Source organism: Hyla sarda, chromosome 1 (assembly GCF_029499605.1).
Source record: "Hyla sarda isolate aHylSar1 chromosome 1, aHylSar1.hap1, whole genome shotgun sequence".
In the NCBI taxonomy this organism is placed as follows: Eukaryota; Metazoa; Chordata; class Amphibia; order Anura; family Hylidae; genus Hyla; species Hyla sarda.
The window spans coordinates 23,731,334-23,803,422 of NC_079189.1; the positions used below are offsets into that span (position 1 = coordinate 23,731,334).

The window sequence follows — 72,089 nt, forward strand, 5'->3', positions numbered from 1 at the left end:
CCCCTATGGTGCCAGAACAGCAAAAGAAAACCACATGGCATACTATTTTGGAAACTACACTCCTCAAGCAACTTAACAAGGGGTACAGTCAGCCTTAACACCCCACAGGTGTTTTATGACTTTTAGTTAAAGTTGGATGTGTAAATTAATTTTTTTTTCACTAAAATGCTGATTTTCCCCCAAATTTTACATTTCTACAAGGGGTAATAGGACAAAATGCCCCCCAAAATTTGTAACCCTATTTCTTCTGAGTATGGAAATACCCCATGTGTGGATATCAAGTGCTTTGCTGGTGCACTACAATGCTCAGAAGAGAAGGAGCGACATTGAGATTATAGAGAGCGAATAGAAGTCGGGGGCCTTCTGCATTTACAAAGCCCTCCGTGGTGCCAGAACAGTGGACCCCCCCCCCACATGTGATGCCAGTGAGGTGTAAATACTCAGTGCACCCCTTATTAAATTCTGTGGGGGGTGTAGTTTCCAAAATGGGGCTTTGTAAACACACGTGGCCTTCAATTCCGGACAAATTTTCTCTTCAAAATCCCAAAGGCGCTCCTTTTCTTCTGAGCATTGTAGTTCGCCCGCAGAGCACTTTACAGCAACATATGGGGTATGTTCTTACTCAGAAGAAATGGGGTTGCACATTTTGGGGGTCTTTTTTCCTATTTTCCCTTGTAAATAATGAAACATTTGAGGTTACACCAGCATTTTAGTAAAACATTTTTTTTGTTTTTCATTTTCCCATCCAACTTTAACGAAAATTTGTCAAACACCTGTGGGGTGAACTTTAACGAAAATTTGTCAAACACCTGTGGGGTGTTTAGGCGCACTATAGCCCTTATATTCCGTGAGGGGTGTAGTTTCCAAAATGGGGTCACATGTGGGTATTTATTTTTTTGTGTTTATGTCAGAACAACTGTAAAATCAGCCACCCCTGTGCAAATCACCAATTTAGGCCTCAAATGTACATAGTGCGCTCTCATTCCTGAGCCTTGTTGTGCGCCCGCAGAGCATTTTACGTGCACATATGGGGTATTTCCGTACTCAGGAGAAATTGCGTTACGAATTTTGGGGGTCTTTTTTTCCTTTTACCTCTTGTGAAAATAAAAAGACGTGGGCAACACCAGCATGTAAGTGTAAAAATTTTTCTTTCCTTTTCATAAGGGGTAAAAGGAGAAAAAGCCCCCCAAAATTTGTAACTCAATTTCTCCTGAGTACAGAAATACCCCATGTGTGGCCCTAAACTATTTCCTTGAAATACGACAGGGCTCCGAAGAGAGAGAGCACCATGCGCATTTGAGGACTAAATTAGGGATTGCATAGGGGTGGACATATGGGTATTCTACGCCAGTGATTTCCAAACAGGGTGCCTCCAGCTGTTGCTAAACTGCCAGCATGCCTGGACAGTCAGTGGCTTTCAAGAAATGCTGGAAGTTGTTGTTTTGCAACAGCTGGAGGCTCCGTTTTGGAAACACTGCCGTACGATATGTTTTTTTATTTTTACTGGGGGGGGGGACAGTGTAAGGGGCTGTATATGTAGTGTTTTACCCTTTATTATGTGTTAGTGTGGTGTAGTGTGGTGTTTTTAGGGTACATTCTCACTGACGGGTTTACAGTGAGTTTCCCGCTAGGAGTTTGCGCTGCGGCAGAAAATTTGCCGCAGCTCAAACTTGAAGCTGGAAACTTACTATAAACCTGCCCGTGTGAGTGTACCCTGTACATTCACATGGGGGGGGGGGAAACCTCCAGCTGTTGCAAAATTACTTTAGCAACAGCTGGAGGCAAACTGGTTGGAAAACCTTCAGTTAGGTTCTGTTACCTAACTCAATATTTTCCAACCAGGGTGCCTCCAGCTGTTGCAAAACTACAACTCCCAGCATGTACTGATCGCCGAAGGGCATGCTGGGAGATGTAGTTTTGCAAGAGCTGGAGGTATGCAACTACAACTCCCAGCATGACGAGACAGCTGTTTGCTGTTTGGGCATTCAGGGATTTGCAGTTCTGCAACATCTGAAGGGCTACAGTTTAAAGACCACTGCACAGTGATCTCCAAACTTTAGCCCGCCCCAGATGTTGCTAGGCAACTACTCACCGACTTCCGTAGTCTTCACCAGGGTCGGGTAAGGGACCTCCACCGCCGGTCACGCTACAGTGCTCTCATTCTGCCCGGATTACCGTCGGTGGGCAGAATGGGGGGGAACCGAACTTTAACCCCCCTTCCCCCGACCAATAGCAGGGATAGGACGGGTGACACCCCTGCCACCTAACTCCTATCCCTTCAGGGGGACCAGGGGTGTCTTGGACACCCCCGATCCCAGTGATTTTCCAGGTAACTGGGTCACTGGACACTGGTATGACCTGGATCCATCGAAAATCGCCGGTCTGAATTGACCTATGATTTCCAGGGATTGCCGCCATGGTGGGGTCTCAGTACCCCTCTAGGCATATGCACGGGATGCCTGCTGATAGATATCAGCAGTCATCCTGGTCCGGTCCCCGACCAGCTAGCGGCGGAGACCGGAATTCCCACGGGCATACCCATGTGCCCTACGTGCTTAAGGACATAGGACGCCCTGCGTCCTGAAGAGGTTAAGGACTGGAGATGAAGGGTGTACTTGTACACCCTGCATCCTCAAGAGGTTAAATATTTTTTTTTTCACAGTTGGTTTCAGGTTTCCATAAGGCCACATATATTTATATTTTTGTTGAACATAGTTGAGTTATGACTGCTAATCCCAACAGTGTCCACTCTATCCTGACATAGTTCCCGCCCCAAAAAATGCTTACCTGACCTTTTGGGGTGCTCATCTGCATAACATGATCCAGTGGAGATGAATCCTGTTTGTTCTGAGCTATTTAAGGTGAGACCATATATCCTATGAGAAAGTAAATGTTCCCCCCATCATCAAACTGTTTTTAATAAACATGCAGTAGACAAGCATACATTTACAGAGCTTTGTCAACTTCCTAAATTTCCAGTATATTGGCATTAAAGGGGTTCTCCACTGCCTTAACCTACTTTTGGCAGTTAGTTAGCTCTGTGGCTATATGTTATTATGGCTTTTTTTCATGTTGCTAACAATTCTGTATGTGGTGTTTTACTTACCTTTTTTCCGGACCCGTAAGCTGTTTTTTTCATTTGCTTCCTGCCTAGCCTCGACCACATTTTTATTTTCTTCCGCCGCCATCTTGCCACCGGAACGTCACCGTGGAGGGTGGTGTGTTGGAGGCCGGCCTGCCCCTCGCTCCGTATGTGCCCGCCTCCCGCACAACGTAATGCTCTGTCGTCATCAGCGCGCACCCTCCCTACTTTCAGCTTCTTCTAAGCTGAATGCGGATTGGGCTGCTTTTGGCGAATCGAATGCCGTGATAGGCGCATGTGCAGTTGGTCCTCGCTCGGGAGGATCATCTGCGCATGTGCCATAGTGATGTCAGCATCGGGCCTGACGCACTGGAGGATTGTTAACCCTAACCTGGCCAGAGGTGAGTCCCGGAGCGCTGGACAGCTCCTGAAGGTTTGTTATGGCAGTGTTTCCCAACCAGGGTGCCTCCAGCGGTTGCAAAACTACAACTCCCAGCATGCCCAGACACCCGAAGACATTCCGTCACGCGGGAGGCGGGCACGTACGGAGCGAGGGTCAGGCCGGTCTCCAACACCCCCCCCTCCACAGTGACGTCCCGGTGGCAAGATGGCGGCGGAAGAAAAGAAAAAAAGTGGTCGAGGCTAGGCAGGAAGCAAATGAGGAAACCAGCTTCCGGGTCTGGCAAAAAGGTAAGTAAAACACCCCATACAGAACAGTTAGCAACATGAAAAAAAGCCATAATAACAATTAGCCAAAGAGCTAACTAACTGCCAAAAGTAGGTTAAGGCAGTGGAGAACCCCTTTAATTTTAGGAGCCATATATAATAAAAAGGCATGTGTTTGCCCACATATTATTTACATATACATACATCTTATAGGTCAATAATTTATAATGCTTTTTGCCTTGATAAACCACTTTTTGAATTTAATTCTGGTCTCACCAGTATAATATAACATTTAGGGAAGAATATGCAGCCCAAAATACCAACACTTGATGATATTACAGCAAATATCTCTACAAGAACTGTATTCTTCCCAGTAACACTCATATAGGAGGGGATAAAAGCCACCCAGACACTGCAGACAACCAGCATGCTGAACGTGATGTTTTTAGCTTCATTAAAACGATCTGGTAAATTTCTGGCCAAAAAAGCAACAATGAAACTAACAGCTGCAAGTAGTCCCATATAGCCCAGGAGTATGGAGAAGGCCAGCATGGACCCTTCATTACACTGGAATATTATCTTGTCTTGGTATAAGTGAGTGTTCTTTTCTGGGAATGGAGAAGATGTAGATAACCAAATGATACTTATTAGGACTTGAAGAAATGAACAGAAGAAGACAACACAGTTTGTAATTTTCACACCAATAAATTTCCTCCAGGAACTTCCAGGTTTGGTGGCTTTGAAGGCCATGTAGACCATGATGGTTTTAGCCAGAATAGAAGAGATAGCTACTGAGAAGATGATCCCGAATGAAGTCTGACGGAGCATACAGGTGACATGTGTAGGGCGACCCAGGAACAAAAATACACAGAGGAAACTCAACATGATGGAAACCAGGAGAATGAAGCTCAGGGTTTGATTATTTGCTCTGACCACCGGAGTGTCTCTAAATAGAATGAAGATTCCCAAGATCGTAGATGTTTTGACAAAACATAACACTGAAATAATGGAGACTATGAAAACTGTGGGGTCATTTTTGTAAGACAGAAATTCTATAGGTTTTGGTACACACTCATTCATGTCATTTGGCCATTGATCTTCAGGACATTTTAGGCATGAAACACTGTCTACAAAACAAAACAAAAAAAACAAAAAACAGTGAGCAGGACATGACAAATTTTGTTCCTAAAATTAAATAAATCACTGTTATGTTTTTACAACATGCAAAAATTGTCAATATTAACCTCTTAAGGACCAAGCCCATTTTGGCCTTAAGGACCAGACCAATTGTATTTTTGCATTTTCGTTTTTTCTTCCTCGCCTTCTAAAATTCATAACTCATATTTCCATCCACAGGCCCATATGAGGGCTTGTTTTTTGCGTCACCAATTGTATTTTGTAATGACATCACTTATTTTACCATTAAATGTACGGTGCAATCAAACAAATATTATTTATGTTGGAATATTGAAAAGAAAACCGCAATTTAGCAAATTTTGTAAGGTTTTGTTTTCACGTTGTACACTTTCCGGTAAAAATGACATGTTTTCTTTATTCTGTGGGTCAATACTATTAAAATGATACCCATGTTATATGCTTTTCTATAATTGCACCGCTTAAAAAAAATCTCAAACCATTTTAACAAAATTTGTATGTTTCAAATTGCCCTATTTTGACCACCTATAACTTTCTAATTTTTCCGTATATGGGGCGATATGAGGGCTAATTTTTTGCGCCATGATCTTTAGTTTTTATCAGTTCCACTTTTTCTTAGGTTTTACTTTTTATAAATTTTTTATAAATTTTTTTTTATAAAAAGTGACAAAAAAGCAGCAATTTTTGACTTTTTTTAATTTTTTTACGTTTACGCCGTTAACCGAACGGGAAAATTAACAATATATTTTAATAGTTCATACTTTTACGCACGCGGTAATACCAAATATGCTTATTAATTATTTTTTTTATGCTTTTTGGGGGGTAAAATGGGGAAAAACTGACGTTTTACTTTTTATTGGGGGAGGGGATTTTTCACTTTTTCACTTTTTTATTTTAAATTTTTTTCCTTTTTTTTTTTTACACTTTTTATGTCCCCATAGGGGACTATTCATTGCAATCAGTTGATTGCTAATACTGTGCAGTGCTATGTATAGGACACAGCACTGCTCAGTATTATCGGTGATCTTCTGCTCTGGTCTGCTCGATCGAGCAGACCAGAGCAGAAGACCCCGGGAGACGGCCGGAGCCAGGTGAGGGGACCTCCGGCTGTCATGCTGGATGATCGGATCTCCGCGGCAGCGCTGCAGGCGATCCGATCGTCCATTTAAACTACATCACTGCCGCAGATGCCGTGAACTGTATTGATCATGGCATCGGAGGGGTTAAAGGCGGACAGCGCAATCGCAGATGTCCGCCATTACCGGCGGGTCCCTGGCTGCAGATATCAGCCGGGACCTGCCAGACAAGACGCGTGCACCGCTCCGGTGCTCGCGATCATTTCGGCGCGTAAATGTACGTCATGGTGCCATGTACCATGTCACCATGACGTCCATTTACATCCATTGTTGTTAAGGGGTTAAAACTATATCCATAGGTGCAATCTTATTTACTGATGAAAAAGTATTACTAGTATTAATGACAGTAAAAATAAATTTCAAAATTACCGTAGAAAACAAACCTATTAGATTTTTTGTTACCTGTTTCATTGGTTATTTCTCCCTTTGAGCATTTCAAACATTCAAAGCAGCATTTGTGTATTCCTGGCTTTATGGTTCTCTTATAACCTGGAGGACACTGTTCAGAGCAGGTAGATACTGGGATCTGTTATAAATAATCAAAAATAGAAATATTGAATTTTTTTTTATAAACTAAGTAAATAAATTTATGATTTAAACATTTTAATAAACACAAAAATAAAACATAGACTTCCGTACACCCCAAAATTTCTGCAGAGTATTGAAAAAAGGACCAATGCCAATTGCCGAAATGTCAAGCACAGGATGCAGACTTGATTCACATGCTTTGGCGATGTCCCCAGATTCCCCAGATTTAATCTTTATTAAAATAGAACAACAACTTAAGAATAAGCTCCCCCGGGATGCAAGAACAGCTATCCTATGAATAGGGTTGAGGAGATTTAAAAACAAATTGATAATAAATAAATTACTAGGTATAACAAAAATATGTATTCTTAGGAAATGGTTCGCCCCCATAGGAACAAATATAAAAGAATGGAGTAATGTGGTGGAAAAAATTAAGATTTATGATACCAACTATAATAAGAATGGAACTAAGAAAGGAAATAAAATATGTATGGAGTGGAAGGAGTGGAGGGGTTGAGGGAAACGGCTGGTGGGGGGGTGGAAAGGGGGGGAGTAAGGGTTGTAATGAATATAAAATCATTATATAAAATGTAATGTATTAAATTGTCATTTTGCAAAGTGTAAAATAAAGCTTTATATAAAATAAAATAAAAAGCTCAACTGGAAAAAAAAACATTTTAATAAACATACTTGAACTGATAGACCTTGGTTTAGGCCAAGAAGTCAGCAGTGTTTAGGTCTTTCTCGTTATCTGACATGTGTACACATCATAGAGGGAAGGTAGTTAACAATCTGAGACAGATATACTCCTCACACAGAGCGTTAACTTGCTGAGAAGTGACAAGACCAGCGGCCGATTGTCATATGCGGCCGAGCACCCGCCACTATTGTCAGAAGCGGAGGCTCTGATCCTGAGAGTTAAGTTTGCAGATGCTGTGGTCAGTAAGAACACTGCATCTACAGTGCTGACAGGGGAATGGGGCCTTCCCTGTCACCCATCCAGCAATGTCATTGCGGGGTTCTGATGGTTGCTATTGCAACCGGAAGCTAAATTGCTGCCTCCAAGGCTGTCAGTTATGGTGGCCCATGAGGCTCATTTGTAAGGCTGAGTTCACACAGGCAAAAAATGTGTGCATTGAATATTCTGCACGGACAATTTGCTGCCGCAGAGTCCCATTCATTTTAATGGGATTCTGCTGGACTATTCACATAGGGAAATTTCCATGCCAGAAACCTCTGATTCCGGTGTCCGGTGTCAAATCTATTCTTTCTGGCGAGTTCGCAAAGAAATGCATTGCCTTCTGAGACAGCGCATTTCCGAGCAGTCTTAATTCCCACCGGTCAGTCAAATGTGCGCAAATGTTTTTTGCAAATTTTTCACCCTTGTGAACACAGCCCAAAACTGACAAACAGTTATGCTATGCTGCAGTATAGCATAACAGTGATTACAAGATCACAGTTTAAAAAAAAAAAATGTCTAAATAAATTGTTTTTCAATAAATAAAGTGTAAAAAAATGTAAATGTCCGCTTTCGTAATAAAGCTCTATACAAGTACAAAACAATTAAAAACTAAAACTCATGCTTATTAGGCATTGTTTCATTTGTAACAACTTGCACAATAAAACAACAATGTTCTGATCTCACACAAGTACTGCCACTCACCACTAGGAATGCTTTTTTGGTAAACTCAGTTAGAAATGCTATGTTATTTAACCCCTTAAGGACGCAGACAATTTTATTTTTACGTTTTCTTTTTTTCCTCCTCACCTTCAAAAAAATCATAACTCTTTTATATTTTCATCCACAGAATAGTATGAGGGCTTATTTTTTGCGCGACCAGTTGTCCGTTGTAATGCCATCACTCACTTTACCATAAAATGTATGGCGCAACCAAAAAAATACTATGTGGAGAAATAAAAAAAAAACGCAATTTAGCAAATTTTGGAAGGTTTCGTTTTCATTGCGTACAATTTACAGTAAAAATGACATGTGTTCTTCATTCTTTGGGTCAATACGATTAAAATGATACCCATGATAAAATACTTTTCTATTACTGTTGCGCTTAAAAAAAATCGCAAACTGTTTAACCAAATTAGTACGTTTAAAATTTCCTCATTTTGAAGACCTATAACTTTTTCATTTTTCTGTATTTGCAGCGGAATGAGGGCTCATTTTTTGCGCCGTGATCTGTACTTTTTATTGATACCATATTTGCTTATATAACATTTTTAATACTTTTTTTAATTAATTTTTTTGGGAATAAAATGTTATAAAAAAAAGCAGCTATTTTGGATTTTTTTTTTTTACGTTCACGCCGTTAACTGTACGGTATCATTAACATTTTATTTTAATAGTTGGTATATTTACGCACGCGGCGATACCAAATATGTATATTACCTTTTTTTTTACACTTTTTGGGGTGAAATAGGGAAAATGGGACAATTTATATTTTTATTGGGGGAGGGGATTTTTCTAATTTATTTTACTTTTATTTATTAACTTTTTTTTACTTTTATTTTTACACTTTAATAGTCCCCATAGGGGACTATTTATAGCAATCATTCGATTTCAAATACTGTTCAGTGCTATGTATAGGACACAGCACTGATCAGTGTTATCGGTGATCTTCTGCTCCGGTCTGCTCGATCGCAGACCAGAGCAGAAGACCCCAGGAGATGGCCGGAGCAAGGTGAGGGGACCTCCAGCCGCCATGCAGGATGATTGGATCACCGCGGCAGCGCTGCGGGCAATCCGATCATCCATTCAAAGTAACGCGATGCTGCACATGCCGTGATCTGTATTGATCACGGCATCTGAGGGGATAATGGCGGACAAATAAACATATGTGGTATCGCCACGTGCGTAAATGTCCAAACTATAAAAATATATCATTAATTGAACCGCACGGTCAATGGCGTACACGTAAAAAAATTCCAAAGTCAAAAAAGCTTATTTTTGGTCACTTTTTATACCATTAAAAAATGAATACAAAGTGATAAAAAGTCAGATCAAAAGAAAAAATGGTACCGATAAAAACTTCAGATCACGGCGCAAAAAATGAAACCTCAAACCGCCCTTTACTTGGAAAAATAAAAAAGTTATAGGGGTCAGAAGAGGACATTTTTAAACGTATACATTTTCCTGCATGTAGTTATGATTTTTTCCAGAAGTATGACAAAATGAAACCTATATAAGTAGGGTATCAATTTAACCGTATGGACCTACAGAATAATGATAAGGTGTCATTTTTACCAAAATATGCACTGCGTAGAAACGGAAGCCCCCAAAATTTACAAAATGGCGTTTTTTCTTCGATTTTGTCGCACAATGATTTTTTTTCTGTTTCGCCGTGAATTTTGGGGTAAAATGACTAATGTCACTGCAAAGTAGAATTGGTGACGCAAAAAATAAGCCATAATATGGATTTTTAGGTTGAAAATTGAAAGGGTTATGATTTTTAAAAGGTAAGGAGGAAAAAACGAAAGTGCAAAAAATGAAAAACCCTGAGTCCTTATGGGGTTAAATTCAGGTCAGCCCACTGCACAATACTTTGCTAAAATTAATCTGTTTTGTAATGTTAGAGTTTCTATTGGCTTGTTCTGAGGTCACCTTGTTGGGATTTGTAGTGCAGTAACTGGACCCAGTAATGCATGTCTCTGAAGTTATCCCACTGCACAATGATTTGCTCAAATTGCTTTGAACTATGGTGGGAAGGAATTCTGGGATCAGTAGTTCCACAGTGAGTTCTTCTATGCTCTGCTCACTGCTCAACTCTCTCTTCAAGATGGTGGCCGCAAAAAAGTGCATTGGTATAAGTATTCTTAATCCTACCCCTTTTCTGTCTACTGATTGGCCTGGGCAGCTGTATGCAAGCAATGATTTTCTAACCTCCGGTCATGTGATCTTGCTGCTAGCTGCAAAGTATTCTTGGCTACCCTGGTGTCATATCTGTATTCCGACTTCCTTATATCATGCCGAAATGGCACCAAAACTCCATAGAGGAGATTTATAAAAACCTGTGTAGAGGAAATGTTGACCAGTTGCCTATAACAACCAATCAGATTGTAAGGACTCACGGCAGTAGGCAGAACACATGGAGATCATGGATCCGCTGGACCTGTGTGGCAGATGATGCGGGCCTTGCAAGGGAGCGGTGTCTAAGGTGCCGCTGGTTTTCACCAGAGCCCGAAGCAAAGCAGGATGTTCTTGCTGTGGCAAACGGCACCCAGGTCGCTACCCCTGGCACGTCTCGACCACACAGGCAGCTAAGGTGATGCGAGGCACAGGAGGGAAACAACAAGATTGGTCAGGATAGCAGGTCAGGGCTGACGGCAGAGGATGCGGAGTCAGGAACGTGGCAGGAGGTCTATAGGCAGGCAGCACAGGAACGAGGTCAGCAGAGGGTAAGGTCACGGCAAGGCAAACACAGAATATGCTTTCACTAGGTCTCTAAGGCAACAAATATCCCACAGGGGTATGTGGGAGGTGCAGGTGCTTATAAAAAAGGTACAGGTGCAGCACATAATTGCAGATGCACTGGCCCTTAAAATCACAGAGCTCCAGCGTGCGCGCTCCCTAGGAGGCAGGGGTACGCACTCCAGCGCTGCAAGAAAACTAGAGGGACAGAAGGAGCAGAGGTGAGTGACGGGCTGAGACTCGCATGCGGGTGAGTCCATTGGCAGGGACTGACAGTGAAGCCAGTGTGTCTGGCCAGAGCGCTAATTGTAACGTAGATTGCGTCTTTTATTTTTCATAGGTCCTAATCAAAGTGAAAGAAGCCATCTGATTGGTTGCTATGGGCAACTGGTCAACTTTTCCTCTACACAAGTTTTGATAATTCTCCCCCATATGTGTTCCTCCTCCCTTCTCTATAATAGCGCCGTTGCCAAGGGCTCACAAACCGAGCATGGCAAACTTCTAATCCCCACTAAACAGTATTTGAGACCGACTTCTAAGCAAGACCAGGTTATAAAGGTTTAGCTAGATAAAGACCATCATGTGGGGAGATTTTTGCCTTTGACATTATGAGTCAATTCTATTCAATTCACCGTTATGCTATGATGCATCAATCTGTCAGGTCATCTTTAATATACAAAACATAATAAATATCCATTACTTATTTATAGAAGAACATGGAATAAGTTACATCAGAATTTTTCCAAACGATTTTTTCGTTATTAAACTCCAGTTGATTTCCTTCCTGGGCTGATGTATTGAAATATCCAACAACTTTTTGGGTCAATATTCCATTGATGAGACTTGCATAATTTAGGATAAAATAGAATGAGGACAATTCTCCTTTCTCATTGAAATGAACGTCTTCTCCAAGAGGATCTCTGAAATGAACTCTTCTTAGGTACTTGGAGAATAAACAACATTATATGTAACTTACAGGAACTGAAAATCACTTTCCTGATAGAATATTAATGAAAAAACATATATATATATATATATATATATATATACATATATATATATATATATATATATATATATAACAAAATCTTGCAGCAGCACACAGGTAAGGTGGAAAAAATGATGATTTAATCCATAAAAAGTGTTTTCACAGCAAGTTACGTTTCGACCAGGCTCTCCTAGTCTTTTTCAAGCAGGCTAGGAGAGCCTGGTCGAAACGTTGCTTGCTGTGAAAACACTTTTTATGGATTAAATCATCATTTTTTTCACCTTACCTGTGCGCTGCTGCAAGATTTTGTTTTTTGTATACCAGTAGTGGGCTTTTGACCATAGCCCCAGAAGCTGCGAGCACTAAATCTCTAATTTTGGCATTGTCTGAGATGTGCTGCTCTATTCTCGATTTTTGCTATATATATATATATATATATATATATATATATATATATATATATATCCACACACACACACACACTATTGGTTAGAAGAGAATTACATTGGTAAACACATTTTTTTTTTTTTTTTGTGTGTTTCTTTGATCCTATAGTATTTTGATTCTGATTCAGTTGTGTCAGGTATAGTTTTTGAGTAACATGCGTTCAAAATAGATTTTTTGCATTTGCTTACAAGTTAAAATAACTTACATTCAAATATTAACCCCTTAAGGTAGAAAACTATTTTGGCCTTAACCACTTAACCCCTTAAACACCCGGGGTTTTTCTGTTTTTGCATTTTCTTTTTTTCCTCCTTACCTTTAAAAAATCATAACTCATCACATAAATCATAACAACAATTTTGCACCTAAAAATCCATATGATGGCTTATTTTTTGCGCCACCAATTCTACTTTGTAATGACTTGTAATTTTACCCAAAAATCTATGACGAAACGGAAAAGAAAATGATTGAAAAAAAAACAAAACATTTTGTAACTTTTGGGTGCTTCCGTTTCTACACAGTACATTTTTTGGTAAAAATTACATATTCTCTTTATTCTGTGGGTCCATATGATTAAAATGATTCCCTACTTATATAGGTTTGATTTTGTCGTACTTTTGGAAAAAATCATAACTACATGCAGGAAAATGTATACGTTTAAAATGGTCATATTCTGACCCCTATAACTTTTTTATTTTTCTGCTTATGCGGTGTGTGACGATCCGTCTTGGGGATTAGCTCTGGGATCGTCTTGGACCACGCCACAGGATGCGTTTCTTCTCAATAAACCAGCAAACAAATGCTTATAATGCAAATCTGGCACCTTGCCAGTTTTATTAGACAGGTTGCAGGGAAAGAAATAAACAAAAAGCAGGAACAAACAAAATCCTAGACCGTCTGGTCACTGACTAAACAGATCAGCTTGTCCTGACTAACAACCGCTGAGCTTCCCTCAGCTGGTTAAACATATGTCCCCTGCAACCTTCTACTCACAATTCATGTCAGTCTCTTTGAGCCCCTCATAGCTCGGGCTGTGTACTCCCACATTAGACTGAGTCTCCATCTCATATACACACCTCCCTTCCCTCCTGCCTCATTACTTAAGAAGCAGGTGAGAGCTTCTGCAGGGTGAGCCAAGGAAATACACCATTTCCTTGCCACACTGCCACAGGTGGTATGAGGGCTCATTTTTTGCTCCGTGATCTGAAGTTTTTAGCGGAACCATTTTTGTTTTCACACGGCGATACCACATATGTTTATTTTTATTTACACAGTTTTTTTTTTTTTTAAATGGGAAAAGAGGAATGATTCAAACATATTAGGGAAGGGGTTAAATGATTTTTATTCACTTTTTTTTCCACAATTTTTTTGCAGTGTTATAGCTCCCATAGGGGCCTATAACATTACATACACTGATCTTTTAAATTGATCAATGGTTTCTCATAGAAAACGATTGATCAATGATTCTGCCGCTTGATTGCTCATGCCTGGATCTCAGGCACTGAGCAGTCATTCGGCGATCCGACACCAGGAGGCAGGTAAGGGACCCTCCTGCTGGGACACAGTTGTTCAGGATGCGGCGACTTTGCCGCAGACATCCCGAACAGCCCCCAGAGCTAACCGGCAATGATTTACTTTCAATTTAGACGCGGCGTTCAACTTTGAGCGCTGTGTCTAAAGGGTTAATAGAAATATACAAAGGAATGGGGGCTCAATTTAATTATACATATCTATTGTGGGTGCTGATCAGTGTACCAAAGAACATGAAATTAGAAAAAGGTAAAGGGGAAACACACTGAAATTGCATCAGCACACCAACACACAAATGCAGTGCCGTGCGCTATTAGCCATGGGTCCCGGGCCTGACTTGCTATGACGCAGGGCCACGCCGTGGCCTCGCGTTATAGAACGGGAGCGGACCGTGTAGGGGTTAAGGACCCAGAGCGTACCTGTACACCCTGAGTCCGCTCCCTTTTTATAACGTGGGGCAATAGCGTGGCCCCACATTATAGCGGGTCGGGCCCAGCCTCTAACAACTGCCGGGACCCGTGGCTAATAGCGCCCGGCACTAATCGCAGTGCCGCACGCTGTTAACCCTTTAGATGCAGCGCTCAATTGATCGCCGTGTCTAAAGTGAAGGTAAACTACTCCCGACTAGCTCAGTGGGCTGTTAGGGACCGCAGCTTGCAGGACACCAGGAGGATCCCTACCTGCCTCCTGCATGTCCGATCGCCGAATGACTGCTCAGTGCCTGAGATCCAGGCATGAGCAGTCAAGCGGCAGAATCATTGATCAATGTTATCCTATGGGATAACAATGATCAATGCAAACGATCAGTGTGTGCAATGTTATAGCCCCCTATGGGGGCTATAAAGCGATCAAAAAGTCCGATCAATACTAATATCGTACCGATAAAACCTTCACATCACGGCGCAAAAAAATTAGCCCTCATACTGCCCAGTAAGCGGAAAAATCAAAAAGTTATAGGGGTCAGAAAATGACAATTTTAAACGTATAAATTTTCCTGCAGGTAGTTATGATTTTTTCCAGAAGTACCACAAAATCAAACCTATATAAGTAGGGTATCAATTTAATCGTATGGACCTACAGAATAAAGATAAGGTATCATTTTTACTGAAAAGTGTACTGTGTAGAAACGGAAGCCCCTAAAATTTACAAAATTGTGTTTTTTTTTATTTTTATTGTGTCGCTCAATGATTTTTTTTCCATTTCGCCATAGGTTTTTGGGTAAAATGACATGTCAATACAAAGTTGAATTGGTGGCGCAAAAAATAAGTCATCATATGGATTTTTAGGTGCAAAATTTTAAGATTTAAGATTTTTTAAAGGTAAGGAGGAAAAATCGAGAGTAGTGAAAAGACGGAAAAACCCCGGGTCTGGGGTTAAAGGGGTACTCCCTTGGAAAACTTTTTTTTTTAAATCAGCTGGTGCCAGAAAGTTAAACAGATTTGTAAATTACTTCTATTAAAAAATCTTAATCCTTCCAGTACTTATCAGCTGCATTATGATCCACAGGAAGTTCTTTTCTTTTTGAATTTCTTTTCTGTCTGACCACAGTGCTCTCTGCTGACACCTCTGTCCATGTCAGGAACTGTCCAGAGCAGGAAAGGTCTGCTATGGGGATTTGCTCCTACTCTGGACAGTTCCTGACATGGACAGTGGGGTCATTTTTAAATAGAAGTAATTTACAAATCTGATATATATATATATATATATATATATATATATATATATATATATATACATACACACACACAGCACCGGCGCACTAGATGTCCGTAATTAGCAGCCTACATATAACTGAGTGGATCCCTGTATTTCCATTCAAAAAGTAGTTCAAACTATAAGGGGAAATTTGTATCGGCGCTATGAGAGTTACAATACAATAAAGTATATCATAACACTTGTTTGTATTGAAAACAAAATGGTTCATACCAGATCAGTGTTAGTGATACGGCACTCGGTAATCCACTCTCTTAATGATGATAGTTGTACCACTCCAATGTGGGGTTACGATCACTCCACTAACTTATGATTTCACTGTGGTAGTCCCGGTTGTTAGACGGAGATTGAATAGTCCTGTCCATGTCAGGAACTGTCCAGAGCAGGAAAGGTCTGCTATGGGGATTTGCTCCTACTCTGGACAGTTCCTGACATGGACAGTGGGGTCATTTTTAAATAGAAGTAATTTACAAATCTGATATATATATATATATATATATATATATATATATATATATATATATATATACATACACACACACAGCACCGGCGCACTAGATGTCCGTAATTAGCAGCCTACATATAACTGAGTGGATCCCTGTATTTCCATTCAAAAAGTAGTTCAAACTATAAGGGGAAATTTGTATCGGCGCTATGAGAGTTACAATACAATAAAGTATATCATAACACTTGTTTGTATTGAAAACAAAATGGTTCATACCAGATCAGTGTTAGTGATACGGCACTCGGTAATCCACTCTCTTAATGATGATAGTTGTACCACTCCAATGTGGGGTTACGATCACTCCACTAACTTATGATTTCACTGTGGTAGTCCCGGTTGTTAGACGGAGATTGAATAGTCCTGTAGCATATGCGGGGTATCGGGGTGGCAGGGAGCCGAATTCCGAGAGATCTGCTCCGGCCGGAAGCATCTCACTGGCTCGCTTCCCTGCTAATACAGCACAAAAATGGGACCCAAAAAGCTAATAGTGACATCACTACTGTCACGATTCGGCTGGCAGGAGGTGGATCCTCTGTGCCAGAGAGGGATTGGCGTGGACCGTGCTAGTGGACCGGTTCTAAGTTGCTACTGGTATTCACCAGAGCCCGCCGCAAAGCGGGATGGTCTTGCAGCGGCGGTAGCAACCAGGTCGTATCCACTAGCAACGGCTCAACCTCTCTGACTGCTGAAGATAGGCGCGGTACAAGGGAGTAGACAAGAGCAAGGTCGGACGTAGCAGAAGGTCGGGGCAGGCAGCAAGGTTCGTAGTCAATGGTGATAGCAGATGGTCAAGAACACAGTAGAGGTAACACAGAGTAGCTTTCTCAAGGCACAAGGCAACAAGATCCGGCAAGGGAGTGCAGGGGAAGTGAGGTATAAGTAGGGAGTGCACAGGTGGAAACTAATCAGGAAGATTGGGCCAGGCACCATCATTGGTGCACTGGCCCTTTAAATCTCAGAGAGCTGGCGCGCGCGCGCCCTAGAGAGCGGAGCCGCGCGCGCCAGAGCATGACAGCCGGGGAGCGGGACAGGTAAGAGACTTGGGATGCGATTCGCGAGCGGGCGCGTCCCGCTATGCGAATCGCATCCCCGCCAGCAATGTCAGTGCAGCGCTCCCGGTCAGCGGGTCTGACCGGGGCGCTGCAGGGAGAGAAACGCCGCGAGCGCTTCGGGGAGGAGCAGGGACCCGGAGCGCTCAGCGTAACAACTACTGGTAGAGCCTAGGACCAAAAAGGATCTGACGTGTTTCTGAAAGTACGCTTTCCTTCCTCAGAGATCTCTGAGGAAGGAAGGCGTGCTTTCAGAAACATGTCTTTAAGTGGAAATCTTAGGTAAGTTCCCACACTTTTTTCCTCAGGACTTGACCTCTGATTGTACTGCTTAAAAAAATCTCAAACTATTTTAACAATATTGACCACCTATAGCTTTCTCATTTTTCAGTATACGGAGCGGTATGAGGGCTCATTTTTCGCTCTGTGATCTGTAGTTTTTATCTGTACCACTTTTGCTTATATTTTTCTTTTTCATCACTTTCTATTAATTTGTTTTTGGAATAAAATGTGGACTTTTTTAACGTTTACGCTGTTCACCATATTGGATAATTAACATTATATTTTGATCATTTGGACATTTACGCACACGGCAATACCAAATATATGAATTAATTATTTTTTAATGCATTTTGTGGATAAAATGGGAAAAAGGGCCATTTTACATTTTTATTGGGGGAGGGGATTTTTAAATTTTTTTTTAAACTTTTTTAAATATTTTTTTTACTCTTATAATGTCCCCATAGAGGACTATTTATAGCAATCATTTGATTGCTAATACCGTCAGTACTATGCATAGGGCATAGCACTGATCAGTGTCATCGGCGATCTTCTGCTCTGGTCTGCTTGATCTCAGATCAGAGCAGAAGACCCCTGGAGACGTGGGGACATGCTGAGGCCATTCTGGATGATTGAATCCCAGCTGCAGCCCTACGGGAGATGCGGTCATCCACTTTAAGTGCCACACTGCCGCAGATGCAGTCATCTGTATTGATCAATTACAGCATCTGAGGGGTTAATGTTGGACATCAGCGAGATCGCTGATGTCTGCCATTACCGGAAGGTCCTGGCTGCTGACATTACCTGCCATGCATGATGCGAGCACCGATACGGTGCTTGCGGTCATGTACATGACGTAAATGTATATCATGGTGCGCTAAGTACCACCGCACCATGAAGTACATTTACGTCCGATGTCGTTAAGGGGTTAATGAAAGTTGTGACAGGACAGTAAAAGAAGTCGGGTGGCACTCACGGTTTAGTAAACAGATTCTTCTTTATTCGGTTCGGTGCGTAGACATGCAGCGGGGCGCTCGGACAAACAGTGTAACAGACAACAGCTATTTCGCACCGCTCCCAGCGCTTCTTCAGGTCACACCTCCTCTGACATGAGAGGCCAGGTAAATACCTCCTCACGTCTGCCACGTCAGAGGGGGAGGTACATCAACACTGAAAACACTAGACAGTAGAAAACGTAAATATATTACTCAGGTCTGTACAAAAATCTTATTAAAATCACATTATTTTTTCTTTTTATATCACGGGCATATTAATTAAGAACCAGATGTATAAAAGGGAATCCCACTTAGGACAAAATCAAGTAGATATATAGAAACCGAGAATGTGCAAAGTATAAGAGAAAAATGAGGCTAGTCATTAGGCATTAACCTCTTAAGGACCAGGCACGTATGAGTACGTCCCTGCACTCTGGGTCTTAAGGACCAGGCACGTACTCATACGTCTGTGGGAATTTCAGAGGGGACCGGACCGGGGTGACTACTGATATCTATCAGCAGGCACCCCGCGCAAATGCCCAGGGGGGTCATTAGACACCCTCATGTCGGCGATCGGCGCAAATCGCAAGTGAATTTACACGTGAGATTTGCGTGATTCCGGGTCATTACGGGTCTATGGTGACCCTGTGACCCGGAATATAAAGGGGATCGCGGGTGTCTAAGACACCCACAATCCCCCTGAAGAGATAGGAGTGAGGTGGCAGGGGTGCAACCCCTCCTATCCCTGCTATTGGTGGTCTAGATGCGACCACCAATAGCAGATCGGGGGCGGGGGGGTTAACTTTCGTTTTGCCCGTCCTGCCCACCCACAATAGGCGGCAGAACGGGGAAACGACAGAGGACCGGCGCTGGAGTCCACTTACCGATCTATGGAGGCTGTGGGCGACTATCGGCATCGGAGTTCGGCGGGCAGCACAGGTGTGCAAGATCATAGTTCCGGAAACCGCAGGCAAGACTGAGTCAACCAAGTTGACTAGGAAGTCTACCTGTCCCTGGTTAGGAGCATAAGCGTTAGCAACCGTGAACGTGGCACCCCCCAGGGAAAGTGATAAGACAATGTATCTAGCTCGAGGATCTAAAGTAACAGAAAGGACCCGATGCACAAGGGACCTATGGATAGCTATGGCTACCCCCTTAGCATGCGCCACCAGATTATTGGCGCAGAACCAAACCGGGTAGTGTCGGTTTCGAAGGGTTGGGGCATGGCCTACCTTAAAATGGGTCTCCTGGAAGCAAGCGACGGGCACCTTACGTTTGTGGAGATGGTGCAGGATCTGCATCCGTTTCGCAGGCGAGTTGATTCCCTTCGCATTAAAAGAGGCAATGTTGAGCCCTGCCATGGTGAGCAAAGAAAGAGAGAGCACACACCTGTCGGCTTCCTAACTAAGAAAAAAAACAGAGAACAAAACAAGGAGAAGGAGAACAAGAAACAGGGGGAAAAGAAGAGAAGAAGGCAAGGAGAAGAATAAAAACACAAAGGGTAGCAGCAGAGGTACCGCTGCAGCACAAACTACAGAAGATGCGGTCAAGGACGAGGAGGACAGGCACCGGGAAAGGAGCCCAGCAGTGTCTCCACCCTATGAGGGGGAATCAGCCAGGGGATAAGGGAGCCCGAGCTCAGCACCCATAAGGAAGCCAGATGGAGGAGGGATAGAGGAAGGGAGACCACTAGAAGAGGAGTAGAAGCAATGAAGAGGCGCGGATAGTAGCCAGGGAAAAGCGGACCAGCGTGGGCAGTGCGGAAGGGTAGAAATTAGGGAAAGGGAGAAGAAAGTCGTGGTGGAGAAAAGAGGAGGAGAAAGGTTGCGGAAAACAGGAGGCAAAGAAGAAAAATAAATCACATTACAAGCCGCCAAGGGTCATCCGGAACCTGCAAGACAGGAAAGGTGAACAATAATAGGTAGTACAATAGCTTAACAATCAAGTGGCATCGGAGGGTCCCGCACGGGGTGATGAGGGGACAGATTCCCAGCAGGTGATCAGCCTCTGGCGGCGTGAACCCCGTGGCGGCAGTCCAGAGCAGGCCTGTTTAGGGGGCTTCTGGGGCGCCTGCTGGGTGGGTCGCTTAGGGGCCACAGGGGCAAGCATTGGCCAGCTTGGCAGGGAGAGAGATGGAATGTCCAAGTCCTGGAGAAACCCGGGAAGATCATCAGGGGAGCGCAAGGTGTGGGTTTTACCATCTCTCCGCACCATGAGGGCAAACGGGAACCCCCAACGATAAATCAGGCCCCTCTCTCGAATCACTTCTAGGAGGGGTCGGAGGGCCGTACGTTGAGCCAGAGTATGACGGGACAAGTCCGGAAAGAGTTGCACCTCAACATCCTTGTAGAGGATCCGACGTCAAGTGCGAGCCACACGTAGAATGTCCTCCTTAATGGCGTAGAAATGGACCCGGCAGATAAGGGGCGGCTGTCGTCAGGATGAGGGGGGCGAAGGGCTCTGTGGGCTCTATCTAATTCAATGTGGGCATCTGCAGGCAGTTCCAGGAGATCATTAAAAATCGTCAGTAGGGCAGAGTGCAGTTCATCAGGGCCCACCTTCTCAGGCAGTCCGCGGAGGCGGATGTTGTTGCGCCTGTTATGATTCTCCACATCATCCAGGAGCTGTTGTAATACGAAAAGCTGATCAGAGTGTCTCTGTACCGTAGCTTGGAGAGCCTGGAGGGAAGCAGCAGAGGAGTCTTGAGCAGTGACAACCGTGTCCACCCGTGATGATAAGGTGAACACCTCAGTACGGAGTTGAGCGAATTCCTGTTTGCACTCCGCTACCACCTGTTTAGCCATAAACAAAAAGTCCTCTCTCGTAGGTAATGAAACAATTAAAGACTGCAGGTAAGCCAGGGTGATCGGGCGATCCGTCCCAGAAGTGGAAGGAGGTTTAGTAGTAGAAACGTTACCCAATGAGGGGGGTGGTGGAGAGGAGTCAGGCAGGGGGGTGCGGAACACAGGTGGTGTGCCCCTCATTGAGCTCAATGAGGGGTCCCCAGGCATGGAAGGCATCAGCAAAGGGCTCCCTGTGGGTAAAATCTGCTGAGAGGGAGGCAGCAGACTCTGGCCAGCTGGGTGAGAGACCAGGCCCTGAATGCAGGGGTCCCAGGGGGAGCCGGAGGACCATTGCGGAGAGGGGGGGGCCAAAACGAGTTGGGATGCTGACCCTGGGGAGGGCACCGCATAGAAGGCTACCAGAGGAGATGGGCACTGTTCAGGCAGCAGAGGCCAGGCAGAGGGTGTCACGGAGGGTCCCCTGTAGGCCCCCCCTGCGGCAGCAGCAGGAGAGTGAGCAGCAGGAGGCCTCTGTGTTGAGGGAGGTCAGAGGTTAACTGCAGAAGCCTGAGGGGCCAGTGCGGGGGGAGAGCCCAGAGCCTCGGCAGTGTTAAATGTAGAACCACAGATCCTTTATCTGCAAACGCCGTGGTGCTCTACCTTCAGAGTGCAGGCAATGCAATCAGATAAGACAGTACAAGAAGTCGGGTGGCCTCACGGTTTAGTGAACAGATTCTTCTTTATTCGGTTCGGTGCGTAGACATGCAGCGGGGCACTTGGACAAACAGTGTAACGGACAACAGCTATTTTGCGCCGCTCCCGACGCTTCTTCAGGTCACACCTCCTCTGACATAAGAGGCCAGGTAAATACCTCCTCACGCCTGCCATGTCAGAGGGGGTGTACATCAACACTGAAAACACTAGACAGTAGAAAACGTAAATATATTACTCAGTGTCACGATTCGGCTGGCTGGAGGTGGATCCTCTGTGCCAGAGAGGGATTGGTGTGGACCGTGTCGGTGGACCGGTTCTAAGTTGCTACTGGTATTCACCAGAGCCCGCCGCAAAGCGGGATGGTCTTGCAGCGGCGGTAGCAACCAGGTCGTATCCACCGGCAACGGCTCAACCTCTCTGACTGCTGAGATAAGCGCGGTACAAGGGAGTAGACAAGAGCAAGGTCGGACGTAGCAGAAGGTCAGGGCAGGCAGCAAGGATCGTAGTCCGGGGCAACGGCAGGAGGTCTGGAACACAGGCTAGGAACACTCAAGGAAACGCTTTCACTGGCACAATGGCAACAAGATCCGGCGAGGGAGTGCAGGGGAAGTGAGGTATAAGTAGGGAAGTGCACAGGTGAAGGTACTGATTAAAACCTGATGCGCCAATCAGTGGCGCACCGGCCCTTTAAATCGCAAAGACCCGGCGTGCGCGCGCCCTAAGGAGCGGGGCCGCGCGCGCTGGGACAGCACAGACGGGGAACGGGTCTGGTAATGGAATCGGGATGCGCATCGCGAGCGGGCGCGTCCCGCATCGTGAATCGCATCCCGGCTGGGAACATTATCGCAGCGCACCCAGTCGGCAGGTCTGACCGGGGCGCTGTGAATAAGAGAACGCTGTGAGCGCTCCGGGGAGGAGCGGTGACCCGGAGCGCTCGGCGTAACACTCAGGTCTGTATAAAAATCTTATTAAAATCCCATTATTTTTCCTTTTATATCACGGCATCTTAGTGAAGAGCCAGATGTATAAAAGGGAATCCCACTTTGGATAAAATCAAATAGACATATGGAAACCAAGATTGTGCAAACGATAAGAGAAAAATGAGGCTAGTGTTCCGGGAACACGCACACTTCATAAAAACAAAAAAAGTTTTAACAAGACTTATTTCTAATATTTTAGAAGCTCATGCAGGAGACATAAAAAGCATGAAATTTCTAGGAAATGAAGTGGTACCTGTAGAGGAAAGCATAGATAGACGCAAAGCACTTATTCAGTGCGAGGCGAGGTGGATCATTCAGACCCATGCTAGGGGAAACCTAGGTCTGAATGATCGCCTTGATATGAATGCGTTTATATAAATCTAATGACTAGCCTCATTTTTCTCTTATATTTTGCACATTCTTGGTTTCTATATATCTATTTGATTTTATCTTCATTAAGATGCCCGTGATATAAAAGGAAAAAATTATTTGATTTTAATAAGATTTTTGTACAGACCTGAGTATTTTATTTACGTTGTCTACTGTGTTTTAAGTGTTGATGTACCTCCCGCTCTGATGTGGCAGGCTTGAGGAGGTATTTACCTGGCCTCTCACATCAGAGGAGGTGTGACCTGAAGAAGCGCCGGGAGCGACGCAAAATAGCTGTTGTCCGTTACACTGTTTGTCCAAGCGCCCCGCTGCATGTCTACACACCGAACCGAATAAAGAAGAATCTGTTCACTAAACCGTAAGTGCCACCCGACTTCTTTTACTGTCTTATCTGATTGCATTGCCTGCACTCTGAAGGTAGAGCACCACGGCGTTTGCAGATAAAGGATCTGTGGTTCTAATGCACTGACGAGGACTGTACAGGTGTGCAATTTAAGCAGAGGTGAACGAGTGCCGACTTTCTGTATCTCTTGGAATTTGTTTAAATCGGAAGTCAGACAACTCAGGTGGAAGTGTGACGGATATCATGGACGGAGCGTTTAATGCGGGGTGCGAGGACGCAGACAGCTTCTTTCAGGTCTGTAATACCAAGAATGTGTTACGAGTAATGAGTGCCAAAAACCTAGAAATGAAAGTCTCCACACTGTCCGAAAAGGAGACAAGATTATTTTGGACTTTAAAGTCTCTTCGATCATATGTAGAATGTAATTGTGTACCCCGCAATTTGCGCAACCATAAAAAAACGTCTCAATATGGGGAAGATGAAAGTTTTATGGCAGAGTGGACAAAAATTAATCTAGACTACTCTATGAACATGCTAAAACTAGTGATTACAAGACACAAAAAAGAATATGAGATTGTGACAGCTGACCTATTAAAAGCTAAAACAGAGTTGCGTGTCAGATTGGATGAAGTGCAATTTTCAACGTTCATGAAAAAATTAGAAAGTAAATTATCTTCCATACAATCAGCATTAAAAGACACTAAGCGCAATAAATTTTTGTGCAATAAGATGGATTTTGATTCTAAGCATGTATTCACATATACAGGACAAAAACGCAAAAAAAAACAAAGAAAAAATAAAGGGAGACATAGAAAGACAGACTTCTGGACAACGGATTCAGAGTCCAGTGGTTCTGATCACAATACTGCAAGATCTACTCCAGCAACAGAATCGAATGTTCCTTTAGGAGGAAGAGGATGCGGTGGGGGAGAACGAGGAAACAGAGGGTTAAAGAGGAAGACAGTGTAATGCAAACATAAAACATACGGAAGATTTAGTAGTTATCAATTTATCTAATTTTGTCCTGGACGATACAACTAAATCTGTATTAGCTAGAGGTTTGATTTGTTTAAGGCCACTCATAAATTATCCCTAAAATGTTTTTTTCATAATAAAAATAGCAGCACTATAAGAGCAGAGGGAGAAATCCCTGTAAGTATTGGTACTCTTGGCTTTATTGCACTACAAAATGCTCCATTGTCAGATTTAGAATGTCTTAACACTTTAACTGATCTTTTGCAAGAAGAGCAGGATAACATGAATCTGAGACCATTTATGTCCCCGAGTTTACCGGTGGGGTGGGATCTTCTTTCACCCCACCGGTACAGTCTGGCAGTAATAAAGATCTCTTTCAAAAGAGCATGTTGGCAGATTTAAAAGCTTTACGTTATCCTTCAGATTCAGCAAATTTAACAAGAGAAGAAAAGGTAGCCCTACACAATTTGAAGAAAAGAGACGACATAATTGTAAAAAATCTGATAAGGGTGGAAATATTGTTTTAATGGATCGAGAATATTATTTAATGGAGGCTAAAAGACAGCTTGAAGATGAAAGCTTCTATAAAAAAATAACATCTAAACCTTCCCTAAATTTACTGTAAAACTTCAAACATTATTGAGATCTAGTGTGGAGAAAAATGTCCTTTCTAAAAAAATGGAAGAAAAATTATTACCTTCAAATCCTAAACCTGCGACATGGTACTTTCTACCAAAAACTCATAAAACTTTGTTGTCCCCACCCGGGAGACCTATTGTCTCCAGGGTGGGGTCACTTACTGAGCCTATTTCGAAGTTTGTCGATTGGCTTTTGCCCCCGTTGCCAGGGGAGATACCCTGTCTTGTTAAAGACACCAATGAGTTCCTCCTTACGTTGGAGGGCTTAAATTGGCCAGAGAATTCCATGTTGGTGTCTCTCGACATTGAAAGTCTTTATACGAGTATCCCCCAGAGCAAAGGAGTAGAGGCCATCAGAGAATTTTTGAAATTCTCAGATAGGTCCATTGAGTACATCAATTTTGTGTGCGAGGCATTACATTTAATCTTGTCATGCAATTCTTTCCAGTTCGGTGAATAGTGGTTCGTTCAAACTGGAGGAGTTGCCATGGGCACCCCGGTTGCATGTACCGTAGCAAACCTGTATGTTTTTAAAAACTACATTTTTTGTGAAGCAAATCCTTTCTTGAAATTTATTGCATGCTATTGGCGGTTTGTCGAGGATATATTTATCGTATGTACAGGTACTGAAGGAGATTTCTTATCATTTGTATCTTCATTAAATTCTGACAACCAACTTAATTTGAGATTTACATCAAAAATAGGTCCATTAGAACTGGAGTTTTTGGACGTGCTTGTGGTGATGGAAGATGGAAATCTTGTGACAAAGGGTACAGAAAACCCACTGCATGTAATTCCTTACTTGAGCTATCACCCAAGACACATCAAATCTGCAATCCCGTATGGACAATTTTTAAGGTTAAAAAGAATAAATAGCAAAGAAAGTGACTATGAGAAACAGGCTTCAGAACTAAAAGAAAGACTTCTAATAAGAGGCTACCCTATCTTGGTGTTGAAAAAAGCAATGAAAAGAGCAAGTGAACAAGACAGAATGAAACTACCTAGAGGGTGAAAAAATAAGAAGAATTATACCCACCATTGTAGTTCTAATCAATTAACTCTTAAAAATCCCTCATAAAATCTCAGTGAAAATTCCCCTGAAAATCCGTTCCATTTTTCATTCTCCTTTCAATTATCAAAAAATCCATCTACAAAAACTGGTTTCTAATTCAAAATGATAGTGAACTAATGAATTATGCACAATCTAATTACCACCATTAATAGCATATAAAAAAAATGTAAGAACATTAAAAATATTTTAGTTTCAAGTAAACTGAAGACAAATAAAAAATTGGTAAAAAAAAAACTATCTCATCAGGAATGCATAGGTGCGGTTTTTGTAACTGGTGCGCCTTTGCATACCTAGATAAAAACGTTTCACTAGGAGGAATCCCAATTATGTGGTAAGACGCAATTTGCTGTAGAACAAAATATTTAGTATATGCAGTAATGTGCCCTTGTAAAAGATTTTATATAGGGTGTACCATTCGCGCATTAAATACAAGATTCCGGGAACACGCACACTCCATAAAAACAAAAAAAGGGTCACCAAGACTTATATCTCATATTTCAGAAGATCATGCAGTAGACATAAAAAGCATGAATTTCTAGGAATTGAAGTGGTACCTGTAGAGGAAGGCATAGATAGACGCAAAGCACTTCTTCAGTGCGAGGCGAGGGGGATCATTCGGACCGATGCTAGGGGAAACCTAGGTCTGAATGATCGCCTCGATATAAATGCGTTTATACAAATCTAATGACTAGCCTCATTCTTCTCTTATTCTCTTATCCTTTGCACATTCTTGGTTTCTATATATCTATATATTTGATTTTATCCTAAGTGGGATTCCTTTTTATACATCTGGTTCTTCATTAAGATGCGCGTGACATAAAAGGAAAAAATAATGTGATTTTAATAAGATTTTTGTACTGACCTGAGTAATATATTTAGGTTTTCTACTATCTAGTGTTTTCAGTGTTGATGTACCTCCCCCTCTGACGTGGCAGGCGTGAGGAGGTATTTACCTGGCCTCTTACGTCAGAGGAGGTGTGACCTGAAGAAGCGCCGGGAGCGGCGCAAAATAGCTGTTGTCTGTTACAAAGTTTGTCCAAGCGCCCCGCTGCATGTCTAAGCACAGAACCAAATAAAGAAGAATTTGTTCACTAAACCTTGAATGCCACCCGACTTCTTTTACTGTCTTATCTGATTGCATTGCCTGCACTCTGAAGGTAGAGCACCATGGCGTTTGCAGATAAAGGATCTGTGGTTAAAATGCACTGACGAGGACTGTACAGGTGTGCAATTTAAGCAGAGGTGAATCAGTGCTGACTTTCTGTATCTCTTGGAATTTGCGTTAATGAAATTGTGTTGTAAAAGTGAGCTCTCCACAAACAAAACAGAAATTGCCGGGATGATTCAAACAACTTTGAGACATCTTAAGAAACAAAATCACCAAAAGACACAAAAGCTGAACTGAAAGGCAGCCTAGGTATATAGCACGACCAGCAGTAATGGCATCCGTAAGTACACTAACCCATTTCTCTCCTATCTCCCCGTTCAGGCTTGCCATCATGCTTGGTGCAATGTGTGTTGGTCGAGGAAGCCCCTGAGGGTATCTGAGCAGCAAAATGTTACTAACTAGCAACAATGGAAAATGCTGCATCAGAATCAGCATCGACAAATACACAGGAAACAGGACTTAGCGTTCAAGAAACAAACTTTGTTTAATAGTGTTATCTGTGATAAAAAAAAACACATGTTGCATGCCTAAGTCTTATGTACAGATTTCTAGTGATGCCTGTTGATCATATTTGGGGAATCACTTATAGAATAATGTTTCCCAAACTCTTGTTTTGAAAATGCTTATTTGAAGAACAAGAAGAGTAAAATAATCTGCAACATCAGAAGAGAATGTGAGGACATATTTAGCATTCAATTTCTTTGTTTACATTATTGTGAAGAATATACACTGGAACAACTGTAAAAGATTCCCCCTTAGGCCGCTTTCACACTATAAAGTTGCTCCGTTAAAAGACCCAATATAAACTTCCAGACTTAAAAATGGATGTTAAACGGCCGTTACAAAATCGCATTAAAGTCTATGGGATTTTTTTGATTATCCGTTATGACCGGTTATGGCCCGTCATGAATAACGGACGTTATTTGTGGCCGAAGATGCACTAATGCACTAATTTTTCTTCCGTCACAAGAAACTGGTAAATTGACAGACATTATTTTTACCACTGAAGTGTATGGCAAACGGATGAGCAAACTTTATGTCATCCATATGCACCTGGTTTAAAATATCTGTTATTATTTCTGAGCATCCTCAGAAAAGGTGACATCAGCAGACTCCTGCAATGCTGAAGGACTACTACTACTCCCATCATGGAACAGACTTGTTTCCATGATAGGAGTAGTAATTTTCAGGCTGCAGGAGTCTGTCAGTGGCTGGGGAGGCTACATTAGTGTTTATACTACAACTCCTATCATGGAACATACTCTGTTCCATGATGGGAGTTGTAGTACAGGGACTGAGGGATTGATCGCACCGGGTCTCACTTCTGAGACCCTATGCGATTAGAAGTTATTAAACAGGGTTAAAATGGGGGCGGATGACATGCTGCGCTCCCCTGCAATGTACGATGTATTTTACCTTAATTTTTGAATTCCCCGCCGGTAGCAATGAATAGCCGATACGCATGAGCCATTCAGGGCTCCCGGCAGGGTTTTTAAACTCCAGCGATCTTTACTTTATAATCAAATTTCCCCTTAAGTATATTCATTTTATTCCCCCCATGTGTATATGTATGATTCCGCCCCCCCCCCCCCTGCCTGCTGCCTGGTCATCTTCTAGCGCTGTTCCAGCGCACAGCAGGGACAGGCCATTCCATATCTTGCTGCTTATCTCAGTATCTGACAGAGGAGCAGCAGAGAATGGAGGGACCTGTCTACCCTGTGCGCTGTTATAGCGCTCCATTCCCCGCCGCCGCCGGTACCTGACCTGTACCCCCAATGCGCTGCCTCTTTCATATATTCCCCACTGTCGCCCGACATTTCCCCACTGCTGCCCTGCTCCAAGTGCAATCAGAGTGCAGAGCAGGGACATGTTAGTCTATTCCCCACGGACCGAGTCTGTTGGGTACGGATATGAGCAGTGGGGAATAGACTGACATGTCTCTGCTGTGCGAACTGATTGTTCGTGAAGCAGGGCACCAGTGGGGACATGTTGGTGGGGAATGAATGAAGCAGCACACAGGGAGGACAGGTCAGGTATTGGCGGCGGCAGGGAATAGAGCACTATAACAGCGCACAGGGGGGACAGGTCCCTCCATTCTCTGCTGTTCCTATGTCAGATACAGAAATGAGCATCAGGGAATGGAATGGCATGTCCCTGCTGTGCACTGTGACAGTGCTAGAAGATCACTGGGCAGCAGGCAGGAGGGATCATACATATACACATGGGGGGAATTAAATGAATATACTTAAGGGTGAATGTGATTATACAGTAAGGAACACTGAAGTTTAACCCCTTAAGGACCAAGGACGTACCGGTACCTCCTTGGTCCTGCTCTCCTGATATAACACGGGGTTACACGGTAACCCCGCATCATATCACGGCGGGCACGGCGTCATAGTGAAGCCGGGACCCTCCTCTAATAGCGCGCAGCGCCGATCGCGGCGCCGCGCGCTATTAAGCCTTTAGCCGCACGCTCAGAGCTGAGCCGCGCAGCTAAAAGCTAAAGTGAAAGTTGCCGGCTAGCTCAGTCGGGCTGTTCGGGATAGCCGCTGCTAATCGCGGCATCCCGAACAGCTTACAGGACAGCGGGAGGGCCCCTACCTGCCTCCTCGCTGTCCGATCGCCGGATGACTGCTCAGTGCCTGAGATCCAGGCATGAGCAGTCATGCGGCAGAATCGTCGATCACTGGTTTCCTATGAGAAACCAGTGAACAATGATGAAGATCAGTTTGTGCAGTGTTATAGGTCCCTATGGGACCTATAACACTGCAAAAAAAAAGTGAATAAAGATCATTTAACTCCTCCCATATTAAAAGTTTGAATCACCCCCCTTTTCCAATAAAAAAAAGCACAGTGTAAATAAAAATAAAAATAAACATATATGGTATCACCGCATGCGGAAATGTCTGAATTATAAAAATATATCATTAATTAAACCGCTTGGTAAATGGCGTGCGCGCAAAAAAATTCCAAATCCAAAATAGTGCATTTTTGGTCACTTTTTATATCATTTAAAGTCCTATCAATGCAAAAATGGTACCGTTAAAAACTTCAGATCACAGCGCAAAAAATAAGCCCTCATACCGCCCCATACACGGAAAAATAAAAAAGTTATAGGGGTCAGAAGATGACAATTTTAAACATATTAATTTTCCTGCATGTAGTTATGATTTTTTCCAGAAGTCCGACAAAATCAAACCTATATAAGTAGGGTATCATTTTAATCGTATGGACCTACAGAATAAATATAAGGTGTAATTTTTACCGAAAAATGTACTACGTATAAACGGAAGCCCTCAAAAGTTACAAAACTGCATTTTTTTTTCAATTTTGTCGCACAATGATTTTTTTTCCGTTTCACCGTAGATTTTTGGGCAAAATCACTGACGTCATTACAAAGTAGAATTGGTGGCGCAAACAATAAGCCATCATATGGATTTTTAGATGACAAATTGAAAGAGTTATGATTTTTTAAAGGCAAGGAGCAAAAAACGAAAATGCAAAAACGGAAAAAAACCCGGTCCTTAAGGGGTTAAAAACCCCACCGGGAACCCTGAATGGCTCATCCGTATGAGCCATTCAGGGCTCCTGGCGGGGAATTAAAAAATGTAAGTAAAATACATTTTACATTGCAGAGGAGCACAGCATGCCGCCCGCTCCCCTGTACGTCCTGATGAGCTGGTACTTAACGCACCAGGACGTACATTTACGTCCTATGCATAACCGCAAGAATCTGAGCAATGCTCGGGTCATGCGTGGCTGATAGCAGCCAGGGACCCACCAGTAATGGCTGACATCCGCGATCGTGCGGATGTTCGCCATTAACCCATCAGATGCCGTGATCAATATAGATCATGGCATCTGCAGCGCCGATGTCACTAAAATGGATGATTGGATCGCCCGCAGCGCTGCCGCGGCGATCCGATCATCCAGAGTGGGGCACGTAGGTCCCCTCACCTGCCTCTGCTGCCTTCCACGGGTCTTCAGCTCTGGTCAGAGATTGAGCAGACCAGAGCAGAAGATGACCGATAACACTGATCAGTGCTATGTCCTATGCATAGCACTGAACAGTATTAGCAATCAAATGATTACTATAAATAGTCCCCTATGGGGACTATTAAAGTGTAAAAATAAAAGTAAAAAAGTGTGAAAAACCCCTCCCCTAATAAAAACATAAATTGTCCCATTTTCCCTATTTCACCCCCAAAAAGAGTAAAAATAAAAATGTAATCTACATATTTGGTATTGCAGTGTGTGTAAATATTCAAATTACTAAAGCAGTCCAAAATTGCTGCTTTTTTATAACATTTTATTCCCCAAAAAATTGATTAAAAATTTATTAAAAGTTTTATATAAGCAAATATGGTATCAATAAAAGTACAGATCACGGTGCATAAATATGAGCCCTCATACTGCCGCTTACACGGAATAATGAAAAAGTTATAGGCCTTCAAAATAGGGGGATTTTAGCGTACTAATCTGGTTAAAAAGTGCAACGGTAATATAAAAGTATATTATCAGGGGTATCATTTTAATCGCATTGACCCAAAGAATAAAGAACATATGTAATTTTTACCGTAAATTGTACGGCGTGAAAACGAAACCTTCCAAAATGTGCTAAATTGCAGTTTTCTTTTTAATTTCCCAACAAAAAGTATTTTTTTGGTTGTGTCATACATTTTATGGTAAAGTGAGTGATGGCATTACAACGGACTGCTGGTCACACAAAAAAACAAGCCCTCTTACTAGTTAGTGAATGAAAATATAAAATAGTTTAGATTTTTTGAATGCGAGGAGGAAAAAACGAAAACATAAATATTTAGAGTCCTCAAAGGGGTATTCCGGCCCTAGAAATCTTATCCCCTATCCAAAGGAGATCACGGGGTTCCCGCTCTAGGGACCCCCGGGATCTCCGCTGCGGCACACTCGCTCTGTGCGTAATGACCGGCGATACAGGGGCCGGAGCATCGTTATGTCATGGCTCCACCCCCTTGTGACATCACGGCCCACCCCCTTAACTCCTTAACCCCTTAAGGACATAGGGCGTATCCATAAGCCCCCGTTTCCAAGTCCTTAAGGACCGAGGGCGTATGGATACGCCCTGAGCATTTCCGGCCCCCACCGCTAGCCGGAGGGGAGCCGGAGCCGGGGCCGGATGCCTGCTGAAATCGTTCAGCAGGCATCCCGGCATATCGCCCAGGGGGGTCATTATGTCCCCCCATGTCGGCGATTGCCGCAGATCGCTGGACTATTCAGTCCAGCGATCTGTGGCGGATTCCGGGTCAATCGGGTCTCCAGTGACCCGATGACCCGGAATTACTGGCTGATCGGGGCCGTCAGAGACGGCCCCGAACAGCCAGAGCCTGCAGGAGTGAGGTGGCACTGGTGCCACCTCACGATCGCCCTGATTCGTCGGCCGAATTACCGGCCGACCAATCAGGGCGCCTGCTGTGGGTGTCACTCCCGCAACCCGCTCCGCCCCTCTTCCGGAGGACGTGAGCGGGTGCGGGCAGAAGACCCCGGGTGCTGGGGACCCCGATCCCCGGCGTCCCTGTTGGGATCGGGGCCCCAGGAGCGACGGCGGCGGCGAAGGAATGACCTGCAGTGTGGATCGTTGCAGGTGAGTGACAGCCTCCTGCTGTTGCTTAGCAACAGCTCCCAGCATGCAACAAGGGCATGCTGGGAGCTGTAGTTATGCAACAGCAGGAGGCAGACCACCACAACTCCCAGCATGCCCTTATGGGCATACTGGGACTTGTAGTTTTGCAACAGCTGGAGGCACATTCTTTCTATGGAAAAGTGTACCTTCAGCTGTTGTGTAACTACAAATCCCAGCTTGCACAATCAGCTAAAGTGCATGCTGGGAGTTGTAGTGGTGCATCTGGTGGTTGCATAACTACAACTCATAGCATGCCCGTTGGCTGTCGGTGACTGCTGAGAGTTGTAGTTTTGCAACAGCTGAAGGCACACTGAGTTAAATAGTAAACCAGTGTGTCTCCAGCTGTTGCATAACTACAATCCCCAGCATCCCCAGCCAATGTAGTATGCCTCCGGCTGTTGCATAACTACAAGACCCAGCATGCCCTTCCTGTCCGTACATGCTGGGGGTTGTAGCTTTTGCAACAGCTGAAGGCACACTGGTTGCAAAACACTGAGTTTGTTACCAAACTCGGTGTTTCACAACCTGTGTGTCTCCAGCTGTTGCAAAACTACAACTCCCAGCATGCACTTATAGACCGTACATGCTGGGAGTTGTAGTTTTGCAACAGCTGGATGTTTCCCCCCCCCCCCCAATGTGAACGTACAGGGTACACTCACATGGGCGGAGGATTACAGTAAGTATCCGGCTGCAAGTTTGAGCTGCGGCAAATTTTCTGCCGCTGCTCAAACTGCCAGCGAGAAACTACTGTGAACCCCCGCCCGTGCGACGGTACCCTAAAAACACTACACTACACTAACACAAAATAAAATAAAAAGTAAAAAACACTACATATACACATACCCCTACACAGCCCCCCTCCCCTCCCCAATAAAAATGAAAAACGTCTGGTACGCCACTGTTTCCAGAACGGAGCCTCCAGCTGTTGCAAAACAACTACTCCCAGTATTGCCAGATAGCCACTGACTGTCTAGGCATGCTGGGAGTTTTACAACAGCTGGCGGCCCCCTGTTTGGGAATCACTGGTGTAGAATTTCCCTATGTCCACCCCTATGCAATCCCTAATTTAGGCCTCAAATGCGCATGGCGCTCTCACTTTGGAGCCCTGTCGTATTTCAAGGCAACAGTTTAGGGCCACATATGGGGTATCGCCGTACTCGGGAGAAATTGGGCTTCAAATTTTGGGGGGTATTTTCTGCTATTACCCTTTTTAAAAATGTAACATTTTTGGGAAAACAAGCATTTTAGGTAAAAAAAAATAAAAATGTTTACATATACAAAAGTCATGAAACACCGGTGGGGTATAAAGGTTCACTTAACCCCTTGTTACGTTCCCCGAGGGGTCTAGTTTCCTAAATGGTATGCTATGTGTTTTTTTTTTTTTTGCTGTCCTGGCACCATAGGGGCTTCCTAAATGCGGCATGCCCCCAGAGCAAAATTTGCTTTCAAAAAGCCAAATGTGACTCCTTCTCTTCTGAGACCTGTAGTGCGCCAGCAGAGCAATTTTCACCCCCATATGGGGTGTTTTCTGAATCGGGAGAAATTGGGCTTCAAATTTTGGGGGGTGTTTTCTGCTATTACCCTTTTTAAAAATGTAAAAATTTTGGGAAACCAAGCATTTTAGGTTAAAAAAAAATGTTTTTTTCACATATGCAAAAGTCGTGAAACACCTGTAGGGTATTAAGGTTCACATTACCCCTTGTTACATTCCCCGAGGGTTCTAGTTTCCAAAATGGTATGCCATGTGTTTTTTTTTTGCTGTTCTGGCACCATAGAAGCTTCCTAAATGCGGCATGCCCCCAGAGCAAAATTTGCTTTCAAAAAGCCAAATGTGACTCCTTCACTTCTGAGACCTGTAGTGCGCCAGCAGAGCAATTTTCACCCCCATGTGGGGTGTTTTCTGAATCAGGAGAAATTGGGTTTCAAATTTTGGGGGGTATTTTCTGCTATTACACTTTTTAAAAATGTAAAATTTTTGGGAAACCAAGCATTTTAGGTTAAAAAAAATTATTTTTTTTACATATGCAAAAGTCGTGAAACACCTGTGGGGTATTAAGGTTCACTTTACCCCTTGTTACGTTCCCTGAGGGGTCTAGTTTCCAAAATAGTATGCCATGTGTTTTTTTTGCTGTCCTGGCACCATAGGGGCTTCCTAAAGGTGACATGCCCCCCAAAAACCATTTGTCGCTCCTACCCTTCTGAGCCCTCTACTGCGCCCGCTGAACAATTAACATAGACATATGAGGTATGTGCTTTCTCGAGAGAAATTGCGTTTCAAATACAAGTAAACATTTTCTCCTTTTTACCCCTTGCAAAAATTCAAAAATTGGGTCTACAAGAACATGCGAGTGTAAAAAATGAAGATTTAGAATTTTCTCCTTCACTTTGCTGCTATTCCTGTGAAACACCTAAAGGGTTAATACACTTACTGAATGTCATTTTGAATACTTTGGGGGTGTAGTTTTTATAATGGGGTCATTAATGGGGTATTTCTAATATGAAGACCCTTCAAATCCACTTCAAACCTGAACTGGTCCATGAAAAATAGCGAGTTTGAAAATTTTTTGAAAAATTTCAAAATTGCTGCTGAACTTTGAAGCCCTCTGGTGTCTTCCAAAAGTAAAAACTCATAAATTTTATGATGCAAACATAAAGTAGACATATTGTACATGTGAACCCCCAAAAAAATTATTTTGAATATCCATTTTCCTTACAAGCAGAGAGCTTCAAAGTTAGAAAAATGCAACATTTTCATTTTTTTCATCAAATTTGGGGATTTTTCACCAAGAAAGGATGCAAGTTACCATAAAATTTTACCAATAAGTTAAAGTAGAATATGTCACGAAAAAACAATCTCGGAATCAGAATGATAACTAAAAGCATTCCAGAGTTATAAATGTTTAAAGTGACAGTGGTCAGAATTGCAAAAAACGCTCCAGTCCTTAAGGTGAAAAAGGGCTCGGTCCTGTACGCCCTACGCTTGGTCCCGGTGTTTAAAACCCGCATCACACTGGGTCGGTCCTGGCTGCTAATCATAGCCGGGACCCTGGGCTAACAGTGTGCGGCATCGATCGCTGTGCCGCGCGCTGTTAACCCTTCAGACGCGGCGATCAAAGTTGACCGCCTCGTCTGAAAACGAAAGTAAACACTTCCCGGCAGATCATCACGATGTTCTGATCAGCTGGGAAGCAGGCGGTGGTCTCCTTACTTGACTCCGCGGCGTCCGATTGTCGATTGATTGCTCCAAGCCTGAGCTACAGGCTTGAGCAATCAAGCCCCTATCTGACTGATCCGTGCAAAACTATGGCTTTGCAGGGATCAGCATAGGAGATCAGTGTGTGCAGTGTTATAGGTCCTTATGGGAGCTATAGCACTGCAAAAAAAAAGTGAAAAAAAAGTTAACAAAGGTCATTTAACCCCTTCCCTAATAAAAGTTTGAATCACCACCCTTTTCCCATAAAAAAAACTGTGTAAATAAAAATAAAAATACAGATATGTGGTATCGCCGTGTGTGGAAATGTCCGAACTATAAAAATATATTGTTAATTAAATCGCATGGTCAATGGCGTGCGCGTCCAAAAATTCCAAAGTCCAAAATAGTGTATTTTTGGTCACTTTTTATATCATGAAAAAATGAATAAAAAGTGATCAAAAAGTCCAATAAATACAAAAATGGTACCGATAAAAACTTCAGAACACGCGCAAAAAATGAGTCCTCATACCGGCCCATACGCGGAAAAATAAAAAAAGTTATAGGGGTTAGAAGATGAGAATTTTTTACATATGAATTTTCCTGCATGTAGTTATGATTTTTATCCGAAGTACAACAATATCCAACCTAGATAAGTAGGGTATAATTTTAACAGTATGGACCTACAGAATAAATATAAGGTGTTATTTTTACCAAAAAATGCACTGCGCAGAATCGGAAGCCCCCAAATTTACAAAATGAAATTTTTTTTCTTCAATTTTGTCGCACAATTAATTTTTTTTATTATTATTATTTATTATTGTTTTATTATTCGCTGTGGATTTTTGGGTAAAATGACTAATGTCACTGCAAAGTAGAATTGGTGGTGCAAAAAAATAAGCCATCATATGGAATTTTATGTGCAAAATTGAAAGCGTTATGATTTTTAGAAGGTGATGAGGAAAAAATGAAAATGCAAAAAAGGAAAAAGTCTGCGTCCTTAAGGGCGTAATGCAAGTCTATAGGAGGGGGCGTGATGGCCGGCACGCCCCCTCCCATGGACTTGTATTGAGGGGGCGGGCCGTGACGTCACGAGGGGGCGGAGCCGTGACGTAACGATGCTGCAGCCCCTGTATTGCCCATCATTATGCACAGAGCGAGTTTGCTCTGTGCAGTAATGATTACGGGGTGCCACAGCGGAGATCCCAGGGGGTCCCCATCAGCGGGATCCCGGCGATCTGACATCTTATCCCCTATCCTTTGGATAGGGGATAAGATGCTAGGGGCGGAGTACCCCTTTAAGCCCCAAATGGGCTAAGTTCTTAAGGGGTTAATAACTTCTAATCGCATCGAATCTCAGAAAATAATGGGACTATTCATCCGTTAAGACACACTATGACATCTGAGATGTATGGCCATTTTAACACCTCTGCCTACAGACTCCCGGGGAACTACTACTCCCATCATGGAAACAAGTCTGTTCCATAAAGAGAGTAGCAGTAGTCCCAGGAGTCTGTAGGCAGAGAGGTTAAAATGGTAATACATCTCAGTTATTATAACGTGTCTTAACGGATGAATATGCCCGTTATTTTGACAGATGTTATTCAGCCGTTAGCACCCGTTCTTTCATCCGTTATTGTACATCTGGTTGTTTAATAACAGATGAATACTCAGTGAGAAAGTAGCCTTATCCAGGCCAGATTTCATGTGACAGATATTCAGTCTACCATACATTAGGTGTTGTGGCTATTTTCTTTGAGAAGACCACTGCCACAGAAGATCACTTTTTGATTCAAATTTACATGGTCTTCTTTAAGCGGTTTCATGTTGCCAGACACATTGCTGAAATCTGTTGAAGTCCAATTCTTTTTTTGTTCTGCTCCAACAGACAACAATGAGAAAAGCATGGTGCAGAGGTGAAGTAAACACATTTTTTAAGAACTCAACTGTACATATACTTTACATCTATTCCTTACCTTTTTTAAAAGTACTTGATTTTTTTTGTATTTTTCTTTGGTATTTCTGGGCATATGTAATTGCATCTCATGTAGAGAATGTGCCATGGCATAGACAGATTTATACACTAGATAAGTGACTCCAAAACTGTTAGTAAAATAAATATTTGTTCCAAGTTCAGAAAATTTTATAGTTCTGTTACATTTGTAAAGTTGATGGAATTGCACAAAGTTATTCATATTGGGATCTGAGGATAAGCAACGAAAATAATATGCTAAGATATATTCCACTAATGTGTCATGTGGACGATTTATTGTGCTGATATCTTCTAGGAATATTTTCAAATCTGGTATAATCTTAGAAGCGGGTGAAAATACCAGACTTCCGTGAAATGATGGTTGTCTGTTTTTGGGTAGTAACATGTGAGAATTCCATGCTGCTGGTAAAATGAATGTCTTCTCTTGAGCCTTATAGAATTTTAATTCAATAAAATATCCAATGAAAACAGAAAATTTTCCACATATTACAACAACTTGAGAAGTTGCCTTGTTAAGGATAAATAATACGTTTTCATTAAACTCTTCAGTTTCTTCATTTCTTTCATTTATTCTAATAATATACTCAATACAGATATCATATTTAGCCGCCATTGTCTTCAGCTCTTGGCTCTGCTTCTCACCGACATCATCATCAGATGTGATAACACCGATCCACGTCCAGTTATAATGTCTGAGTAATTGAACCATTGCCAGGAGTTGGGTTGAGTGATTGGGAAGTGCTTGGAAGAAGGACGGGAAGAGCTTGACATTACTCAGAATAGGATCCACTGTACCATAACCGATCTGAATAATACAGTAACAATTAAGCATAATGAGTATTTCTACACTCTACATTAAAGCTAAGTGAGCCAAGCCTCGGTAACCCGGATTCGACCCAAGTTCAGCAGTAGCTGAGGCTAGCAAAACTTTCCCGGTTCAGTCCATGTGAACCGGGCAATGTGCGTAAATATAACAGAAGCTATGAAGAACACATGGCATTTTGGCACCCAGAGGAATAATGGAAGTACTGGGGTAGTGATTTAACTTTAGGGTTGACTTGCATTCCTTGGAACTATCACAAGGAATTAGAGCTATCTTTGCCCCGAACTTGGTACTGTATGTGCTCAGTAAGTACATGTAATTACACTTCTGGGGATTTTTTTTAACTATGCAACTATCTCATGATTATTTGCTGGCTTATGTGTCATTCAGCTCCCAGGTCAATAAGAGACAACAAAGAGCGTAGAGTTTTAGACACAAATAAAGCCCCATGTATTGTGTGCAGCAGGCATTCTGTAGAGAGACAGTGAAAGTAGAAGAAAGCTCTGCAGAAGCCTAAACGCCTTCAGCTGGCTGAACACAAACTCTAATCTATACCATTCACCAAATCCAAAACTAGCTATGCAAAAAATCTAATCTATACAATTCCACATAAAATTGAGCACATCATTAATCTGTATGCCTTTCTCAGAAACCTCCTGCCCCTACCAGAAGAAGTCTCATCATGTCATACAAATCCAAGCCAACAGTGTTCCAGCCCATAAAGAGTATCATATAAAAATATCTTTACAACTTAGCAAAGCTGTGGGCGGACCTGTATTTTGGCAATATGTATTTAAAAGTGCCGTAAATGCAGCAAAGCCATCTAAAGCACATGCATGTGTATTTTCTGGGTTTATGTTCACACTAAGTATTTCTACCTGGATATAATATAACGCAATTATGAGCATTTACATCAAACATGAATTGGGCATCTAAAGCGCATTTACGCATATTGTCAGGGTTTAATTGCACACACGGTATTACTATCTGGTTTTATGATAGCAACGCAGCTGACCAGGGGTTTTTCCGTTTTTGCACTTTCATTTTTTCTTCCTTACCTTTAAAAAATCATACCTCTTTCAATTTTGCACCAAAAAAATCCATATTGTGGCTTATTTTTTGCGCCACCAATTCTTCTTTGTAATGATATCGGTCATTGTACTCAAAAATCGATGACGAAACAGAAAAAAAAGAAAAAACACCATTTTGTGTTGGGGGCTTCCATATCTATGCAGTACATTGTTTTGTAAAAATTACACCTTCTCTTTATTCTGTAGGTCCATACGATTAAAATGATACCCTACTTATATAGGTTTAATTTTGTATTACTTCTGGAAAAAATCATAACTAAATGCAGGAAAATTTATAAGTTTGAAATTGTCATGTTCTGACCCCTATAACTATTTATTTTTTTGTGTAAGGGGCAGTATAGGGATTCAATTTTTTGCGCCGTGATCTGAAGATTTTAACGGTACCATTTTTGTATTGATCGGACTTTTTGATCACTTTTTATTCAATTTTTCATGATATAAAAAGTGACCAAAAATACACCAATTTTTTTGCGTGTACGCCATTGACTGTGCAGTTTAATTAATTATATATTTTTATAATTTGGACATTTCCACATGCGGCGATACCACATATGTTTATTTTTATTTTTATTTACACAGTTTTTTTTTATTAAATGGGAAAAGGGGGGATTCAAACTTTTATTAGGGAAGGGGTAAGATTTTTAATAACTTAATAATTTTTTTTATAATCTTTAATAACTTTTTTTCCACTTTTCTTTTGCAGTGTTATAGCTCCCATATCTTTTACATTGATTAATGGTTTCTCATAGGAAACCATTGATCGATGATTCTGCCGCTTGACTGCTCATCCTTGTATCTCAGGCACTGAGCAGTCATTCGTCGATCGGACACCAGGAAGCAGATAAGGGGATCCTCCTCGTGTACTACACCTGTTCGGGATGCCGTGATTTCACCACAGCTGTCCCGAACAGCCCGCTGAGCTAGCCGGGGGTAGTTTAATTTCAATTTAGACATGGCGATCAACTTTGAACGTCGCGTCTAAAAGGTTAATAGCGCGCGGCACCGCGATCAGTACTGCGTTCTCTTAGCCACGTCGTAACCCCGCGTTATAGAACGGGAGCGGACTCAGGGCGTACAGGTATGCCCATGGTCCTTAACAGGTTAAAGAGTACCTATCATCTCAAAAACTTTTTATATGTTGTTAATTAATGTATTAGAAACAACATTCTAATACCATGTCATAAAAAAAAAAAGATATTTTTATTTTTATTTTGACTTGTACAAACTGACCACTAGGGGTCTCCCTACATGTGCCGGCCGCAAATCTCTTATAGAGTTCAGACTCACGCATGAGTCCTAACTCTCATAGTGCAGCCTGGATACTGACGAGCACAGCTCATCTCCCTGCCTGTCAATCAGACAGACAGGAGCAAGCGCTGTGCACGCTGCATGGCACACATCAGCTACACTGAACACTGCCTACAGTAAGCAAGCTTTGAAATAGGATTATAAAGGAAGTACATGGTGAAAATGAAAAAGAAAAACTGCGGGGGGCAGGTAATGAAGAGCGCAACATACCAGCAGCATAATAAAAAAGCAATGGAGACGGTGGCAGGTACTCTTTAAAGTGTGTACGTTGAACAGTCATGAGCCTTTTATGTGATTTTTTTTTTACTCTGTATTCCTACCTGGTTGATATTAACAGCATCAATGTAATGAGGTGCTGTAACCAAAATGGACTTACAAGTTTCCTCCGCATAGAAACAGTTACCAAAATTGAGGAAAAAACCAAATAAAACTTAACTTTTAATTAAATACGGTAAAATATAAAAATTTGGACCCTATGAAACGAGTGATTATGTACAAAAGTGAAATAATTCAAAATCTATACATTAAATTGTCACACTGGCATATAGGGGGGGATCACATGTGGGGCCAAGGATATATATGGGCCCTACTAATCTCCCTACGTGCTCCGAGAACTACCACGCTGCCTGCAACCATTGTGCGATGACAGTGTGAGCTCCCCTGGACCACGGCACCATTGTGTCTTTTGTCCGCTACCTGCCAGCACCTAGGTCTGGCTGATTTATATTAGAGCTCTCTTTGCCCTGAACTTGGTACCCTGAATAGTGACCTGGGGGCTTATGTGCTCAGTATGGTGGGTTGTACATTTATTTTCACTTCTGGGGATTTTTTATAAGTTAAGACTGTACACCTATAGCTTGGCCTCCTCAGAGGTGTTCCATGTCATTACTGTTTTGTATTTGGGGAGATACTAAAATTTGGTGCCCAAGTGATAATTGATCTGGGTACATGAGAGATTTTTTTCTGTCACTGGACATTTGTGGACATTTTAGTCTGGTGGTTCAAATGATTTTTATTGAAATTTTTCAGAATTATTACAAACCGAAAGTTCGGCCAATTTATCGCAATGACCAAAATAAAAAGAAAAGGTAATACAGAATTATTAATATCTGTATTATTAAAATAATAATAAATATATTAATATCGCATATGTCTTCAAGACAGTATCACTCGGTGAGATTATAACATAAAACTGTATAATTGTATTATATCAACCAGATATTATATAAGCTGGGATAGTCAATACCTTTTCAGGGACATAACAATGAGTTAAGTTGTGATAATCAATGGTAAAATCATACGGTATTGTATAGTCATAACTGATCAAATTAGCAATGAATGCTATCCCTCGTTTCAGGATCCCATATTCATCCCTCTCTCACCTCAAAAAGCTGTGGAAAATTATATAAATGAAGTGTGTCACATAATAGACATTATCCCATATACATGTGAAAATGTTAGAGCCGTGACCTAAGTTCATCCCTAACAGATAATATTCAAGGAAGTGTACACAAATATGATAACATCTTAGGACATTGGGTAATGTGCCGACCAACTCCTCCTTCTTGACTCGCAGGCAGCTCCATTATTCATTTTCCAGGCATACTTCGATTCAAAGAAACAATTTAATTTGACCGCATCAATAATATCAGCTGTAGACGGTATGGATACAAACTTCAATTTAGCAGCAATTTGTAACCTGTACGCAATCATGCTATGGCAAATGGGAGTTCTATACCTAACATTCACTGTATGTAGGCCTAGATTTAAAAGGGCTAACTTATTAGTCAGAGAGACAGATTTGTGTGATATCAGTTGGATCAGTTCGTTCATGTCTTTTTAACTTATGTAATGTGGGACATGTCCAGCTTAGCTGGAGTGTAGTACCACTTGGACATCAGTTTGAAAAACTGTTCCCTATGACCGATACATGAGGTAGCCTTCTTTAGAGATTGGAAGGCTTGAGCCCATTCATAGTTGGAAATAAGTATGAGTCGTTATTATTGAACTTATACAATGGTAGTCATTTTGTTGATAGAATCAGAGGAGAGATTCCTTAGATCTGTCAAGGTTTGTGGTAACATCACACTAGGTCGTGGATATATTTTAGTGTGTCTAATAATAGTGTCATATGCTTTTCTTTCATTACAGTGGGGATCAAAAGTTTGGGCACCCCAGGTAAAAATGTGTATTAATGTGCATTGAAAAGATGGAAAAATCTCCAAAAGGCATCAAATTACAGATTAGACATTCTTATAATATGTCAACAAAAGTTTGATTTTATTTCCATCATTTACACTTTCAAAATAACAGAAAACTAAAAAATGGCCTCTGCAAAAGTTTGGGTACCCTGCAGAATTTATATCATGCACTGCCCCCTTTGCAAAGCTGAGACCTGCCAGCGTCATGGATTGTTCTCAATCATCATCTGGGAAGACCAGGTGATGTCAATCTCAAAGGTTTTAAATGCCCAGACTCATCTGACCTTGCCCCAGCAATCAGCACCATGGGTTCTTCTAAGCAGTTGTCTAGAAATCTGAAACTGAAAATAGTTGACTCTCACAAAGCTGGTGAAGGCTATAAGAAGATAGCAAAATGTTTTCAGATGTCAATATCCTCTGTTCGGAATGTAATTAAGAAATGGCAGTCATCAGGAACAGTGGAAGTTAAAGCAAGATCTGGAAGACCAAGAAAAATATCAGACAGAACAGCTTGCAGGATTGTGAGAAAAACAATTCAAAACCCATGTTTGACTGCCCAATCCCTCCAGAAAGATCTGGCAGAGACTGGAGTTGTAGTACACTATTCCACTATAAAGAGATACTTGTGCAAATATGGTCTTCATGGAAGAGACATCAGAAGAAAACCTCTTCTACGTCCTCACCACAAAAATTAGCATTTGAACTTTGCAAATGAACATATAGACAAGCCTGATGCATCTTGGAAACAAGTTCTGTGGACCGATGAGGTTAAAATGGAACCTTTTGGCCGGAATGAGCAAAGGTACGTTTGGAGAAGGAAGGGGGACATAATTTAATGAAAAGAACCTCTGGCCAACTGTTAAGCATAGGGGTGGATTAATCATGCTTTGGGGTTGTATTGCTGCCAGTGACACAGGGAACATCTCTCGAGTAGAAGGAAATTTGGATTCAATAAATTTTCAGCAAATTTTGGATGCTAACTTGATGCCATCTGTGAAAAAGCTGAAGTTAAAGAGAGGATGGCTTCTACAAATGGATAATGATCCTAATCACACCTCGAAATCCACAGGGGATTGCATCAAGAGGCGTTAACTGAAGGTTTTGCCATGGCCTTCACAATCTCCTGACCTCAACATAATTGAAAATCTATGGATAGACCTTAAAAGAGCAGTGCGTGACAGACAGCCCAGAAATCTCAAAGAACTGTAAGACTTTTGTAAGGGAGAATAGGCAAAGATACCTCAAACAAGAATTGAAAGACTCTTGGCTGGCTACAAAAAGCATTTACAAGCTGTGATACTTGCCAAAGTAGGCAGTACCATATTACATTCTGCAGGGTGCTCAAACTTATGAGGAAGCCATTTTTTTTTTTTTCTGTTATTTTGAAAGTGTAAATGATGGGAATAAAATTTAACTTTTGTTGACATATTATAAGAATGTATAATCTGTAATTTGATGCCTTTTGGAGATGTTTCCATCTTTCCTTGGATTCTTTATGCACATTAATACAATTTTTTACCTGGGGTGCCCAAACTTTTGATCCCCACTGTATCTGGTAAGTGGTATACACCCTGAATTTCCTCAAAGGAGAGGAGTGTATCTCCACCATACAGCTGGTGTAAAAAGGTTATACCCTTCTCTGTCCACACATCAAGATTGTGTAGGGTGGTAAAGAGTGTGACTGATTGCAAGGTCAAATTAACCTTAGAGGAGCTTGTAGATTCAGTAGTAGCATCAGGTCTGATGTTCCAAATTTTTACGTTGTCTGATATCATTTTATTGCATCTAATAGTAGATTTGTTAATTTTGTGGGCATTAATCAACAGTGGTGTCCAATCCTCTATACCACACATCACCCACTCCAGCAGTGCCCAAGGTTTCCTGTCAGCCATAGGCTTCAGCGACTCTAAAGATTGTTTTAACAAGGTAGCATGTGAGTAGGCTGATATGTTAGGTAGACCCGCTCCTCCAATTTCAGGGCTTTTTGTCATTAGTGCTGCTGCTACTCTAGGCCTAGATGTCTGCCAAACAAAGTCTGACATGTGTCTCCTAAATTTTGTCACCAAACTCCTGGGCAACGCTAGAGGGATTGTTTGCATGAAACAAGGGAGTTTTGGAAGGATAAACATTTTATATATACTGATCCTTCCGAACCAGCTCCAATAGAATTTCCCTAGTGAAACAAGTTATTTTTGAATAAAGGTGTATAGGTCATTATAGTTCTCAGGAATTAAATTGTTCATGTCTTCTGTTAATTTAATACCTAAATACGGAAGAGATGGTTTTTCCCACTTATATGGGAAAGATTGTTGGATACATGAGGTAAGGGCTTTGGGCATCCAAAGTTTTAAGATATGGGATTTTGTAATGTTAACTTTATAATATGACATCCTGCTATAAGATTGGAGTTCTAAAGAAATTTCTGAAAGTGATTTTTGGGGGTTAGAAAGGAGTAGTAGAATGTCATCTGTGAGTAAACTAATTTTGTTATTACTACACCACTGAAGAAGGGGTACTACCAATGTGCTTTGAACCCCGAAACACGTTTGGTGACTGTGATTGAGCCTTGCAAGTTTATCCAGTTCACACTACAGCTGGGCTATACAGCGTTTATTGGAGAGTTCCTCTCTGGAGAGACTTTATTCATTTACCACCCATTATCCACCTACTATATGGTTCTGCATTTAAATCCTTCTGCCAAACCGGTATAGAACCCTCCACCATTGGAATAATACTTCTATCTGCACGTACTAACTATTTACATCCAACGTTAACCAGTGCTTACCAGCCTCCCGCACAAGATCAGCTGACCTGCCATCAGCTGACCTCTGACGTCAGACGCCAAGGGACAGTTCGCCGGTGAGAGCGGCTGCACATCTTGCGACCATCACGCCGCCCTGGCTAGAGTGCATCTGACCATCTTCCACCTGCCTACCAGCGGTGGGGTGAGTGGCACAACTGTGCCAGCCATTATACTTCTTTTGCGGACAACTTGAATGTGGAGTGGAAAAACCGGTAACAGCGATCTAGCTTCAATATTCATTATACAAACTGATCTGCATGCCATACCTGTTACAGGATATTATTATATTACATGACATTTTTTCAGGACAGTTTTAGGATACATATTTATTTTACAGGATACAATTCTACCATCTACAGGACTGCCATTTATATCATTTACAGGATATTTTGAACATTTATTGTACAGAAGGTTTCTTTGATATAAAGCAGATTTTCTTTCCAGGAGGAATGTTCCTATTTTTCATTGTGCATACCAGATACACTATCACTCTGATAAGTGTAGCACTATATGCAACGGTTACATATAGTGTATCACTATATGGCTGGCAGCCATATTAGATATATTGAAATTGAGAGGATCATCATTACCATTCATGTTCGCTCTGTAGTGTAATACTCAATTGCTTCTTTATATTATATTGTATTTTTTAACCATTTGTGCGCTACCGTAGGGCCCTGCGGCAATGCATTATTTAATATCTTATAATAAATAACATATTTTTTATTAGATCCTTCTTTTTCTCTATTATTGTCACCAGACATCCACCATTTAATCTTTTTGATATTGAGCTGAGGACTAATACCCTATTTTTGCCACAAATTTTGTTATTACCCAATGTAGGAGCTAGGCCCGAAATATTGGTATTTTGTCTTATTTTAATAGCTAACTATTCTATGGCCAAAACAAATAAAAGTGGGGAAAGTGGGCATCCTTGTCTTGTCCCATTGGTGATGGGAAAGGAATCTGAGAATTGGCTATTGAGAAATACTTTAGCAGAAGGTGAGGCATATAGGGGAAAAGTTGATGTAATGAATTCTTCAGAGAAACCAGTATGTAATAAAACTATTTTCATGTCAAATTCTTTCTCTGCATCTAAGGATAAAAGCAGAGAAGGCACTCTCCTTCTCCTAACCCAAGAAATAATATTGATCACCCTTCTAGTTCCATCATAAGCTTGGCGTCCCTTGGTAACCCCAACTTGATCAGGGTGTAGTAGATCAGGGAGCATATGTTGTAAACGAGTGGCTGGTATCTTGACATATATCTTCATATCTGTATTGATAAGAGAAATGGGTCTGAAGTTGGCCAGTGTAGTTGGATCTTTAACTGGTTTGGGCAGAGTGATTATATTCGCAGCCAGCTTATCTGTAGGAAATGTTCCTGTAGTAGCTGCATGATTGAACATGTTGCATATGTAAGGGGATAATACATCAAGGTATGCATTGTAATATTCAGCTGAGTATTCGTCTGGACTTTTCTAAATTTTATATGTTTGATAGTGTTTTCCACCTCCAACGCAGTAATCGGCTGGTTGAGAGCAGAAATGTTTTCTGGAGTCAATTGGGGCAAATCGCATGAGACTAAGTATTTATCTATTTCTTCCATTGTGGGTTGAAATGTGTTTGGGTCCTCTTTCAAATTGTATAATGCCTTATAGAATTGCGCTATTTCGTTAGCTTTACTATTAGTCAAAAAATTGACCCTGCTCCTACCTCTGGGCCCTTTGGCAAGTAAGGCTGAGAGTCTAGAGGGCTTTTTAAGCTGGTGGTAACCATTGCACTGTAAATTTCTGAAATACCTGTCATATTCATCAGAGAGAAGTCTATACAATAATGTCCTTTTTCCCCCAATGTTTGCAAAGTAGGAAGATCTTTGTGTTGTTTGTCTAATTTTTCTAAGGTAGCTATGTCATTCAATAATTGTTGGCATTCCTTAAGTTTTTTCTTTCTGTGCCTAGAAGCCTGTTGGATTAGCATACCCCTAACTTATGCTTTATGTGTTGCCCATAAGACAGTAGGATTCGAAGTGGAAGGTGAATTGATAGCAAAAAAATAATCAATGTCTGCTTTAATCTTTTGTTTGTATTCAGGTTTGGATACAAAAAAGGGGTCTAACTTCCATTGGAAGTTGCCCATCGAACCATATCTGGAAGCAATATGAAGGGTCGGAGGGGCATGGTCAGACCATGTGATTTGGCCTATATCTCTAATATGTGATCATTGTGTACCAAGAACATGTCTAGTCGGGTATAAGTGTTGTGAGAAATAGAATAAAAGGTATAGTCCTTCTCTGTGGCGTGTAAACACCTCCAAACATCGCAAAGTGCATTATTGTTCATCCAGTTAGAGAGTTCAGTCCTGTTTTGGGTTGGTGTTCGTAGTGTCCATGCGAATGTCAGCAATGGCATTAAAATCACCTCCCAATACTAGTGTGCCTTCTTTTATTTTATTTATTTTCATCAATAGTTTATTGAGAAAGTGTTCTTGCCTGGCAAGAGGGGTGTATATATTTGCTAGAGTACATTTTTTGTTATTAATTGAGCAAGCAATAATCAAATATCTCCCCCTAATGTCTCAAATCTGTTGGTGCATTTCCAAGGTGACAGTATCTTTAAAGGGGTACTCCGCCCCTAGACATCTTATCCCCTAACCAAAGGATAGGGGATAAGATGTCAGATCGCCGTGGTCCCGCTGCTGGTGACCCCCGGGATTGCTGCTGCGGCAGCCCGCTGTCATTACTGCACAGAGCGAGTTCGCTCTGTTTGTAATGACGGGCGATACAGGGGACAGAGCAGCGTGACATCATGGCTCCGCCCCTCGTGACATCACGGCCTGCTCCCTTAATGCAAGTCTATGTCTTAGTCTGTGACAACCACCACGCCCCCTCCCATGGACTTGTATTGAGGGGGGAGGACCGGGACGTAATGAGGGGTGGAGCCATGACATAACGTTGCTCCGGCCCCTGTATTGCCCGTCATTGCATGCAGAGCGAACTCGCTCTGTGCAGTAATGATAGCGGGGTGCTGCCGCAGCGGCAATCCCGGGGGTCCCCAGCAGCAGGACCGCGGCGATCTGACATCTTATCCCCTATCCTTTGGATAGGGGATAATATGTCTAGGGGCGGTGTACCCCTTTAAATGCAACAACCACACCTGCATGCTTAGTGGCCCAGTTCACTAAAGATATGTGAGGGGATTTTTTATGGGTCAAGAAGATAGGATGAGAGTCTTCTTTGAAATGAGATTCTTGTAAAAACAAGATGTCTGCTTTTGCTTTGAGTGCATCCCTCCACATGAACATCCTACGTTGAGGGCTGTTTAGGCCTCTACAGTTTAGGCTAAAGATTCTGTGTGACATTTTTTGAGAAACTAACAAAGCAGTATTGTTCCTTTTTACAGATTTCTGAAATGCTTGTTGGCTTCTTGCATTTTTCCGTGGAGTGTAATTTCTCATAATCAATTTTTAATATATAAACAAGCCAAATGGAAGTGAAAATGAGAAAAATAACAGGTATTGTAATGGTACAAAGTAGCTCATAAGGGTGAATAGTCAATCTTAGTAGAAACAGTAACTACACAATCCAGGCAGTTTCAATACTTCAATGATCCTCGCAGTTCAGCAGGGGTTAAAAATGCTGGGCACCTGTGTTATTCTCTAAATGCAGTTTACACAGGAATAGTAAGGGTTAATATCTTACTTCAGATAGTGAACTTATATATGCAATAGCTGTCAGCATTCACTGTATGTGAGCCTCTGCAAAGTTGTATTGAAGGAGATTTATCAAAACCTTGTGCAGAGGAAAAGTTGACCAGTTGCCCATAGCAACCAATCAGATCGCTTCTTTCATTTGGCAGAGGTCTTGTGAAAAATTAAAGAAGTGATCTGATTGGTTGCTATGGGCAACTGGGTAGCTCTTCCTCTGCACAGGTTTTGATAAATCTCCCCCCAATGATTGTCTCTATAAAAAGTTACACTGTAGCAGGGAAATAGTATGAGAAGGCAACACTGTTAATATCAGCTGCCTTGTAGCGGAAGTACCTCACAATCTTTCAGGCGGTGTTTCAGGTAGAAATCTTCTGAAAATTCCCACAATTCGGGCACCTAAGAAAAGGTCTCTCCTTCTTCTTTCTGGTGATATGCTTTATGGCCCAGATTCATCAAAAAATAGAGAGATTTTCCCACAGCAGCCAATCACAGTTCAGCTTTCACTTTACCTCAGGTCGTTAGCTGAGCTGTGATTGGTTGCTGTGGGAAAATCTCTCTATTTTTTCTCTCACACAGTTTGATAAATCTGGGCCTATGTCTTTCTCACAATTCACTGGGCTGCACGGCAAGCACAACTCTCAGTGGGGTGGTATAGATCTGTGCTGAGACCAGCTTTTGCAGCTGAATCACCTCACCATCTTCAACTAAATGTTTTAGGTAGAAATCTTCTGAAAATCCCCACAATTTGGGTCCCGGAGGAAAGGTCTCTCCTTATTTCAAATGATGTGCTTTATGCAGGGCTCAAGTCCTGCAGGAACGCATGGGAAAGGAGTTCCTGCACTTTTTCCAAAGCAGGAACCCTGTTCCCATTAGCAGGAGTCCTGCAGGACCAGCCCTTAAGTGGAAATCTTGAGTGAGTTCCCACACTTTTTTTCCCCAGGACTTGACCCCTGGTTTTATGCCTGAAAAGGCACAGGAGTATTAGCTTAGGGTCGCTTTAGAGTGTCTCTGCCTCAGGAGTTCCTGTTAGACACGTCTGCTCATGTTAAGCTCCAGGACCGCCCCCCGACATTTTAGTGTGGTGATAAGTGACCCAGGAATGTGTGTTTTTATACTATATATTTTCATACACATCACTGTATATACTTTTGTTCATTGAATTGTCCCTTACCATTGCTCTACTGTGTTAAATACTTCCCTCCTGTATTCCCCTGAGGATTCCACTCTAACCTGTGGATGAAACACGTAGGGAGTTGAGGGCACTAATAGGATTTTTTTAGGGACAGGTTCCTGTGAGGGGCTGTCTTTTTCAAGGCGATACAACAGTAGCCAAAAAGGGTCAACTAGGGGCTAGATTAGGGTCAGTATATTAGACCTCAACTTTCTATTTATACCCTTGGCCCCCATCTGTGATCCCCCTATATGCCAATGTGACATTTTGATGTATTTATTTTTAATTATTTCACTTTTGTGTGTAATCACTCACTTGGGTTTCATAGGGTCAATATTTTTATATTTTACCTTATATCATTAAAAGTTAAGTTTTATATGCTTTTTCCTAAATTTTGGTAATTATTCCTACCTGGTTGTAAGATAACAAAGCAGTTTAAAGCATTTACATCAACAGGCATAAGCCATCTAAAGTGCTTTTGTGTCTATTTTCTGGGTTCACTTGCACACGGAGTATTTCTACTTAGTAGGAACTAACAATGCAATAAAGAACATTTCAAATATAATATGTATTAGCCATCTAAAGTGCATTATCGCAAATGTTCTGGTTTATTTGCACACAAAGTATTTCTACCTGTTCACAACATAACAAACCAATACATATTGTTTAAATTTAACATGCATTAGCCATCTAAAGCGCATTTACCGTATTTTTCGCCGTATAAGACGCACTTTTTCTTCCCCAAAACTGGGGGGAAAAAGTCGGTGCGTCTTATACGGCGAATACACCCCTATCGTGGCGGTCCCTGCGGTCTTCAACGGCCGGGAACCGCGGCTAATACAGGACATCACCAATCGCGGTGATGCCCTGTATTAACCCTTCAGACGCGGCGATCAAAGCTGACCGCCGCGTCTGAAGGGAAAGTGACACTAACCCGGCTGTTCAGTCGGGCTGTTCGGGACCGCCGTGATTTCACCGCAATAGCCGGGTTAGTGCTTACAGGACACCGGGAGGGACCTTACCTGCCTCCTCGGTGTCTTCTCCGTTCAGGGATCCCCTGTATGGCCGGCGCTCTCCTTCCTCGTCATCACGTACGTGCGTCGGCGTGCGTAACGACGTGATGGCGGCGACGGAGAGCGAGGATACCCGGCCGGCAGCAGAGACGTTCCGGAGCGACGGGGACACGGCAACAGCGATGGAGCGACATCCAGGGCAGCGGTGACAGGTCAGGAGCGGCGGGGACACGTATTACCTCCTATGCAGTGGTCTTCAATCTGCGGACCTCCAGATGTTGCAAAACTAAAACTTTCAGCATGCCCGGACAGCCAACGGCTGTCTGGGCATGCTGGGAGTTGTAGTTTTGCAACATCTGGAGGTCCGCAGGTTGAAGACCACTATTGGGTTCAAAATCTTTATTTTTTTAGATTTTGCACCTATAAATTGGGTGCGTCTTATACGCCGGTGCGTCCTATAGAACGAAAAATACGGTACATATATGTTCTGAGTTTAACCCCTTAAGGACTCAGCCCATTTTGGCCTTAAGGACTCAGACAATTTAATTTTTACGTTTTCATTTTTTCCTCCTCGCCTTCTAAAAATCATAACTCTTTTATATTTTCATCCACAGACTAGTATGAAGGCTTATTTTTTGCGTGACCAGTTGTCCTTTGTAATGACATCACTCATTATATCATAAAATGTATGGCGCAACCAAAAAACACTATTTTTGTGGGGAAATTAAAACGAAAAACGCAATTTTGCTAATTTTGGAAGGTTTTGTTTTCACGCCGTACAATTTCTGGTAAAAATGACATGTGTTCTTTATTCTGAGGGTCAATACGATTAAAATGATACCCATTATTATATACTTTTATATTATTGTTGCGCTTAAAAAAAATCACAAACTTTTTAACCAAATTAGTACGTTTATAATCCCTTTATTTTGATGACCTATAACTTTTTTATTTTTCAGTATAAGCGGCGGTATGGGGGCTCATTTTATGCGCCATGATCTGTACTTTTTTTTGATACCACATTTGTATATAAAAAACTTTTAATACATTTTTTATAATTTTTTTTTTAATAAAATGTATTAAAAAAGTAGGAATTTTGGACTTTTTAAATTTTTTTTCGTTCACGCCGTTCACCGTACGGGATCATTAACATTTTATTTTAATAGTTCGGACATTTACGCACGCGGCGATACCAAATATGTCTATAAAAAATGTTTTTTACGCTTTTTGGGGGTAAAATAGGAAAAAACGGACGTTTTACTTTTTTATTGGGGGAGGGGATTTTTCACTTTTTTTTAACTTTAACTTTTACATTTTTTTACATTTTTTTTACACTTGAATAGTCCCCATAGGGGACTATTCATAGCAATACCATGATTGCTAATACTGATCTGTTCTATGTACAGGACATAGAACAGATCAGTATTATCAGTCATCTCCTGCTCTGGTCTGCTCGATCACAGACCAGAGCAGGAGACGCCGGGAGCCGCACGGAGGAAGGAGAGGGGACCTCCGTGCGGCGTTATGAATGATCGGATCCCCGCAGCAGCGCTGCGGGCGATCCGATCGTTCATTTTAATCGCGAACTGCCGCAGATGCCGGGATCTGTATTGATCCCGGCACCTGAGGGGTTAATGGCGGACGCCCGCGAGATCGCAGGCGTCGGCCATTGCCGGCGGGTCCCTGGCTGCGATTAGCAGCCGGGATCAGCCGCGCATGACACGGGCATCGCTCCGATGCCCGCGGTTATGCTTAGGACGTAAATGTACGTCCTGGTGCGTTAAGTACCACCTCACCAGGACGTACATTTACGTCCTGCGTCCTTAAGGGGTTAAAGGGGTATTCCGCTGGAAAACATTTTTTTTTATCAACTGGTGCCATAAAGTTTAACAGATTTGTAAATGACTTCTATTTAAATACCTCCCAGTACTTATCAGATGCTGTATGTCCTCCGCCAATAAGAATGTTGGTGGCAGTAAAAACACCATTACAGATAGCAGTAGCAGCTGCCAGTGGCCTGGTGGTAGTAGTAGCAGCCGCATCAGCAAATAAAATTTCTCACTGTCTTCCAGGGGTTGTGTGGTTTCAGAGGATAGTATGGCCCTTGTTGGCTGGTTTGAGGTCTTCTCACGTGAAGGAAGATTTTGACGATATGACAACAAGTCCGTTGTCAGTGGATTCCTCATCCTCTACAGTTACATGGCACAGTGGAAATGTCTCTTCTAGACAGTGTTCCTTTATCTCTGTCTTTACTTTTACCCCAAGCAGAAGGAAAGCATTAGCCATGAGGAGGAGTTGTGTCATGCTTAGCCTTTGTAACGTGCTGCTGAGGTGGTGGAGGTGAAAGACATGGCCGAGCATAACACTAGTGGGACTGGTAATTGAAGGCATTAGGGATTAGCAAAGCGAATGTGACGAACCTGAATTTGTTACGAATTTCAGGAAAAATTTGATTCACAATGAATGTGAATATCTCCGCAATTCTGTTGTGTAAATCGCTTCATTAAACTCCATTTAGTGCGGTCCAGGCTCCAGGGCATCTAAAATGGCGGATCCACATGTGAGGACATGGGGCAAGGAATCCTGGGAAGGCGGGAACAAGGGTAGACGGGATGACCCTGAATCACATGCAGGATGCAGCCTATCAGTCACCCCTGAGATGTCACAGCCCTATATAATCGGCAGCCATATTGCGGCCAGTCACTTAAAGCATACCTGTCATAGTGCAAAAAAAAGAAAAAAAGTGATATGTTACTCAGGACCCAATCCTGACCATGTGCAATTTTATGTGTCTTGGACCTATATATTCAGAGATATAAGCATTTATCTGCTGGTGAGTTACTTTTTCATTGTGCAGGCTGGAGGGGGTGTGTCAGTCTGTCTCCCTCACAGGAGCAAGCCTGGGCAGTCAGCCAATCAGTACTCTCTACTCTGTAACCCTTTCCTCTCTGGTTTTATGCAGTGTCCTGTGTCAGAGGAAGATACTTGGAGCTTGCCTGCAGTAATCAGAAGACATTATGGTGAATTCATAACAGGATAAAAGTACAGTATTTTTATGAATACATGTTCTATCTGTTTTATCTTCTCCAGGTAAAGCTGGGTGCTAATCAGCATAGCTGTCACTATGTGTGTCATTCATCTTTCACATATTCCTGAATGTCTGATCAACTTCCTTGTCATTCAGGAGTCCGAGAAAGCTTTAACTATTTCAGCATGCTGGGAGTTGTAGTTTAGTAACAACTGAAGCTGCAATGTTTGTAAATAACTGTGTTAGAGCAGTGTTGCCTCCAGCTGTTTTAAAACTACAACTCCCAGCATGTCCACACATCCTTTATCTGTAGTTTTGCATACACAATAGAAATCTCCTATACTGGATACCGATATGCTTTATGGCCAGTATCCAGTATGCTGTAAATCTAGACTAGTCTGTCTGGCTAAAAGACAGGCGACCCCTAGTGGTGGCTATTTAGAGCTTGAATTTCAAGTGAAAAATATTTTTTTTTTTTTTAACAGGTATATATTGTGAAATGTCATATTATAATGAGTCCTGCAACATATGAAAAGTTTTTAACAATGACAGTGCCTCTTTAAGCCTTTCACTGCAGAGAGACAGATAGGGACCGACATAGCTGTGTGTTGCACAGAAAGCTTTTTCCAGCAGGGCGGTGTGTGTTTCACAGAAAAGAATTTTTACTGCAGCGAATTACCTCCCAATCACTGTTTACAGCGTTCTATTACAGAGAGCAGTGTGAGCTTAAGCACAAATCCTGCCTAGAAGCACTGATAGGGAAGGGAGTGAGATTGAAAGTGAAAGTGCAATTTTGGGTGTAGTACACAGCGACTGTGTGCTGCACCATTGGTGTGTACTGCGGATGTTGTGCACAAACACTTTTTTAAGCGTGCTGTAGTGCATTTTTCTGCCATCATATGTGCATAGCACATACGTACATCTAAGTGGTGCACTATTTTGTTCCTGTTAAAATCTCAAGGGCCTATATACTGTGAAAGGCCAGGCAAAAGTACTCACCGGCTGGTGTTGTACACAAATACTTTTTTAACATTACTGTAGTGCATATTTCTGCCCTCATAAGTGCATACCACATATGTACATCTAAGTGTTGTACTATTTTGTTCCTCTTAAATTCTCAAGGGCCTAGATACTGTAAAAGGTCGGGCAAAAGTACTCACCGGCCGGTGTAAACAAATACTTTTTTAAGCATACTGTAGCTCATTTTTCTCCCCTCATAAGTGCATATGTACATCTAAGTGGTGTACTATTTTGTTCCTATTAAAGCCTCAAGGGCGTAGATACTGTGAAAGTGCAGGAAAAAGTACTCACCGGCTGGTGTTGTACACAAATACTTTTTTAAGCGTACTGTAGCACATTTTTCTGCCCTCATAAGTGCATACCACATACGCACATCTAAGTGATGTACTATTTTGTTCCTGTTAAAGTCTCAAGGGCCTAGATACCCTGAAAGGTCAACCAAAAGTATACACCTGCTGCTGTTCTAGACAAATACTGTTTTAAGCGTAGTGAAGTGTATTGTACTTCCCTTATGTTTGTACTAAGTATGTCAGGCAGAGAAGTGCCAGGACATGCACAGAGGAGTGGCAAAGGCCTAAATTAATCATTCATTAGTGATAAGGAGAGTGACGTGGGAGGTGATGTTGCCAGCATTCAGGGTCCTGAAGCAGACACTGTTGAGGAACCTGAGGAGTAAAACAGTGATGTGCAGACACTTGTTGATGATGATGAAGCCAATCGCAATTGGGAGCGGGGTGCATAAGGGGCTTCATCATTATCAGGAGAAGAGGGTTGCAGGTTGTCTGTGAGGCTGCACGGTGGCCGAAGTGAAAATTCTGGAGCCAAACGTGCCCGGGAGACACCACCTGCTTCGCGACGCTGCCTACCTTCCCAGGAGGTAGTAGAACAGAGGTTCCTGGAGATGGCGGCAGTAGCAGTCAATTTGTGCGGACTGTTGGTGGGAAATCAGCTACTCGGCGATGTGGCAGTTTTTCATCAAGCATCCGGAGAAGGTTAACATAGCCACATGCAAGATGTGTCGGCAGAAGGTGAAGCGTGTCCAGGGTCCCCATGATGGCACCACGGCCCTGCATAAAAATAAGCTGTGCCACCATAAAGTGGCCTGGGAGAACCATGGCTTCGATGCGGTGGACCAGCCTGCTGCATCACCCAGTGGCATGCCGCTCCCTTTCTCAGCCATCCAAGGCTCCACCACCTCAGCCAAAGGGAGCTGTCTCTCATTTCCATCCTCTTTTGGTCCAGGTGCTCCTGCTCCTCCTACTTCTCATCAGTCATTCCAGCAGCAATCCATCACAGAAGCGATGTCCAAGAGACCACAGTATGCACCACTCATCCAATAGCGCAGAAGCTGAATGTGCTCCTGTCCAAGTTGCTGGTGCTGCAGTCCCTCCCTTTTCAAGTGGTGGACGCTGCCCTTTTTAGAGAACTGATGGCTTGTGCCGAGTCGAGGTGGAGAGTCCCAAGCTGTCATTTATTTGCAAAGAAGGCAGTAACAGCCCTGCACAATTTTGTGGAAGAGAAGGTGGGCCAGTCCTTGAGCCTGTCGATATGTAGCAAAGTGCACGGCAGCGCTAACGTCTGGAGCGGTAACTATGGTCAGGTACAATACATGACCTTTACGGCCCACTGGGTGAAAGTGGTTCCTGCACAGCCACAACAGCAACACGGACAGGTCACACCGCTTCCTCCTCCATGCTCTCAGGCATTTGGTCCTGTGATAGTGTGCGACTCCGCATCCTCATCCTCCACCGTGTCCTCAGCCGCCACTGCATGAACAAGTCTCAGTGCCCCTTTAGCATACCATGTGAGCAGGGCATGGCGGAGTCACGCTGTTCTTCACATGGTTGGCCTTGGTGAACAGATTCACACAGGGGAGGAACTGCTAAAAGTCATTCATAAAGAAATTGGAGCATGGCTTCCTCCACGAAAACTGGAAATGGGAACCATGGTGACTGACATTGGGAAGAACATCTCATCTGTGCTGCGACAAGGAAGCCTGAAACATGCTCTCTGCATGGCACACATGTTCAATCTGTTTGTCAAGCGGTTCCTGAAGTGTTCCCCCCATTTGCAAGACATCCTGACAATGGGAAGGAAACTTTGCATGCACTTTAGCTACTAGTACACCGCAAAGCACACCCTCCTTGAGCTGCGGTGTCAACGTAATCAGAACGGTATCCCCCAACATAGTCTGATTTGTGACGTTGCCACACATTGGAATTTCACCCTCCATATGTTGGACCGACTATATGAACAGAGAAAAGCCATCACCGATTTCTTGATGATCCAAGCAGATAGGGCGTCTCCCCTATGTAACTTCAATGTCAACCAGTGGCAGCTCATACGTGACACCTGCCGTTTGCTGAGGCCCTTTGAAGAAGCCATATTATTAGTCAGTCACCAGGATTACGTGATGAACAACGTCATTCCACTGCTTCATTTTCTAAAACACCAGTACCAGCTCCATCAGCAGCAGCATGAGTCTACAGTCGCTGATGAGTACCTTTCTTCAACCGCATAGTGAAGCAACTCATCAGCAGCAGGTAGACTTGGAGCAGGACCTGAACCAGCAGGTGGTGGTATACCTTGACATGCCCATGCCAACACGCCTTGAAGTTCCGCTGGACTTCTGGGCAGCCCAACTGGATTTGTGGCCGCAACTAGCAGAGTTTGCCCTGGAAAAGCTGTCCTGCCCGGCCATTAGTGTGGCATCAAAGTGGGTGTTTAGTGCAGCCACTAACAGAGGAAAGAGTGGATGAGCATCATGGGCGTGAAACTTTTAGCCTATAGAGTGTTATAGTAAGAGGTCATGTAAATACCCTAATATTTCAGTGACAGCATTTATCATATTGGAAATAAAAAGAAAGGAAGGTCAAAACGTTAGTCAGAGTGTTTAAAGAAGGAGCTTTAGCTTTGGTTATATTCATTTATACCCTTAAAGCTTTTCATAAAATCAAGACAGGCATGGAGATTCATCACAATAGAATGGAGATTGTTCAAAGAGGGAACGTCTCCTGCAGAAAAAAAAAACTGCTTTAATTCTCTGCCTCTTATTATCACCCCCAGATTTTTGGGTTCAAATGGATTGAAGCTTCCAAGGGTTCTATACAGAGGACAAATAGAAGGGGAAAGAGGGGGCAGTCCTGTTGAGTGCCATTAAAAATCTGAAATGTGGGGGAGGTCACGCGAGATATGTGGACAGAAGCAGATGGGGCAGTGACTTGTCGTTCAGTTAGAGATTGGTCAAGCAAACCCAAAAGCTTAAAGAGTGGAAAACATAAAAAGCCATCTAAGGCAATGAAAAGCCTTTTCTGCATCAAGACTAAGGAGAAATGCTGTGGTATGAAACTGAAGGCAACATCAGTCAAATTGGTAACAAGCAGTTAAGATGTAAAGCTAGCATCTTAGGATCTTTAAATAGGAGTTAAGAAGGTCAATATATATATATATATATATATATATATATATATATATATATATATATATACAAAAAATGTCCCTGGAGGTTACAGGGTAAATAATAAACTACACAACCTTTGAGGGGTTACCCCCTCACAGGGAAATAACCCTTCACTAGAACCCCCCTTAAAAATGACTCTTTATTAGTATCCTATTAAAATATTACCCCTAATGCAAAGTTAAAATTATCAGTGGATGTTATTATATTTAGGGAGCTATGAATTACTCCTCTTCTTTATTTGCATAGAACTTTTTAGTATATCACTTCCCCGTGCTAGTCTTACTTTTATTTTAGCACAAGGTACTTTTACTGCTCATTGCTATTGTATAATCATTTACTGTTTAAAACCTAACTACCAGCCCACCCGACGTTTCGGTGATAAATCACCTTTGTCAAGGGTTAGAGGCTAATGCCGCGAGGAACGCCAGACACTCTCTTATATAACCTGGTATTGACATCACTTCCTAAATTGATCGTCCATTCAGGGAACACTGCATCATACTCTCGTGTCCCACGATAGCAAGTCATCCAATCAAAGTAAGGGAGTTCCATGATGCATTAATCATGTGATCTTATTCTCTCAACTGCGTCCTAGGTTGTCAACATTACTCATCGCGTCCCGTGTCATGTGACCTCATGTTTACCTACGTCACACTTGCGCCTTGATTCATTCGGCGCATACACCAGAACGTAGACTCATTTCTGATGTTTTCACTCGAAAAGTGCATACCCCGGGACTTAGAACAAATATTGGATGTTTCTTCCCAATGCGCATGTCTCCTGACTCTCATAACCCTCATTCTATTTAGTCAGGACTGTTCTATATTCAGATGATAGTTGTTTTCAGGTAAGTATTTTAATAGTATCTTGGATGTATTTTATTTCATAACATGTTAGGGGTTAATCGGTATTCATAATTTCAATATCAAAAATAAAATAACTCAGTTTTTTTCCAAAACTGATGGTTTATACATCACGGATCTCTTCATATGCATACATGGCTATATGTATAAAGTCATTATTATTAAATCGGAGGTCTAGCTCTTCATATGTGGATATGGCCATATATACACATAAAATTATTCTTATTGAGATAGGAGGCATATCTACCGCTAATCTCTCTCTACAATAAGGATGCATATCTACCTTTAATCACTCTCCATAGTTATTTATTTGTGATGGGGATTATTCCCTCCCTATTATATGTGTATATATAGTCATCCACAATGGTGGTACTCAATAATCATACAGATCATTTTCATCCAACCATATATTCTCCATATGTGCAGCTTCAGGTCTCCCTCTGTATTATACACACTCTTATTTTCCTCCATTCATTATATTTATATCATGAAGAGATATTATTATTATTATTATTATTTGTTTTCAGTTTTTTCTTTTTTTTATATTTATTTTGTTTAATATTATATATTTCTTATCCTATTAGTATTATTTCCATTTTCGTTTGATTATGTTGGTTTATGTCTTATTTTTCATTATTGTTTCTTTTTTTCTAGGTATTATTTTCATGACTGAGGATCTGGAGTTCCACCAATCTGGTACGTACATCTATTTATTAATTATTTTATACCTACATCCCCGACTATGTATGATCTACAACGACAATCACTAATTCTATACTCCAAGTATTGTCCAGGTTCCTCTATCATCAGCATCTTCTAGTAGTATCACATGCTATGGGGTTAATTCTTATTCTCATAAACTGTATTAACATATCAAGAGCATCCTATTTATCACTCCAAAAATGCTGTAAATGCAAATTCCTCATTAAGCCCATAAGGACTTCTACTGTTCAAACGGTAGATCCATTTTGTCTCCTCTTTCAATAGTGCTCTATCAATGTTCACTTTTCTGGGTCCAATTTTAAATTGTCGAAGACCCCAGAATTTTAGTACGTCGGCCTTATTTTCATGTCTCATTCTAACATGTTGTGCTAAAGGGGTATCCGCCCCTGTCCTAATTGTGCTAAGATGTTTTCCCACTCTTCTCCTTAGTTCCTGCGTGGTTTTACCCACATATAATTTAGGGCATGTGCATGTAGCAATGTAGATGACATTATGACTACTACAGTTAATAAATTCTCTGATGAAGTATTCTCTACCATCAGGTGGATTTCTAAATCTCTTGATTTTCACCATATGCTTACAAGAACTGCAATGTCCACATGGAAAAGATCCACTTGGCGGATTTGGAATCCATGTGGATTGACTCTCCTTTCTTTGTTGATAATGACTATGGACCAGTATATCCTTAATGTTAGCTCCCCTTCTATATGTTATGCTTGGTCTTCCTCCAATCACATCCTGTAAATCGGGATCTATCCTTAACACATGCCAATGTTGATTTAATATCCATGTAATCTGAGATGCATAACCATCAAAAGTCCCAATACATCTAATTGTTTTTTGATAGGTATTCTCTGTACTCCTTCGGCCCAGTAGTTCAGTTCTATTGAGTGTCCTCACCTTATTATAGGCTCTTCTCATATGCTTTTTTGGGTATCCCTGTTCCACAAACCTTTTCATTAAATTGTCACTTTCTTTTTGGAAGCTTGTCTCCTTAGAACAATTTCTCTTAGATACTGTCCATATGGTATACTTCGTCTTAAAGGACCCGGATGCCAGATCTGCCAATGAAGAAAGCTATTGGTCGCTGTCGCTTTTCTATAGATATCAGTTTGTATTCTATATTCATCATCGATGAATATAGTAATATCTAGAAAGTTAATGCTCTTGCCGCCTTCTTCAGGGGTTAATTTCATCCCTATTTCTTGGTATTTAGCTTATTAACAAATTCCCTAAAAAGTGCAGTGCCCCCCTCCCAAAAAATCAGTATATCATCAATATACCTCCCCCAAAAAGAAATGTGCTATGTGTAGTGCTGTGATTCCTGTGAAAAACAATAGTGCTCTCCCACCACCCCAAAAAAAAATTAGCAAAAGAAGGTGCACACGTGGTCCCCATGGCTGTACCCCTTATTTGTTTATAAAGGGTACCCCCAAAGAGAAAGAAATTATGTGTTAAAATAAATTCAAGCAGTGTAGTGACAAAATAATTGTGCCTCTCAAATTGTGTACTATGTGTACTTAAAAATGTGTTAACCGCAGTGATCCCTAATTGGTCATCTATATTACTATGTAAGCTCTCAACGTCGAGGCTCATAAGTTGAGTGCATGGTGTCACTGACAACTCACTAATTTTGGTGACAGTGTCTTTCGTGTCCTATAAATAAGAGGGGAGGCATGAGACGAATGGGGCTAGGATTTTATCCACATATACACTTGCTCCCTGCGTGATGTTATAATTTCCGGAGACTATGGGGCATCCTTTTATGGGATCCAAGCTCTTGAGTGTCTTCGGCAAGGCATAGAAGGTGGAAATTGTTGGATAAGGATCATAAATGAATTTGTATTCATTGTCAGTCATCAGGCTTTCTTCCTTGGCCATATCCAGTATTAACTTTAGTTCTCTTAGATAATGTTTCGTCGGGTCATTAGATAAGACATTGTAAGTTGTTCTATCATCTAGGAGACGATGAACCATGCTTTCGTAATCTTCTCTATCTAGCAGTACAATATTTCCTCCCTTGTTGGAAGATTTGATGATTATATCATCATTTTCCTGTAGTTTCTTCAAAGCTACACATTCTTCTGGGGAGAGATTTGAATGTATCCTACTGCTTTGTGGTTTGATCTTTTTAATATCCTGAACTACTAGGTTTACAAATGTTTCGATGTTAGAAAATTGGGATATAGATGGATTCATCAGTGATCTTGGTTTCAGATTAGTAAATGGTGCATTTATTGTGGTCTCAAGTCCTTCATTCTCTCTAAACAGTTCTATGAGTGTTTTCACAGCCGCAGATTCCCTGCGTCTTAATTCATTAGCACTATCCATATTATAGAGGTGCCATTTATGGAGAGCCAATTTCCTTGCAAAAAGGTGACTGTCCTTCACCCATACAAATTCATCTAACCTGGGAGTTGGGGTGAAGGACAAACCCCTCAACAGAAGGCTACATTCCACCTCTGTTGGTCTGTATGTGGATAGATTTAAAATGTTCATATTCATAGTATTACTGCCTACTGAATTACTTTCAGGAACATCTCTATTACTCATTGCATTGGCGGTCATATGGCTCACTTGATCCTCTACATCATTCTCTGTTGCGCAGGTTGTACCGGCTGCAAAGTATTCATCTGTGACCCTGACTGACACATCCCTCCCTGGGCTGTCATAGGTGCTGTCCCTATTTGTGGGGTGACTAGTGGAGCCGTGTAGGGCATATTGATAGATCCCCCCACCCCTCCTCCGCTTGTTGGGAGAATGTATTCAGTCTTGTCATATTCATTCTGTTTGCTCCTGAATTGTCCATATTCGGACCAGGTCTGATATTCATGTTATGACCCATAAATCTTGTATTGCCTACATTTGGATTCAATGTCATTTGATTGGGGGCATTGGAGAAAGTTGCAGAGGATATACCATGTCCAGAGCCACCACCACTGTTTTGATTCCATGTTGTTTGATTATGTGTATCTGGGCGTGAATTAGCTGCACATTGGTATGGTGTTTTTCTATTTTTATTACCAGAGAAATTCGCTTTTGATTTATTGAATTTTCTTTGTTCCTATTCCTCTGTTACTAGAGTCTGATTGGTCTCCCTCTATGCCAGATGTCTCCGTATCTGAGACGTCACGATTGTTCATATATGAAGTTTGTTGTTTCCTATATTGTTTTTCTTTATAGGTATATATCCTCCCTGTTGAGAAGTCCCGTATAATCTCGGACGTATTTACGATGTTTCCTCTCTTTGATTTCGTTTTTATAAGTCTCAAGGTTCTTTTGTAACTTAATCTCTAGGGCAGAATATTCCTGATTATTAGAAAAAACCTGTATCTGCTGGATTTCTTTTTCTAACTGTATACTGGTTTTCTGCAGATAGGTATTTTAATAATCCAGCAGATATCTAATGAGTCTCAAAGAGTTTTCAGTCTGAAGAGATTCCCATCCCTTCATGAAATTTTCATCTTCCCTATGGGAATTGGGCACCAGAGGAGATCTTAAACCTCTATATACTAAGTTCTGTTGGGTGTAGCTCTCTAAACTACAGACCTCCCACCAGGCTCTAATGTATTGTTTATATGTATTATTCAACGCCATGAATGCTTGATTTATATCAACCTGATGCAATGGTAAATTTATTGTGGAGAAAACATGGGAAGCCTCCGGCACAAATTGATCTGTGTTAATAGGTTGAGAAAGAAAGCCTGATATACTTTATTTGTGAGACTATCAAGCTGTTAATCAGCTGTCAATTAGGTCAAACTATATATACAAAAAAATGTCCCTGGAGGTTACAGAGTAAATCATAAACTACACAACCTTTGAGGGGTTACCCCCTCGCGGGGAAATAACCCTTCACTAGAACCCCCCTTAAAAACAACTCTTTATTAGTATCCTATTAAAATATTACCCCTAATGCAAAGTTAAAATTATCAGTGGATGTTATTATATTTAGGGAGCTATGAATTACTGCTCTTCTTTATTTGCATAGAGCTTTTTAGTATATCACTTTCCCGTGCTAGTATTACTTTTATTTTAGCACAAGGTACTTTCACTGCTCATTGCTATTGTATAATCATCCACTGTTTAAAACCTAACTACCAGCCCAACCGACGTTTCGGTGATAAATCACCCTTGTCAAGGGTTAGAGGCTAATGCCGCGAGGAACGCCAGACACTCTTTTATATAACCTGGTATTGACATCACTTCCTAAATTGATTGTCCATTCAGGGAACACTGCATCATACTCTCGTATCCCGCGATAGCAAATCCTCCAATCAAAGTAAGGGAGTTCCATGACGCACTGAACATGTGATCTTATTCTCTCAACTGTGTCCTAGGTTGTCAACGTTACTCATCGCGTCCTGTGTCATGCGACCTCATGTTTACCTACGTCACACTTGCGCCTTGATTCATTCGGCGCATGCACCAGAACTTAGACTCATTTCTGATGTTTTCACTCGAAAAGTGCATACCCTGGGACTTAGAAGAAATATTGCATGAATATTTTCTCTTGGCTCTAAAAACCAAGTGTGAACAGTGATCAAAAGACTGTGTCGTTACTAGAAGTGTGAACAGTGATCAAAAGACTGTGGCGTTAATATAAGAATACAATGTTGGGGCCCTCATCTGTATGAAATAATGTGGAGAGGTGAGCACCAAGAAAGATACCAACATATGGCGGTGGCAATACATTCTTAGTTTTTTCAGGTGCGACCGCCATCAGAGTTATGCACAAGCTCACTCCACAAACAAACAACAAAAAAGAAAGGAGATGCTGGAATAACAAAGCCTAAGTACGGTTCCTGATGAATTAAAGGCTGAAGGAAACGCGTTGAACCGAAATCTTACAGAGGAGCTGTGTGAACGAACACAAGGAGAAGACATCAGGTTTTTTCTCACGTCCTCTATCTATTTGCCACCATGTGGGTGAATGTATGAAATGAAATCATCTTAGTATTCGAAAGGGATAGTGCAATAATATATGAAGGTTAAACATGTCTATTAATAAAAATAACTAAACTAGTAACACGTTTGCAAATGTAAAAATACTGGTTTAAATATATCTGGGATTAAGTGAAGTTCATTTAAGAGGAACTGTGCAATATCCAATAAGGCGCTGATACACATGCAGATAGTGGACCTATTGGACTTTGTACAAACACCCATGGGATAAGGAAGCTTTTTGCACAAAAAGTTATATAAAATGCCTTCACTTTGTTCACATTGATGCGATTTATATGGATGAATAGTCTGGTGCAACATCTATATCAGACATTTCACGTGTCTGTACCAATCTGTTGTGTGTGGATGATTGAGCTTGGTGCTAAATATCTGTAAAAACGCAGACATTCATATATAATAAATATTACGGAAAATCACTGAAGCGTGTTCCCATACCATCAAAAGGAACAGTGCATGTAGTAAATCATCCATTTCAAACATATGGCACTGGATGCAGTAAATCACTAACAGTTTTATGGATTCAAATTGCGGAATTTGCATGAATATTTTCTCTTGGCTCTACAAACCAAGTGTGAACAGTGATCAAAAGACTGTGGTGTTATTAGAAGTGTGAACAGTGATCTAAAGTATATGGCACTGGATGCAGTAAATTACTAACAGTTTTACGGATACAAATTGCGAAATTTGCATGAATATTTTCTCTTGGCTCTACAAACCAAGTGTGAACAGTGATCAAAAGACTGTGGTGTTACTAGAAGTGTGAACAGTGATCTAAAGTATATGGCACTGGATGCAGTAAATTACTAACAGTTTTAAGGATTCAAATTGCGAAATTTGCATGAATATTTTCTCTTGGCTCTAAAAACCAAGTGTGAACAGTGATCAAAAGACTGTGTCGTTACTAGAAGTGTGAACAGTGATCAAAAGACTGTGGCGTTAATATAAGAATATAAGAATACAATGTTGGGGCCCTCATCTGTATGAAATAATGTGGAGAGGTGAGCACCAAGAAAGATACCAACATATGGCGGTGGCAATACATTCTTAGTTTTTTCACGTGGTGTGATTTTTTCCAAAAGTTTTTTCATATTTTAATGGATACAATAAATATTAACATTTTAAAGGTTCCCTATTTTTTCTATTTTTGATAAATCATAAACTACACAACCTTTGAGGGGTTACCCCCTCGCGGGGAAATAACCCTTCACTAGAACACCCCTTAAAAACAACTCTTTATTAGTATCCTATTAAAATATTACCCCTAATGCAAAGTTAAAATTATCAGTGGATGTTATTATATTTAGGGAGCTATGAATTACTCCTCTTCTTTATTTGCATAGAGCTTTTTAGTATATCACTTTCCCGTGCTAGTCTTACTTTTATTTTAGCACAAGGTACTTTCACTGCTCATTGCTATTGTATAATCATCCACTGTTTAAAACCTAACTACCAGCCCAACCGACGTTTCGGTGATAAATCACCCTTGTCAAGGGTTAGAGGCTAATGCCGCGAGGAACGCCAGACACTCTTTTATATAACCTGGTATTGACATCACTTCCTAAATTGATTGTCCATTCAGGGAACACTGCATCATACTCTCGTATCCCGCGATAGCAAATCCTCCAATCAAAGTAAGGGAGTTCCATGACGCACTGAACATGTGATCTTATTCTCTCAACTGTGTCCTAGGTTGTCAACGTTACTCATCGCGTCCTGTGTCATGCGACCTCATGTTTACCTACGTCACACTTGCGCCTTGATTAATTCGGCGCATGCACCAGAACTTAGACTCATTTATGATGTTTTCACTCGAAAAGTGCATACCCTGGGACTTAGAAGAAATATTGGATGTTTCTTCCCAATTCGCATGTCTCCTGACTCCCATAACCCTCATTCTATTTAGTCGGGACTGTTCTATATTCAGATGTTAGTTGTTTTCAGGTAAGTATTTTAAACCTAAACTTACATGACAGATGGCATCTCATCCGACTTTGAATGTCAACCATTAGCTTAAGTGTTCGAGTGGAAGGGGTTTGGAGCATGGATATTTCTAATATTCTAAGTTTTTGACTAAGAAATTGAATTTTAGCATTAAAAATAATTTATAATCTAAATCAACACAAGAGACTGAACCCTTGTTGTTGGAATACAGCAGAATAAGAGAATGGAGTTCCCCATGGTTTGGTGGTTCCTCACCTGTTTGGCAACACAACTTCCTCAGGTTGTGTGGGGTATTCCAACTTTGCTTGATTAAAGGGGTATTCCAGGGAAAAAACATTTTATCCCCCTCCATTCCTGTCTATTGGAGGGGGCGTGGCGGCTGTCACGTCCCTCCCATAGACATGAATTGAGGGGGCGTGGCGTAACATCACTTCCCCAGTCCCGGAAACCCAGAGGTTTCCAAAACTGGAGATTCAGCACCCGCATAGAATGCGGGTGCTGCAGGGAGATCGCGGGGGGTTTCAGCAGTGCCCCCCCCCCCCCCCACAATCAGACATTTTATCCTCTATCCTTTGGTTATGGGATAAAATGTTTTTGCCCGGTATACCCCTTTAACTTTAATGGAACTGAGCTGCAACCCCACAAGCAAACTGAAGACAGGCATGGTACATGTGGGTAGGGGGCATGATCTCACCATGTCACTGAACCCACATCTTCTACTGACATCATACAAAGAATATGAGGTGTTACAAAAAAAGTATGCAGGTTTGGGTTTCATGAGGGAGCATGAAAAATTAGAACAAACGGTTTTTGAGTTTATTGATGCACCAAAGTGCATAGGGAGCATTGTTTAATGAGTGAATTTAGAGGTCAGACAGGTCAGAGAGGGAGAGAGGGGTGTACCAGAAGCAGAGAGTTGGCAGGGGAAAAAAACTATATTAAGGGGGGGTTGGGTGTTAAGAAATTCGAACAAGCACACAAGAGAGTAAATTAATCTAGAAAGTGTTTAGTGTGTAAACAATACAGAGTAAAGAATAGAACAGTATCTCCTCTCAAATTGTTGTTAATATTTTATATCTACAGCACTTATGTAAATGTTAAGTAGTGAGTGCATAGCCTGTATAACATTTTTTATGTTGTGTCCCCTCAAAATAACTCAACACAGCCGTTAATGTCTAAACCTTGGCAACAAAAGTGATTACACCCCTAAGGGAAAATGTAAAAATTGGAACCACATAGTAATTTCCCTCCCCAATGTCATTATCTAAAACTAGTCACTGGAAGTTCCACATGGCACCTCACGGTAAAGAACTCTCTTAAGTTCTGAAAAAAAGAATTGTTGCTCTACATAAAGATGGCCTAGACTATAAGAAGATTGTCAAGACCTTAAAACTGAGTTACAGCATTGTGGACAAGACCATAAAGTGGTTTCACAGGTTCCACTCAGAACGGGCCCTGCCATGGCCGACCAAAAATGTTGAGTGCATATTCTCAGTGTCATATCTAAAGGATGTATTTGGGTAATAGAGGTATGAGTGCTGCCAGCACTGCTGCAGAGGTTGAAGAGGTGGGGTGTTTCAGCACAGACCATATGTTGCATACTGCACCAAATTGGTCTGAGAGGCTGTTGTCCCAGAAGGAAGCCTATTCTAATGATGAAACACAAGAATGCCTGCAGTTTGCTAAAGACAAGCAGACTTAGGACAACAATAACTAAAGCCATGTCCTGTGGTCTGATAACACCAAGATAAACTTATACACTGGCAATATTTTCTGAAAAAATTTGGTTCTATCTGAATTTATTTGCGGCAATGCGTTATTAAAAACAGCTATTTCTGGGCTACAGAGAGCCTCAAAAGTGGATGACCCAGTTAACCAATCAATGAAGGCTTCTGGGTTGCTGGTCGAGACATGACCACTCCCGACACCGGGAGCTCAGACCTCTCGCTGCAAATCCTGCTGGCACTCGCCCCTACTCTGCTGCGATCTCTGTCTGCGTCTGATAAATTTAGGCCTCTTCCACTCCCCTTTGCACGTCCTGGCACTTTTCTGCCTGACATTATTGTACAACAGCTAAGTACGTATATATTACACTTATTAATAGGAAACTATGCCCCAGTACGGTTACATCTGAATAAGGCTTTAAAAGCAGGTGTGTAGGTATCTCTGTCCTTTAACACTGATTGGCCCCTATGAGTTTAACAGAAAAAAACGCACAAATATGAGTGCGTAAAAATACGCCTTAATTAGGCATTAAAAGCAGGTGTGTTGGGGGGGCGTGGCCTGAGCCGGATGGAGTACGACGCACGCTGCAGAGCTCCGTCTCCTCATAGCTCTTTAGAGCGGTTATATGGCCCTGAATTAACCTAAAAACATCTTTAAAGTGCCCCTGTGTGTATAATAACAGCCTGGGAGCTTACAGTCTAACGCCCGGATGGCTCGGACAAGTGGCACAGGAGAACGGGATCGAAGCACTGAGGCCACAGTGAGAACCCTCCTGAACAGCGCTTACAACAGACAAGCAGGAGGACAGCAGACGAGAGTGAGAGACCCTGACGTACCTGTTTCTCCTAATTTGCTGATGAGTGGTGAACCCCTGTGACCTCCGAGAGTCCTATGCATTGGAAGCCCAGCTGTGAATTGCTCTACTCATGTTGTGCGGGCCCACGTGTGTAGAGCCTCCTACACAATACTGAAGCTCTCCTCCGGCAGCTTCCTGCTCTGATTACAGCTACAGCAGCATCAGGTCAGCTCGGCTCCTAGCCTCACCGCAAGCTGAGAATAAACATACAGTCTCACTGTGCCTGCAGGGAAGTTTACTGGGGGTGAAACAAGCCTCAGAGAAGGTGGCCCATAACTTGTTCAGCTCATCCACTACAACGAACTGTGAGTAACCAGTATTGAGCTGTATACAGTTATAGTTAGTCCTGAAAGTGAAAACAGGACTCCCTGAAACAATACATAAACTGTTGTAGCTCTAATGAGAACTCCAGCCACTACCCAGAGAGTGAAGTGAACGGGCGCCATTTGCTGCATTTTGTCTCACACATATACACCACGTGGGACAACACACAGGGGCCATCTCCATACCTGTTCATCATGCATTTAACTGTAGAGACATAGATCTCCCAGTTATTGGATCTGATTAGGAAATGTAAACCTTTTCTTTACTATACTACTGATTTACTACAAAGAAGACTAAAATATATTTACTGCTTAGATTGATCCTGATATATACTCTCAATTCATATCCTTCTGATATCATTTCTGAGTTACTACTGAAACACTGTGGACTTTGGTGACATCTACTGGTGAAACTGAGAACTGCAGCCTTTTCAGTTTCTCTTCCACAATTCTCTTTTACTGAAGCCCATTATACCAATACATCTCATAAAATATATGGGCCTAGTTCCATGGGAGGTCTGAGAAGATCACAGCGCAAATTGAAACCTAAAAAACCGTTCCAGACAACTGAAAATACCTTCCACAACCGATGACTCACAGCAGCTACATCAAAGACTAATTCAAAATTGCAAACTATTACTGTGCCTTCCTCACACACTCGAGCGTGCCAAACTAA

General features: G+C 41.9%; 1 protein-coding gene across 2 annotated transcripts; it reads right to left on the reverse strand.

Moving 5' to 3' along the window:
• Positions 1–3,830: 3,830 nt before the first annotated feature.
• Positions 3,831–50,397, reverse strand: LOC130322978 (vomeronasal type-2 receptor 26-like). Of its 2 annotated transcripts, XM_056553126.1 has the most exons (4): positions 50,318–50,381; positions 11,715–11,927; positions 6,442–6,565; positions 3,831–4,875 (listed from the first exon to the last, which is right to left on the reverse strand). In XM_056553126.1, the coding sequence occupies exons 1-4, from the start codon at positions 50,354–50,356 to the stop codon at positions 3,971–3,973; spliced, it is 1,281 nt and encodes a 426-aa protein (XP_056409101.1). In that variant the 5' UTR covers positions 50,357–50,381; the 3' UTR covers positions 3,831–3,970. The 2 variants fall into 2 exon arrangements, with proteins under 2 accessions (XP_056409101.1, XP_056409103.1); XM_056553128.1 differs by lacking the exon at positions 11,715–11,927 and having other exon boundaries at positions 50,318–50,397.
• Positions 50,398–72,089: the final 21,692 nt, after the last annotated feature.

Coding starts and splice junctions, on each gene's coding strand:
- LOC130322978 (XM_056553126.1), bottom strand. CDS start 50,356: ATGCTGACAGCTATTGCATATATAAGTTCACTATCTGAA. Junction 11,928..50,317: donor ATATAAGTTCACTATCTGAA/GTAAGATATTAA, acceptor TTATTCTCCAAG/TACCTAAGAAGAGTTCATTT. Junction 4,876..6,441: donor AGAAATAACCAATGAAACAG/GTAACAAAAAAT, acceptor TTTGTTTTGTAG/ACAGTGTTTCATGCCTAAAA.